This window comes from Euleptes europaea, chromosome 1 (genome assembly GCF_029931775.1).
Source record: "Euleptes europaea isolate rEulEur1 chromosome 1, rEulEur1.hap1, whole genome shotgun sequence".
Taxonomy (NCBI): domain Eukaryota; kingdom Metazoa; phylum Chordata; class Lepidosauria; order Squamata; family Sphaerodactylidae; genus Euleptes; species Euleptes europaea.
The window spans coordinates 160,109,374-160,176,349 of record NC_079312.1 but is presented as its reverse complement, the minus strand read 5'-3'; the positions used below and the strand labels follow the sequence as shown (position 1 = coordinate 160,176,349).

General features: G+C 44.9%; 2 protein-coding genes across 4 annotated transcripts; both read right to left on the bottom strand.

Annotated features, from left to right (window-relative positions):
* Positions 1–7,232: 7,232 nt before the first annotated feature.
* LOC130493494 (keratin, type II cytoskeletal 1-like) lies at positions 7,233–20,064 on the bottom strand. Of its 3 annotated transcripts, none has more exons than XM_056867250.1 (10): positions 19,289–20,063; positions 17,412–17,629; positions 14,979–15,039; positions 13,923–14,018; positions 13,197–13,361; positions 12,212–12,337; positions 9,322–9,542; positions 8,224–8,255; positions 7,882–8,124; positions 7,233–7,839 (listed from the first exon to the last, which is right to left on the bottom strand). In XM_056867250.1, the coding sequence occupies exons 1-10, from the start codon at positions 19,940–19,942 to the stop codon at positions 7,664–7,666; spliced, it is 1,992 nt and encodes a 663-aa protein (XP_056723228.1). In that variant the 5' UTR covers positions 19,943–20,063; the 3' UTR covers positions 7,233–7,663. The 3 variants fall into 3 exon arrangements, with proteins under 3 accessions (XP_056723228.1, XP_056723227.1, XP_056723226.1); XM_056867249.1 differs by having other exon boundaries at positions 7,233–7,848; positions 7,891–8,124; XM_056867248.1 differs by having other exon boundaries at positions 7,233–8,124; positions 19,289–20,064.
* Positions 20,065–33,917: 13,853 nt separating this feature from the next.
* On the bottom strand, positions 33,918–50,012 carry LOC130493500 (keratin, type II cytoskeletal 4-like). Its single transcript, XM_056867256.1, has 9 exons — positions 49,436–50,012; positions 46,633–46,853; positions 43,175–43,235; positions 41,023–41,118; positions 39,542–39,706; positions 39,193–39,318; positions 36,498–36,718; positions 35,665–35,699; positions 33,918–34,144 (listed from the first exon to the last, which is right to left on the bottom strand). Exons 1-9 carry the CDS (start codon positions 49,964–49,966, stop codon positions 33,918–33,920), a joined length of 1,683 nt encoding a protein of 560 aa, XP_056723234.1. The 5' UTR covers positions 49,967–50,012.
* Positions 50,013–66,976: the final 16,964 nt, after the last annotated feature.

Genomic DNA, 66,976 nt, shown 5'->3' with positions numbered 1-66,976 from the left:
CCAAGTGAGACTGTTCATTGTTTGAGGCTCACAAGCCCCTTGCTAGTGGACTTCTCAGTCCTCCCTTTTGGACTGCTGTTGTTTTGTGTCATTGTTTTGTGTGGTCTTTGCTTATGTTGAAAAAACTTTTGTTTGCACATTCACACTACTGTTACAATGTTTGTATTGTCGTATAATTGTTGAAATACACAAATTGTTGCTCACTGAATTCTATTGAGTATATATTGGCTTAGTACTTTTTCTTCTTAGCAACTAACTTAGCAGTACTGGTGATAACAACCTCCAGGTGGTAGCTTGAGATTTCCCGGTATTACAACTGATCTTGAGATCAGTTCCCCTGCAGAAAATGGCCACTTTTACAAGTGGCAAATTTTGGCCTCTCCCAGACTTGTCCTTTTTTTAGCACTGCACCTGATCCTCGTTCCTCCTCATCACCCAGACCTAGGAAATGCCTTCTTCCATGGACTTCTCTTATGCTCAGATGCTTATTTGCCTGAACAACTTGGCAAAGGTCAATAGTGGCTTAAAGTGATCTGCTACCCTACAAGTGGTGGAGAAGGTGAATGGGGCAAAGACCAGTGGGAGTGGGCCCTGCCAGAAGCCCTTGGCCTTGGCAAGATGCTCTCTGATGGTCTCTCCCCATTGAACAAAGGTCATGCATAGGGATGCCAACCTTCAGGTACTAGCTGGAAATCTCCTGCTATTACAACTGATCTCCAGCCAATAGAGATCAATTCACCTGGAGAAAATGGCCGCTTTGGCAATAGGAGTCTATGGCATTGAAGTCCCCTCCCCAAATCCCGCTTTCCTCAGGCTCCGCCCCAAAAAATCTCCAGGTATTTCCCAATCTGGAGCTGGCAACCCTAGCCATGCAGGTGGCTGTGGGAGGGGTCATAAGTAGACAGGGGAAAGAAGCACAGTAATGATTACCACTTGAACCTGTTGGTCACTCAGAAGACAGCACTGTCTGTATGCTATTGAATGATTATTGGCTGAAGAAGCACTCAAGCGAAACGTGATATTATCTAGAAATCGCATTCTTGTGATCCTTCAACCTGTACCACGGCCATATACTATCATAACATCATTATGGCTATTTTTTTGGTTGAATGATAGGCGGATTCCAGCCTATACGTCCCTCTTTGTATTACGCATGACTGTTTTTTGCCAGACTTTGGAACTGCCTTCTACATCTTTAAAGCTCGTGTCTGCTGCTACTCCATTCATTGGATTTATCTGATTGTCGGTGTTGACTTTTCATTGCAGTCCCTTGTTCCTTTTGTATATAGCCACTAATAGATTGTTTTCGTGTTTATATTTAGTTCTATGAACTGCTTATTTCACTGTAATTGCGCCGTTTGTACAGTTTAATAGAATTTTCTTTTTGGTGTGTTTACATACTTTTCGAATACATCATTGTATTTTTTTATACAGAGCTTGTGCTGTTTCTCTTTGCTTCTATGCTCCTGGTTATACAGCACTATTGTTTGTAGTTTTGAAAACCTCCAGGTACTAGCTGGAGATCTCCAGATATTACAACTGATGTCCAGCCAACAGAGATCAGTTCACCTGGAGAAAATGGCCGCTCTGACAATTGAACTCTATGGCATTGAAGTCCCTCCCCTCCCCAAACCCTGCCCTTCTCAGGCTCCACCCCAAAAATCTCCTGCTGGTGGCAAAGAGGGATCTGGCAACCCTGATGCCCAGGCAGATGGGAGTAGTATGTGGGTAGGGGCAGGAAGGGAGGTGGAGGTCCTGGTGGCGTAGAAGTGGGGGGGAAAGCCCTGATCACTCTCTGCCCAGAGCCCATCAGAAGCTGGAACCGGCCCTCAAGAGCCCCCCAAAAGTTGAAGCTGGCACTGACAACCACGCTTGATGCAAAAGCTATTGCAGACAAGACTCTTGCAGATTAATGCAGCAGGCCAACAAGTGCCTTTAACAAAGTGCAGTGGAAGAGAGAACTGGGGTTGTGCTACTTGGGGTGTGTGACAATTTTTTAACAAATAAAAAAGATGTGCCATTGTTTATTTGGAAAATTGTGGAATTTTGGAAGATATGGAGAAATGTGGAAGCCTCGGGCCTTTGTCAGGATGAGCTGGACAGTGACGTGGCAGGTGCCTCCTTCCTAACCTCAGAGACACAAAACTGGCTCGACAAGGCCTCTGAGAGCTAGAGGAAGAATGGCAGAGATAAGCGTGGTCCCTAGACTGAGGAACAGAGATCTTCCCACAACACACCATGCAAACGAGCAGGAAAGACTCTGAGGATCAAAGCCAGTTTAATTTTCATCATGGGCAAAGATGTAGGTGCAGGTGTAGGAGGTTCTGGGCATGTGGTGAGAGGCTGAATCAGTAGGGTTGGGTGTACACTGGAGCAAACAACATTGCAAGGTGCACCTGCTGGAGTGATAGGAGTTACAATTTAGAGACATTCCTTTATATTTACAGTTCAGAGGAATTGGAAGTTGGTGGATTTGCTCAAACACCACATTACCTTGATTCCACAACAAGGCTTAGAGAATGCTGTGCAAAATGGTTTAGTTGCTGCTTACATAGGGTTGCCAGCTCCAGGTTGGGAAATACCTGGAAAATTTAGGGGTGGAGCCTGAGGAGGATGGGGTTTGGGGAGGGGAGGGAATTCAGTGGTGTATAATGCCATCGAGTCTGCCTTCCAAAGCGGCCATTTTTTCCTGGTGAATGGATCTCTGTCACCTGGAGATCAGTTGTAATAGCAGGAGATCTCCAGACACCACCTGGAGGTTGGCAACCCTAGTTTTAAGCCATTCCTGATTATGGTAGCCTTTATCTGCAGACCTCAAAAGATTACACCTGGCATTATATTTAAGAGAAAGGAAGGGAATTTAATGAGAGCTGAAGTTTGCACTGCAGACTTTTCCTCAGTGTCTCTTGTCTCCATAAAGGCAGGCCTCATAAATGTAGCTCAGTGCAAGGGAATATAGATCTATATGTGGGGATTACAAAACAGCCCACCACAGTCTGAAGAAAGGGTACAAACTAAGTGTAAGGGGTATATGAACAGATGAAGTGGCTTTACACTGATAGACTATTTAACCAATCTGGCTGTGGCTCTGCGGTACAGCATCTGCATGGTGTGAAGAAATTCCCAGGTTCCATCCTCGGTGTCTCTAGCTAAAAGAATCAGGTGGTTGGTGATGTGAAAGACCTGAAACCCAGGAGAGCTGCTGCCAAGCTGAGTAGACAATACTGACCTTGATGGACTGATGATCTGATTTAGTGTAACACAGCTTCAAGTATTGTCCATTCTGACTGGCAGTGGTCTTTCCTAGCCAGCACGGTGAAACGGCTAAATGTGGAGGACTCAGATCTGGAGAACTGGGTTCGATTCCCTACTCCTCCACACGAAGCCTGCTGGGTGGTCTTGGGCCAATCACAGTTCTCACAGAACTCTCACAGCCTCACCTTCCTCACAAGCTGCCTGTTGTGGGGAAGGAAAGGGAATGTGATTGTATGCCGCTTTGAGACTCCTAAAGGTAAAGAAAAGCGGGGTATAAACACTTTCTTCTCCTCCTCCTCTCTGCCATCTTTTATAACTTAAATGGTCTGGGATTGAACCTAGGATCTTGTGTATATAAGGCTTGTGCTTCCCAGACACTTTTCATAACTTAAAAAGGAAAGCAGGTCTTTGTACCCTAAACACTACTGTAATAATGATCATGTCCCCATTTTATTTTTGGGTTTGTTTAACACAGTTTTGCATTGGGCCAGTTTCATCATAAACCTTTGCCATTTCATCCATGCAGATGAGCAATGAAACTGTGTTCCTTGGGAGGGTGTATTCTGAAAGGCTTTCAGATCAAGTACGCAAGTATATTAATCTGCATCCACTCTTTGAAGAATGATAACAGCAGATCTACCGCCATTATCCTACAGATCCTAGATCCTGTGTGGGAGTCATTCTATCAGTAAAATAATGACGCAATTAGGACATCCTACAGATGATAAGATCTGGAATGTATTTGATGAACTGTCCATTAAATCCAGGAGATAATGGTAATAAATTTACCATACTGCTGTGAACATTGGGACTGGCATGTCGTAATTCTTGACAGTCACGGTCAACCACAACTAGACAAAGAGTTAACATCGGACACAAAATGCAGAAATTCTGAGAATCTCAGACATCATATTTTTGAATGAAGGCTTCTAGTCCTCATGTTTGACAAAGTCATCTTAAAAGTACTTGGGAAGAGTGTTGCAAAAGCCATTTTTATGCCAGATGGTTTTGCTCTTATCCACTAGGTGTCCCACAGTAGATACTATTTTTTAAATGGAATCACATTTGTAAATGTAGAAGAACACATACCAAGATGGCAAAATTGACTTCAGCTTCCCCACATTTTCACATGGCAAACTGGTCTTCTATGTAATCTGTGGTCCCCAGATGCAAGTCATTGAAGGGAAGAATTGCATTGCCCTCTATGGTTTCTTACCGTTTTCTCTTTGCTACAAATCTCCACAACCCTGTTGTTCCCTGTCCCCAGTCAAAGACAACTCCAATTCTTCAACAAACAAAAAGAACCACATTTTGGACAACAGAAGAAATTATACAATGTAGATGTACGATCGTATGAAGTTGCCTTATACTGAATTGAACCATTATCCTAGCAAGGTTAATATAATTCATTCTGACTGGCAGCAGCCCTCCAGTCTTACAAGAGGACTGTCACAATAACTTTTCCCAGTTTCCCTTTGGTCTTTTATGCATGGGAGTTTTACCTGAGGTTCGTTGCTCGCTGGACCCACACTTTCTTGTTGGGAGTCTATGCACCAGCAGTCTCCAAACTCAAATCAGGAAGTATTAGAATCCCCACCCCTTGAAATGCTGCTTTGTAATTGGCTGTAGTGAGAGAAAAGTTCCCTCACTCCAACCCAACTGCCACATAAAAAAACTTTTTTAAGAACATAAAACAAAAACAGAGCAATCTGAAAAAAAGGGTGGGAAAATCCAAGCTTTGGTTTTAAAAAGCTTTTCTTCTGCTCAGAAAGAGCTCCCCGCCTCTGGACATTTGGCTTTGTAATTGGCTGTGAGCGAAACTAAGCTTGTGTGCCCAGCACTTTGCCTTATGCATGGAGATTTCACCCTGGATTTGCTCAGGGAAGATGGAAGAGTTGGGTTTACAGAGGAATGGGATGACCCGGACATTGTGAGGGCTGGGCACGAGGACATCTCTAATGGACAGAAAACTCATGCAGAACTCCAAGGAACAACCGAGACAATACGGGGTGAACGTGAGTGAAAGTACCCATGCATAAACAACCAAAAAGGCCTTCTTGTCAGCTGTTTCCCCAGCTTTATATCTCCCTTCCTGAAGACACCATACAAAGCCCAATGTGACAGAGGCAATGTGCAGCCTTTTTAAGGTTGCCGATCTCCAGGTACTAGCTGGAGATCTCCTGCTATTACAACTGATCTCCAGCCGATAGAGATCAGTTCACCTGGAGAAAATGGCCGCTTTGGCCATTGCACTCTATGGCATTGAAATCCCTCCCCAAACCCCACCCTCCTCAGACCCCGCCTCAAAAACCTCCCGCTGGTGGCAAAGAGGGACCTGGCAACCCTAAGCCTTTTATTTGCAGAAACATCTGTGCTTAGGAAACAACAAGAGGTTCCTTAATTGGCTGCTTTTTAATATAAAATGTATGGTTATTTGACCTTAATTACTATGCCCTAGGGCCTAGGGTATTTTCAAAGCCAATATTAAGGACACCTTTTAATCTTTCCAGTAACACTTATGGACAAATGTAAGGCAGCAAACGATGTGCCAGAGACCAATTTTAAATTGAGCTTCAGGCTTTGTTGGAGTTTCTATTCTTATTTAAAGCTTTGTTTCAGCTATTGATATTTTCTAAAGCGCATTAATTTGCAACGGGCCATGTAGGGTTGCCAGCTCTGGGCTGGAAAAGTCTGGGAGATTTGGGAGGGGTCAAGCCTGGGGAGGGTGGGGTTTGAGGAGGGGAAGGACCTCAGAGGGGTATAATGCCATAGAGTCCACTTTCCAAGGCAGACATTTTTTCCAGGAGAACTGATCTCTGTGGTCTGGAGACCAATTGTAATTCTGGGAGATCTCCAGCCACCACCTGGAGGTTGGCAAGCCTAGGGTCATACTTGTCATAGGCTTCGAAACATGTGCCATGGGGACATGGCCCCTCATGCATTTGGCATGTATATGGGTATTGTAATCTTGGCAACAGGAGAAGAACCCCTTAGGGACAGAACATAATGCATGTGGTAGACTAGTACTGTCACAAATGCATCAGAGCCAATGTGGTATAATGGAGTGAGTGTTAAAACTGGACTGCGGAGACCGAGGTTTAATCACTACAGCCATATGTTTATTGGATAGCTTTGGGACTAAACTAAATGTTACTTTTTTAACAAGTTGGGTCAGGGTTTCCAGCATGCGGCCCCCGCAGTGGGGAAGTAATGTCCTTCGGGGCTATTTTGGGTCAGGAAACAGCTTTGGGGCCAGACTAAACCGCCTTCTCTCTTCTCTTAAATTATAATTCACACTGATGAAATTTAAGGTCATTATAAAGTAATTTGACAAATTAAATCTTTTTGCATTTCTTTCTAAACACATAAATCATACATCATCCACAAGGAGAACCTTTCCATGAGAAGGGGGGGAAATCCCACCCTGAATTAATTCTCAGATCCTATTATTAGATCCTATTATCCACTTATTTGGGAGTAAATCTTATTGAACTCAGCAGTGCTAAATTCATAGGGCTGCATTGCAAGAAATAGCAAGTGTATGCAGCCAAATTTGACTTAAGAGACTGTGTATACGTATTCCTCAAAGTTGTTTTAGCCTTACCATTAAAAAAACACACAAAGACAACAACTGATTTGACTGCAGTTTATTGAAAATGGTCACTTCCCAAGGAAATGGGAAACAAACCATGAGAAACAAAGACAGGTACATAAGAAATGAAATTGACATAAGAATTATATTCATGACAAGACAACTTTCCAAATGATGTAAATATTATTCAGTGTTCTTCTGCAGAACAGTGATACTCTACTATAGTGAACATCGAGTAACACGTGCCTTTCATTATCACAAAATTATCTAGTCACCTAGATAATTCCAAGCAAATACAAGTCATTCTAACTCAGTAATCAATTTTGGCTTGTCCAAACACGAACACAGGCAAATACAGTGGAATCCCAACGGTATTTCCTGGAATATGGAATTACAGCAGCACCCAAAGAGAACAAACTATTGGAAGGAGAAGCCTCAAGAAAGAGAAGGAAAGATTGTTTTAATACATATTGCCGTTTGGCAGCTACCCCCCAAAAAAGCCAAAAATATACAGCATATTGAATGAGGCACCGCCATATGCATGATCTATGGACCTCAATCAAATCTCTTCTAGCTGCTATCATAAATGACAAAACCGTTGGCTTATTTTACTACCATTCTCTACTGGCAACATTCCTCCATTGGTCATGTTTTAAGTGATAAGCAACAGAAGCAAGGTGGAAGATGGTGCCTTGTTGCAGGTTTCCTTTGAGGATCAAAACAGGACACAGTTTGTTCTTTTCTGGATTACCAGGATGGGGTGGAAGGTGTTGTGCTGCTGCCACTAGAAGCTCATTTTCCTGAATCTGCTGGGACTTAATACCCTCCACCAGATTTGGTGGACGATGTGGTGCTTCTCCTTATGGTTGTTCTGGAACCGCCTCCTGAACCACGTGAGAAACCTCCTCCGCTGCAGGAACCTCCCGAGCCACCACCAACGATGCCTCCACCTCCTCCGCTTATAATTCCACCTCCGTAGCCTCCACTTCCACCTCCGTAGCCTCCACTTCCACCTCCGTAGCCTCCACTTCCACCTCCATAACCACAGCTGCTGCCGCCGATTCCGCCGCCGATTCCACTGCCTCCCATTCCGCCGCCCATTCCGCCGCCGCCGATTCCACCTCCCATTCCGCCGCCCAGTCCGCCGCCTCCCATTCCGAGTCCTCCACCTCCCATTCCGAGTCCGCCGCCTCCCATTCCACCTCCAAGTCCACCGCCTCCGATTCCGCCGCTGCCGATTCCACCACCGCCATATCGGTGGGTACTGCTCCTTACAGCTGCAAGAGAAGCACAGGTTTAGTGGCCTGCTCACACACACTTTCATGACTTAAGAATAACTGAAAAATCAAGGATGGAAAAGGTATAAATCTACTTACAGACGTGAATTTGGGATCCTTGGCCAGACAGTCTGTTTAGGAACAAGAAACAGATGTCATTCACTGAAACAATGCCCCCTTGACTGAAAATATAATTGCTCCTATAGTCCTAATTGTATTTTTGGGTGATAGTAGTCCTTCCTAGAATTAAGAACCATTCTACTAGGAGTGCATGGGACCAAAAAGCCATCAGGGTTGAACCACAATTTCTGCCCACCCCCAAACAATCAACCCACCCATTCTAGACCAGTATGTATAAGCAGAGAGGACATAAGAACATACGAAAGGCCCTGCTGGATCAGACCAAGGCCCATCAAGTCCAGCACTGTTCACCCAGCGGCCAACCAGGTGCCTCTAGGAAGCCTATAAACAAGACGACTGCAGCAGCACCATCCTGCCTAAGTTCCGAAGCACCTAATATATTCGGCATGCTCCTCTAATCCTGAATAGGTACGCATCACAACTAGTATCCATTTTAACTAGTAGCCATGAATACTCCTCTCCTCCATGAACATGTCCACTCCCCTCTTAAAGCCTTCCAAGTGGCAGCCATCACCACATCCTGGGACAGGGAGTTCCACAATTCAACTATGCGTTGTGTGAAGAAATACTTCCTTTTATCAGTTTAGAATCTCTCACCCTCCAGCTTCAGCAGATGACCCCGCATTCTAGTATTATGCGAGAGGGAGAAAAGCTTCTCCCTGCCCACTCTCTCCAAACCATGCATAATTTTATAGACAGAACACTCTTCATTCCGTGGTGGTGGAAGAGTGCAAAGGTAGTTACAGAAGAAGGCAAAACTTATGCTGTCTGATAGCACCACTTTATGTCCTGTAATCTGCCTTGAGTTTTAGCAAGAAAGGCAGACAATTAACTAATTAAAACACATGTCTTTTCCAAGATGACACAAATTTGCTGTCTAAAATGCTGATGCTGAATATTTGCAAGGTGCTCCCTGAATATCTGCCTAATCCTGGCTGAATTCCTGACACTTGAATCTGACATCCAGTGGTCTTTGAAATCAAGTCAAACACCCCTGAGGACAAGACCTGGCTCTATTCCAACCGTCCCCATGCGAAAAGGTTGCAGGGAATGTACCTGCTCTCTTCTCCTTCCAGCAGTTTCCTGTACATGGCAATCTCAATGTCCAGAGCCAGTTTGACGTTCATCAGATCCTGGTACTCTTTCAATAGGCGAGCCAATTCTGCCTTGTCCTTCTGCAAAGCACACTCCAGCTCATCCAGCTTCTGCTTTGCATCCCGTAAGGCTAACTCGCCACGCTCCTCGGATTCAGCAATGGCCGATTGCAGCTGAGCACACTAGAAGAGGAGAGGAGGGGGAGGAATGTTGATTTCCACCATGGGTCTCTTTCTGTCAGGAAGAAATCCCTGGGCTGACTGACCTTCGCTAGTCCTGTTTGTTCTAGTAGTGTCTCAACCCTCCCTGTTGTTTGTTGGCCAGTGGTACATTGATTATGAGCCTCCTAGGAAAAATGAGCCCTGATTTCTCTGGAAATGGAGCTGCTGGCTTAGGTTTCAAGGCTGGCCTGGTTGTCTAACTCCTGTCTGCCCCTGGAAAGTCCTTCTGCTTAGCCTTTTTGAACCACCTGACCAACTCCCCTGTTTGTCTCGGAGATCTGAAATTATGTCCAGCCAATTTCTAGGAATGGTGGTCCTGTCTTGCTTGGCCTGAAGTTCCTAGGGCATCATCTAGAGAGTATGAGATGCTCTTCTGGGATTCTGGTTTACATGTTTTGTGTTGGGCTTTGACCCACCTGGATGATATTGCCCATCTTTTCACTACGTGGGGGATGCTCAAGGCTAAATTTCACTTGAAGGAAACGGCAGCTTCAGAGAGCAGACTCTGTGGATCACATCCCAGCTGAGCTTCCTTCCCAAAATCCACCTTCCCCAGGCACTGCCCCAAACGCCAGGAATTTCCCAAGCCAGAGTTGGCAACCCTAAGAGCAGCTTGGGCTATGGGACCTCTCTTTAGATGAATTAAACATTAGGGAAATTGTTCTTTTAAAGAGCTGATAAGCAGGGGCTGAAGTCTGAATGAAAGCCATACCCCCATGCTTTGGAAGCCTCGTTCCCCATATCAAGGTGCATGAGCACTGGCTGGAGATGCTCTAGGGGGAGGGAAAGACTCTGTGCATAGTTAGAAATGTCTTCTTTGCTGTTGTCATGTGCCAGCAGGGCTGAACTCAGGCAAGCCCCAAATCGAATTGAGTCCTGATGACACATAATCTTTTCTATTGCTAAATCAAATTGTTCTTTGCAGGCAACTAAACCAAGATTGCTTTAAAATTTGTACTTCTGTTTAATGACTATTATAAAATGAAACTGTTTTTTAAATGAAGAGGGCATTGTACAGCCCTTGGCATGTTCTTCCTAGCAGTGCTTTTATGTGCTAAGAGACAGTTGATCACATTTTTCTCCCTAATCTGAGATTTAGAGCTGTTTATCACATTTTATCCTACCTTTCCTCCAGGGAGTTTAGGGCAGAAGCTAAAATGACAAAACTGAGGCTAGTACTTTGGTTACATTATGAGAAGACAAAACTCACTGGAAAAGCCAATAACGCTAGGAAAAGTTGAAGGCAGCAGGAAAAGAGCCAACATGAGATGGATTTATTCTATAAAGGAAGCTGCAATTCTCAATATTGTCGAAGGCTTTCACGGTCAGAGTTCATTGGTTCTTGTAGGTTATCCGGGCTGTGTAACCGTGGTCTTGGAATTTTCTTTCCTGACGTTTCGCCAGCAGCTGTGGCAGGCATCTTCAGAGTAGTAACACTGAAGGACAGTGTCCTTCAGTGTTACTCCTCTGAAGATGCCTGCCACAGCTGCTGGCGAAACGTCAGGAAAGAAAATTCCAAGACCACGGTTACACAGCCCGGATAACCTACAAGAACCACTGCAGTTCTCAGTTTGCAAGAGGTGAGCAAGGCTGTAAATGATAGGACATTTTAGAGGACACTGATTCATGAGGGTGGCATGAGTCAGTAGCGACTTGACGGCACTTCACAAACACACATAGCTCCCCACTCCGATTTAACCCCACATCAACCCTGTGAGGAAGTTAAGGCTGAAAGAACATGACTTGCCCAAGGCCACCCAAAGAGTTCTTAGGTGAAATGGAATTTGACCCTTGCTCACATGAAGCGGCCTTATGCTGAGTCAGACCAATGGTCCATCAAAGTCAGGATCATCTACCCTGACCAGCAACATCTCCCCAGAGTCTCAGTCTTTCACATTACCTACAGTCTGTTCCTTTTAACTGGAGATGCTGGGGACTGAATCTTCTGCATGCAAGGCAGATCCACTGGCACTGTTCAGATCCTAGTCCATCACTGTTCATGGAAGTGCTATAAGCAGCTGTCTTGTAGCAAGACAGGCCAGGGTTTTTTTAACCCAGCACTGATCAGCAGCATCTCTCCCAAGTCTTTTCTAGCTCTTACTGGAGCCCAGCATGGTACATTTCCATATGATGCAAAGCAATCATTTGATGCAACACTTATGGCAGCAACCGTGCTCCACATACCAGTTGCCACACTCTGGACCATTAGCCACTTAAGCCTCTTAAGGAAATGCGACTTCAAACAGTGTCACACCTGGCTCGGTGCAATTCATCTTGTGTGCACAACGCCTGCCCAATGTGATGCAATAGCCAAAGGAGGCATCTGCTGATGTTTTTCAGAACACCTCCCACATTGCAAAGGGTTGAGAAACTAGACGGGCAATTAAAAAAAATAGATAGGCAGGCTTCAGACTGTTTCCAAACATGATGAAGTTGCTGAGTCATAAAACGATCTCTTCCAAATGGCAATAGCTCTCCAGCAAAGAACTTTCCCCAACCGTTGAGGACAGAACCTAGGACATTCTACATGCGAAGAACCTGCTGTGCCTTTATGCTATGGCCCCTTTCAACAGGAGACAAAAAAGGTCACTTTTCAGCCTTAAACCTATTGGAAAGCTCATATTCCATACCTGCTTCTTGGCATGTTCAATTTCAGAGCGCAGTCTCTGGACGCCTCTGGTCAGCTCTTGAATCTCCTGTCTGGTGCTGTGTAGGCTGTCCCCGTTTCTTCCAGCTGTGTTCTGCAGAGCTTCATACTGTTACACAGAAACCACAAGTTAAAAACTATCCGAAGATCCCTCTGTATGTCACCCCATTCACTCAAATATATGGGTCACAATAGAAACCGCAGTCTGGAAACCATTTATATCAGGGTGACTGTCGGGGAGAGTATAGAGATGTCTCCTTTGCAAAAGCTCATAGGTTTCCTTGAAGAGAAGGAATTATTATTATTATTATTATTATTATTATATCACTTTGCACTGACATGGTAGATATGCCATGAGCTCTTAAATGAGAGGGCCATTGGCCGTCTGCCACAATGTGCAAACATTTGTGGCTATACTGTTCATGCCAAAGTTGTTTGAACAGTTTTAAATTATCTCGACCGAAACTGTCAATCGTACCCCTTGCTGCTGTTAGAAAACCCTAATGTCTGTAAGAAAACCCCAAATCCCCTCCTTTTCCACAGCACTGTAGTTCTCAAGAAGCAATTTGAAAAGAGGAAGCCACCGGGTTGGATCCAGACTAAATTAGCAGTTTCCCCCTATTTCCCCTTTTCTGCTGCAGGCCCTCTTCAGGTTGTTCCTCAGAGTCTCCTATTGGTGAGGAGCAGGATTTCATGGAGATCAGTGGGGTACAGCGGGAAGGGGGAGGCAGGACAGTTCTGTTCTGCTGATAGAAAATGGGGTCCTACCAACGTTTGACCAATGTTAGTATAGTGTGGTGGTGCCATCAGTTCTCCTGCAGGACACCAAAGTCAGGCCAAGAACTGGGGATGACAAGCCCTGACTTTAGCCTTCTTTGGACCATCTTTTCCTTCCTTAGAAGGAAAAGGACAGGCTTCACCAGCCATGTTGGGCTTCTTTTCTCTCCTGTCTCTGCTCCATTACCTACCTGGGTGTGGTACCAGGCTTCGGCTTCAGCTCGGCTACTGCGGGCAATTTCCTCATATTGGTTTCTTACTTCGTCGATGATACCTTCCAAGTTGAGGTCACGATTGTTATCCATGCTCACAACTATAGAGGTGTCTTGGCCTACTGTCTGTAGCTGAGACAGTTCCTGTAAAGGACCAAAGGTATCTCCATCAATCGGTCATGGTTGCTTCACCTCTGCTCTTTCCTACCCATCACTGCCCCAGTTTTCCATTCAAGGAAAATAAAATGTAGATGGCCACTTGAATGAGAAAAATAATGAGACAGCCAGAGTAGTGTAACAGTTTGAATGTCAGACTAGAATCTGGGAGGCTCAGGTTCGAATCCCCACTCTGCCGTAGAAGCTTATATTGTGTGTGTGTGTGGGGGGGGGGGAAGAGATTTGTGCAGGTAAAGGAAGACACAAAGAGATGTACAACTAATGGTAATCAGGAGTGACATTTTGTGTCCTTTACTATTCACACTGGGTGCATGCCCTTCTAATCTAATCCTCAACTACGACCATCAGCCTTCCTTTGATTCCCTGCCTTCTACTCTCCAAACTATTTGAGATGATACATGCCCATTATCATATGTAATTTATCTTAAGAAAAGACTGTGGGTTTTCATGAGGCCAAATTTGAAATCTGGGGACTGGAAGGGGGTTGGGAAGAAAGCCCCAGGTAGCTAACAGAGCGGACTCTTTTACCTGTTCATATATAGCCCTTAGGAATCTGATCTGATCCGCCAAAGCACCGACTTTAGTTTCCAGGTCACTCTTGGTCATATAGGCACAATCCACATCCTGCAAGAGAAAAAAGCAAGAACATATTCTTAACATTTTTCACGGTGTTATCTCCTGCTGCAACTCACATGGCAGATCTTGGGCATGTCCGCACAGAGTGTTTTCATGTTCCCTTCCTGGCTCTTTAGTCAGGGCTTTGCTTGAGCCGTAACTCAGCAGGGCTCAGCTTCAGACTCTGCTTCCCAGTGTCAGAATTGAGCCCTGGAGTTTGAGATCGTGGAGATAAGCTTTGCTAAACATGTGCAGATTACTCTTCTTTGTCTAGTGACTGGCTGCGTTCAGACACACCCACCTGTAGGATTAGAGGAAAGGGGCTCCTAAATCAGAAGATGGTGTGACTTCTAGTTGGAGTGAACCCGTTGCTTCTCATTTCAGGCAGGGAGCCCTGGCCTTTGTACAAATTTGAATGCGCAGGGCACAGTACATGAACAGTGTTTTCTAAAATGCTTGAACTAGGGTTGCCAGCTCTGGTTTGGGAAATATCTAAAGATTTTGGGGGTGGAGCATGGGGAGGGGAGGATGTGGATGATGGAAAGTCCTCCCACCACCACCGTATTAACTTCTTTCTGAGCTAGGATGTCAAGGAGAAAGTATGTGGCCTAGAGTTCCACTATCCATGCCAGCTTTCCGCACACAAGACGGTTCTGATTCGGGGTGGCATACCAGTGAGAAATCCCCACATTCATCCTGAGAAGGTATGCTGCACAGGTCAATTTAGACTTACTCCAGTTAAACCCACTGAAATCATAGGGCTTATTGACTGGAGCCACACTGCCTAGGATAGTCCTGACTGTCCCATAAGAAGATTGCACCAACATAATTGAATCAGCTCTAAACCACCCCTCCTTAAAAACAAATGCATCTAGACATTTGGACAGTGTGGTTTGATGCCCTATTGAATTCTACCGCTGGGTTACGCCTTCTCTGTTTTACAGCATGCAGCCACATTCCACCTCTCACCTTTTTCAGCACCACAAACTCGTTTTCAGCAGTGGTACGCCTGTTGATCTCTTCTTCATACCTGTTTTAAGGAAATTAAAAAAAACACACCCTGAGTTCTTCTTGCAATATTAAGTTTTTATTTTCTTCATCTGTCAGGCTACTCTTCAAATCATCAACAGAAGATTCAGGTATGCAAGATGAGTACAACGAGGTCAAAATAAACACCATACATGTTTCAGGATCTCTAAAGCAGTCATTAAAATGTGCATCAGGCCACTTTTCCTACTACCCTTGATATGTCCAGCCTAAGCATTTATTTTTAATGCAAGTCCCTGACTGCAAGGAAAATTAAGAACCAAGCGCATTATGTTTTCAGAGCTATGATTCAGTGAATGCACTGCACTGTTGTTGGTTATATTGTGAATGAATCATTTCATAATGCAGACTTGATGTGTCGTTAAGTTTTACATCAATTTTCTTTTTTAAGATGCCATGGCCTTTGGCTTGAGCATTCATACGTTTGACAGATGCTGATGCAAGCCTGCTGTTAAGAGCAGACAAATGAAAGGGAACACAGTTGCCGCTTGTGACTTCGGAGTGGCTGGCGAGCAAGGAATTGGTTAACAAGGTATTATATTTAGGGATTTTGCATGCACCTTGCATCTGTGTCACCACATGTCCTACGCATGAATTTGTGTACTTTGGCATGCATGCATGTCAACTAATTGGATCACCTTCACAGACCAGTGCAGTCCTAAAAAGAAGTACACCCTTCTATGCCCAATGAGTCCAATAGACATAGAAGGATTCAACTCTGCTTAGGACTTCACTGTCAGTCCCCCATTGGCAATGTGAGGATACTGGCCAAGGGGTTCTGTACCGCAAAATAGACAACATGGACATCATGCATCATGAGATACATGTAGGAAATGTATAATTTTCCACACATTTCCATGCAAGAAGTGCATTAGTTGTCAGCCTTTTCCTCATCTCTTCCTAGACTGATGGTTTGGGGGGTTTTTTTGTTTGTTTGTTTCGTTAATGGTCCGTGAGAAGGAGCGGAATTATACAGCCATTTCAGAGCAAGACTGAAATGTGTGTTTGATAAGAAGTAAAATTAATCATCAGTATCATTTTTTTAGCGATGCTCAGACAACAGTTTTTATTTTACTTATTTACTTCATTTACATCCCGCTTTTCTCCCCACTGGGGACCCAAACCAGCTGACATTGTTCTCCTGTCCTCCACTTTATCCTCAAAACAACCCTATGAGGTAGGTTAGTCTGAAAGCGCCCTTACCTAAAGTAGCCCAGAAATCGTATGAGAATTAAACAGTGTTGGTTGCAGACAGCACAGATGTTCCTGCCAGTTCGCTTGGAGGCAGGAGACCAACGCAAGCCAAAGCATTCTGTCCATGTGTATTATGGGAATGAAATGTGCTGACACACCAACAGCTTCTTAAACTCAATTGTAAGGGCCCTTTTATCCACCCTAGACCTGGAGTCAATGCCATCACACCCATTGCCACTGTTAGCACTGTGGTTTACGGCAGGATACTGCTGAACCACAAGCTATGGAACCAGCCTGCCAGTAGCAACCAACCTTACTCTGGTATATGTACTTGTTTATGCTGAAGAAAACCAATGGGTTTATAATAAACCTTTGGCCCATCAATCATCTAAGCATACTGAAATCATTTAAGCATTCTGAAATCCATGGGCTAATGGCCCATATTTAACTGGGTGCTGGAATGTGGCTATGATATGAAGAACCATTGATCTATTAAGATCAGTACTGGCTACCCTGACTGCATAGCACCTCAGCTCATAGAGCTTCTATCTTCAAATACTTAAGATTTGGACTTTAGGATTTCCAGTTGTTAGTTGTATAATCAGTTTTGGGCTCATACAATTTAAGCAAGGTGGTTTGCTGCAATCCATATGGGATAAGTTGTTTCCCAGGTTTTCTGTATCTTATAGTGGCTATCATTGGCATATTCCAGTATTTGGTGTTGTAAATGTATGTTCAAGTGTCTGTCCTTTTACAACCTTATGTTTTGTAGTTACACTTTGGAATAAAAGAGATAGCAAATTTATATAATAATTGCTGCAGACAAAAATAGAACTGAATGATTTTGTATTTAGTAAGGTTATTTAGTTAGCCATTAGTGCTGCACAACCTCCAGATGATGGCTGGAGATCTCCCGCTATTACAACTGATCTCCAGGCAACAGAGATCAGTTCACCTGGAGAAAATGGCCACTTTGGAAGGTAGACTTTATGGCATTCTACCCCACTGAAGTCCCTCCCCTCCCCAAAGCCCATCATCCTCAGGCTCAGCCCCCAAAATCTCCAGGTATTTCCCATCCCAGAGCTGACAACCCTATTTATGACCCTTTGAAAGTGTGAAATGTATTACACTATTACACTCAGATGCATGTTTGCTTCTTACTTGTTCTTGAAATCTTCCACGTAGTGCTGCATGCTCTGAAGCTCTGGTTCCAACTGTTGCCTTTGGCTACGGACTCCTTCGATTTGCCTCCTCAGGCCATTAAGGAAACTCTCAAAGGCCGCATCCAGGTTCATCCTTGGGCCTTGTCCTTGTGACTGCTGTTGTAAGATCTGCCATTTGGTTTGCAGGACCTTGTTTTGCTGCTCTAGGAACCGGACCTGAAACCCAAGAGGTTAGATGTCTTAGCCACTGCAGAAGTTTGTCCTCACAGTATGTTGGGAGAGGACAAGCGTTGACAACAAAACCAGCCCATTAACCAATATCTGAATTTCACTAGAAAGGTCATGGTCAAGGAGGCTGAGCTCTGATCTATATCCCATTTCTCTCTTTTATTAACATTAAATGTGGGGTGGGGAGTCATGGTTGGAATGTTCGGGTAACATTTTATGGATGTATGGATTTGCCACTCCTCCAAGAAACTTCACTACTCTTATCAAAACTCTTCAGGGTTTCTTTCAAATGTCTTCTCTTTTTCTCAAGAAGGAACCTTAAGATTCAACTCAGAACTGTGCTTTAGCCCACGTTTGCAAATGACCACTTACTTGGATGAGTAAAAACCTTCTGCAGGCAAGCAGGCCTGAAGACTTTATAAATGCTTGTCCTTTTTTTTTTAACTGCAGGCTACAAATGACCAGCATTGGCATGCATGTAGAGTTACCAGGTCCCTCTTCGCCACTGGCGGGAGATTTTGGGGGCGGAGCCTGAGGAGGGTGGGATTTGGGGAGGGGAGGGGCTTCAATGCCATAGAGTTCAATTGCCAAAGCGGCCATTTTTCTCCAGGTGATCTGATCTCTATCGACTGGAGATCAGTTGAATTAGCAGGAGATCTCCTGCTACTACCTGGCAGTTAGCAACCCTACATGCATGGGTAGGTGAGCATATAAAAATGGTTCTGGCCATGTACTATTTATGGTTATATATGCAAGACTAGTTTAGCCAAAATGCAGTGACAAATTAAGTTTAAATTAAATCAGAACGATACTGAGTACTTTCGCCTCCGACCGTTTTCTCAAAATGCTTTAGATATTTTGACACAGTAGGAACTCCCAACTTTCTCCTTAGGCATATTTTTTGGTAGGAAACTTGCTGGGTGATCTTGGGCCAGTCACACACTCTCAGCAACCTTGGCAATTATTTGGATGGGAGACCTCCAATGAATACCAGGGGCGTGACACGGAGGCAAGCAATGGCAAACCACCTCTGAACAGCTCTTGCCTTGAAACCCCTACGGGGTCGCCATAAGTCAGTTGTGACTTTAGCAAAAAAAAAACACAACACAACCTGTATTTGTAAAGAAACATCCTTGTCAGTCAGATGTTGGCTTAGGTTTTAAGCCTCAAAGTATTCTACCTGTGACAGTTCCTTGGGCTTTGAACCACTCTATAACTCTGAGAATCAATTAATGAAAATACTTCATACTTTTTTCCTCCATTTTGCTAAACATTGCTGGGGAAAATCAGAAGATCTTCTCTTCTTGCTTTCTACCATTCAGCTGCATTCAAAACAATTAGAAATTTCTAGTGCAAATGCATCAGCTGATGCGAATAGATTTTTTATCTATAGACACCTCGATCTACAGATGGCAAACTCTTAGTCTCAGAACATTCTATTGAGAATAAAGTTTGTCTAATCCCCAGTGAGGTATGGAGAAATGTAGAAATCAGAGTTCACATTTCCAAATAAAACTTTTAAAATTATATAAAATTGCACTTGGGCTCAGCTATTAAAAACCAAGTTGTCTCAATTAAAAACAACAACCTGACATGCCATCCAAAGGAAGAATCAAACTTGTAGCACTTGCTTCTTTGACAACTCACCTTGTCAATGAAGGAGGCAAATTCATTGTTGAGGACCTTGATCTGTTCTTTCTCTTGATTCTTTACTTGCTGGATCTGTGGATCAATGTCTACACGGACTGGACGCAGAAGACTAGGATCCACTTGGACATCATGGATGCCTCCTGACCCACCGCCAAAGCCTCCAGGTCCTCCAAAAGAGCCTCTGGGGCCACCAAAAGGGCCTCCTCCAAATCCACCCAAGCCAGCACCGCCACCCATACCACCGCCACCCATACCACCATAGCCTCCACTCAGTCCACCACCACCAATACTGCCACCACCAAGACGTCCATAGCCAGCACCACCACCACCACCACCACCACTACCAAAGCCACCATAGGCACCACCACCATAGCCACCTGCTCCTCCACCTCCATAACCACCATATCCTCCACCGCCATAGCCACCGCAGATGCCTCCCCCGTAGCCCCGTCCATAGGAAATCCTTGTGGTCCCACCTAAGTTATGGAGGCTTCTGCTGCCATATTGGCCGCTGAGACCGCCACCGCCAAATCCTCTGCCTGAGGAAAAGCTACGTCTACCTCCGCCGCCGCCGCCGCCACCACCAAAAGCAGAACATGAGCTGTAGCCCCTTCTGCTCCCTTTGGAGGATGAATAAGTCTGGAAAGACATCACTGTGTCTTCAAAGTTGAACAGGCAGCAGAGAAAATAATCAAGCCTAGTAGTTGTAATGCAGAAAGGGAAAGATGCATGCAGAGCCCAAGGGAAGCAAGTCCCTCTGAATAGAAAGCTGGAAAGAGCCTCCCTTTTATTTGTTTCAGGGAGGTGTTGGGCTAGATTTTGCATGGGCGGGAAGGTGGATATCATTTTATTGTGTTCATGGGTTTGGTGTGGTTGACAGATCTTCATCTCCAGTTTACCAAACACTGACCCTACCCATTAGCACACCCTTTCAGTGCTGAGACAGAGAGAGAGAGGATGGTGGTGATGAAGACCAGTGATCATGCAAGAGGTTTTTCGTGACTAAGACATCTTAAGCTTGCTTATTGTGTCTAAGGAGTAGAATCTTTAAATGACATAGTGCATCACCTTTCCGTCTCAATGGAGGTCCTATCTATCAGTATCTTCATCTGCATTTCTAATTGTAAAACCCCATGGCAGGCAACCGCTTTAGCGAATGCCAAACCATAGCACGGCTTTCACAACTCCAAAAGCACACCCGCGATTACACCCTAAATCTGCCCGCTGTGTGGAAAATTGCCTTTGGCTCCCTAGGAGTAGTTTCTCAACTTGCAGTTCAAAGAGGATCTGCATTGCCTTAGTAATTTTTTTTAAAGTTGTCATAGAGGATATATCTGGGTTCTTGCATGGGCATCTGTAAACTCTTCTTGCAATAGCAGCAGTTCCTTTCATTTTGGATCTAGCTTCAGCAGAGAATGAATCTTAGACTGCGGACACTGATTTTGCAAGGATGACAATCATCTGGCGTTGAACAGCCAAGGGGACATTTCTACTTATACACCAAGACATCAGCACAAGGAAACGGAGTAGAGATGCTGGCGTGAGGGCTTCAGCTATTATGGTGATAGAGGATGGTGGACAGCTACAACTCCAAAGCTGCTCTCTTTTTTTTCCTCAGCAGCAAGAACCACCAAATATTCCATTTTACCTTCAAGATCATCTAGTCCATTGTGGCATGAGCATTCATGCAACAATCAATAAATGTTTTATTGCTGGGTTTTTTTTTTTTTGTCTTTGTGGAATGGGTAGGGAGACTGATATCCTCCGGGAGTGTGCGTCTGTGACAAACAGAAGGTTAGAAAGATGGGATGGATGCAGAGGTGAGCAGGTAAATGAAGAAAGGGGAGATAGATGGAAAGACAGGCATTGGGCAGCAAACACCATTTCTAAAAATGGCTAGACAGGCCAGGGGTACAAAAAGAAAAAGAAAGAAAGAAACTAGCTGCCAAATGATTGTGACAAAAGGAAAGACGGGAGTATGAGGCAAGTCATTATGAAATGTATTGTTTCGTTTGTTATGATGAAATGTATTTACCATGAAGGTGCTCTCAAAGCTATAATAGCCTGCGTTATCACTGATCCATTAGCTTATCTATGAAGAGGAATGGCTATTCATCCTTGAATATTGAACTCAATGAATATTTACTGACGTTTTACATTATTTCACCTTGAATATTAACTCAATGAAGAATGTTCTAGATTTGGCTTATGATCAGTATTTTTTTTAATGCACATTCGAGTATGATGATAAAGAAGTGATCACAGTGACTTTAAAACCCCACTCTTTTGTGGATGAAGTATCCAGTTCTTCTTTGCCGTTCTGTTTCTTGTAGACCCAAGAGCTCCAATGAGGCTTTGCTAGGCATAATGGCTTCTCTGTGCATTTTACTGAGAAGGCTGCCTGGTGAATTTTGACAGAGAAGGCAGCTTCCCAAAGTAGAGGTGCCCTACACATGAAGCCTGCTGGGTGACCTTGGGCTAGTCACAGTTTGCTCTGAACTCTCTCAGCCCCACCTACCTCACAAGATGTCTGTTGTGGGGAGGGAAGGGAAGGTGTTTGTAAGCCGGTTTGAGTCTTCCATAAGTGGTGGAGAAAGTCGGCATATAAAAACCAACTCTTCTTCTTCCTCCTCCTCCTCCCATTGAACTGTGTAAGGAAGCACAGGCCACCTGTTCATGATGCATACCTGTGCATGGTGCATGAATGACAGTAGGGACTGAGATGTAAAAAAAAAAAACCTCTTTCCAGGAGCATTTGGATCTCCATTAAGAGATTCGAGCTGCACAGTAACATCTTATCAGGCAGATACTGCCAGTATGGTGGGGTAGCAATTGTGTAGGGGACTCTGTTCAGTGATGGAGTACACAGTGAACAAGTACTAACAAGTGCAGTCTCCCTGGAACCACTTATGGAACAATGTGAGCAATTACATTAATCAGTCTTAATTCCTTTCACTGCAATGCTCTTGATTAGCATCCTTGTGGCATCAGAGTACTTGCATGTTTTAAGGTCAAGAAGTAACAACATCTGAGATAATCTTGACTAATTGACTGGTTATGGATTCCCTCCAGTTTCTGTGATGGTGTATATCTAAGTTGCTATATTTTTATTTGGATTTATTTTAGTTCAATGACACATGCTGAGAGAGTAAGTGGTACAGTCACTCACTGTGGTTTTAAGACAGTATGGGGATGAATATAGCCATACAGATTAGCTTTGGATTACACACATTAACAGATCCCTTCAGGATACAATGGTTCCATATTAACATACCATACCCTCATTAGCACATTATCTTGATACTTACAGGACAATGATTAGCACATTACTTTTGCAGGACAATATTCAGCTCAAATCCAACCCCTTTCTGACTATATATTACTCTTCCTACACCCTTGACACTGAGAGACACTGTCCTTCAGTGTTACTACTCTGAAGATGCCTGCCACAGTTGCTGGCGAAACGTCAGGAAAGAAAATTCCAAGACCACGGTTACACAGCCCGGATAACCTACAAGAACCAATTAACTCTGACCGTGAAAGCCTTCGACAATATTATTGTATGTTTTGCTATTCTGAAATATTACAAATAAAGCACATTTCTGCACAAAAAGCAAGTGTTCCATTTGTCTCTCCCAACACTGAACTCCTTGGAGGAAATTTGGGATAAAATGAAAGGGAAATAATCAATTATTGTTTTTTATAATTTCAATGGGAGGTTGCTTCCTCTTAGAAGGCCAAAAGTGCAGCCTTATACTAGCTCCATCTAGCACCATTTTATCTATTTAAATCTGCATGGTGTTCTAGACAGAATGCAGACAAAAGGCTGTAATACCAAGGCCTGAAATATCTCCCATCCCCCTCCACATGCAAACTGGCTGATATCTATCCTGCAGAAGAGTTCTGGAAGACTCAGAAGCCTGCAGATTGTTTCCTATTATTTGGTTGGTCCTACTGAAAAGTATTACATGACTTTTGGTTTTGGATTTTGCTTTCAACCAACACAATTACATGCAACCTGTGTCCATTAATGATAACTTATGTGTTTCTATTATGTATGTTTTTAATGTGTGGGCTACCTTGTTGGCCCCGAAGATGGCAGAAAGGCAGGGTATACATTTTGTAAATAGATGAATAAAAACAGAAGGCCCCCGACAGAAAAAATGCCTGTTATCTTGGCAGATCCATTATACCCATCCATACTTCTAGCACATGAATCAGTCATGGCAGAATGTTAACACAAATATGTACATAAGCACTTATATATACATCCAAGTGCCCAGGCTAGCCCAGTCTCGTCAAATCTCAGAAGGTAAGCAGGGTTGGCCCTGGTTAGTACTTGGACGGGAGACCACCAAGGAAGCCCAGGCTTGCTACTTACAGGCAGGCAACAGCAAATCACCTCTGAACATCTCTTGCCTGGAAAACCCTACGGGGTCGCCATTAGTCAGCTGTGACTTGACAGCAAACAAATCAAGTAAACACAAGAGATAATGCAGAGCTATTTAAAAGGTATGTTCTCTACATTATCAGGGGATACCTGGTTTTTGGTATGCAAAGTATTTTCTACTAATGGAATTTATTTGCCAAGCAGCCCTGTTGCAAAGATTTGTTACTTGGTACAGATTTGCTTGCTTGTATAGGATGTGAGAATTCTGAAAACAATTCATTTGGGAAACAACAATACAAGCTATTGTTAACATCTTGGATCGGGTACATCTCAGGAATACCTCTTTCCATATCAGCTTTTCCATCCTTAGAGATATTTAAAGGTGGCCGTGTCTTCTTACAGTCATTTTCTTTGTTGGAGATGGGTAAGATTGCCAAGGGCCTCAGGCCGCGGTTCTCTCAAGCCTTGTTTACAAGTTACAGTTTACAAGTTACAGTGAATCTGTGTATAGTACACACTTGAGTTCTCTGTATACGTGCACTGAGTAATTCTTATGTTATATTCAACATGTTTACAGCCGAATGTGTGATTTAAGCCCACATTCATCCAGGTACAGGTCCCAGTTTCCATTGCAAAGTGAATGCACATTGGCTCTTTCTTACACAGAGATGCTTGCAATGTGTGTAACACACAGGTCATTGTTCCAATAGTTTCATACATTTTATTCACAAGAAAATGGAACAGCAACCATCCTGCCGAAGCTGTTCTTGCAGGCTTCCTTATGGTATAATCCCATCGAATTTTACAGAGGAATCATCCATCAACAGGAACTCTCAAATACTAGAACGGACCCTGCTCTAACCATCCTTTCCACCCAAAATCTCTCTGCCAGTCACTTACTCCCAGACCTTTTCCGCACACTGGAGTTACTCCTGATTTTCATGGGAGTCAATCCACAAGCGTTAGAATTGGTTTGAGCTCGATTCTTCCACCTATCTACTCTCCCTCTGCCTTTTCACAGTTTTGGAGTCAGATTATTTTCTTCTGCACTGTGCCTTAAATAATGAAGAGTTTCAATGGAGGGTACTGTTGACGCGTTATTGGTGGCTTCAGAGCACCTGCCATTTTTTAAAAGCTGTAAAATATTGATATGGCACTGTAGTGTTGTAATTGTAGTTTAAGCGGTTTCTCTGAATTCCCAGCTTTCAACTTTTTAAGCAAGACTCTATTTCCTTCTCTTGTGGAGATATGCCTTTTCCCTTATGTCCCCGCAAGGCAAGAGGCTAGAGACTTACTTTTTTAAATGAAAGCTGTGAATTCAGAGAAACTGCATAAACTATTTTTACAACACTACAGTGTTATATTGATATTTTATAGCCTTAAAAAAAACCTGAAATCACTGGTCTTGGAGGGGAGAGGGATTGGTATAACAATGATGACAGTCTACTCTTTGAAAAGTGGGCTGGAGATGGGTGGGACAAAGAAAACTGATAGAAACAATACGTACCAGGGAAAAGCCAACTCAAAATGGGCTTCCAGAAAAACATCTGGGTAAAAGTGGTCTCAAAAGAACTGGAAAAAAACCTGCGGGGGGCGGGAGGGTTGCCAGGTCCCTCTTCGCCACCGGCGGGAGGTTTTTGATGTGGAGCCTGAGGAAGGCGGGGTTTGAAGAGGGTTTCGGCAGAGATTGATAGAGTGTCCGCGCCACTTCCGAGCAAACCCGGAAGTGACGTAGGTGAATCACGCGGGATGAGCGCACGCATCATGCCAGGTGCACGCTGCATGCTCAAGAAAAGTTCCCGCCGATGGAGCTACAGGACCTGGTAAGCCTAGCGTCACCCCTATGCATTGAGGTCATTCCGAGTTGTGCTGGAAGTGATGTCACTGCATCACCTGCACTGAGGATTTCCCCTCCATTTCTCCCCTGCCAGCCCATTAAGGTGTGTCGGAGGAAGAGGGCTGCCAGCAGGACATGTAAGGTAGGTAGACATCTCTACCTATCTACCTTACACCCAAACTGGGCTTCAAACCACCCACAGGCCCCTTGCATTATATGGAGTTGGCAGTGACCTAGTTGTATTACACAGATCTGCAATTGTTAGATCTAGTTTGGCCCAATTGTTACATCTTGTTGTAGTGGTTGAAGTGTTGGACTAAGATCTGTGAGACCTGGTCCCCACCATGCCATGGCAGCTTACTGGGTGGTGGCTGGAGATCTCCTGCTATTACAACTGATTTCCAGGTAAGGTTGCAAGGTCCCTCTTTGCCATCAGCAGGAGGTTTTTGAGGCAGAGCCTCTGGAGGGTGGGGTTTGGGGAGGGGCTTCAATGCCATAAAGTCCAATGGCCAAAGTGGCCATTTTCTCCAGGTGAACCGATCTCTATTGGCTGGAGATCAGCTGTAACAGCAGGAGATCTCCAGCTAATAGCTGGAGGTTGGCACCCCTATCCCCAGGAGACAGAAATCAGTTCACCTGGAGAAAATGGCTACTGACATCCCTCCCCTCCCCAAATCCTGCCCTCCTCAGAGTCCACTCCCAAAATCTCCACGTATTTCCCAACCCAGAGCTGGCAACTCTACTGGGTAGACTTACCATATGCCCACCAATTAACTGGGCTGAACAGAGAGGTTCTTCAGTTTGTTTATCCCTTGCGCATGGCCACTTGTGGCATGATTACATCACTTTTGGGTTTACCCCGGAAGCGCCGCATCATGATAGGGATGTTCTAGCACACACCCTGAAAACTCTATGGTTTCCACAGAATTTGGGTGGTTAGCGTGCTAGAACGTCCTGCGCGATGTGGCGCTTCTGCTGTAAACCCAGAAGTGACATAAATGTGCCGCACGCGGCTTTGCACAGGAGAGGCTTTCCTGGAGAGGCGCGGGGTGCCCTTTAAACACATCTGCGCCTCCCGGCCAGGAGGCACAGATCTGTTTAAAGGGCACCCCGTCCCCCTTCAGGGGGCTTCCCTGGAGAGGCGCGGGGTGCCCTTTAAACAGATCTGCGCCTCCCAGCCGGGAGGCGCAGATCTGTTTAAAGGACACCCCCGCGTCTCCAGGGAAGCTCCCTGAAGGCGCGTGGGGTGGGGGAAAGGGCCCGAATTGGCCGAATTTATTCGGGAACACCCCGAACTCGGCCAATTCGGCTCCCTGGTTCCCCCCCATTTTTGAGTTCGGTTCGTCCGAACTGAAAAACCGCCGAATTGAGAGAAATTCGGCTGTTTTTCTGTTCGGGCTGAACTGAATCAACAGCCCTACTGGCAACCCTACTACTGGGTAATCTTGGGCAGTCATTCTCGTTCAGCCTAACCTGAGGTTGTGTGTAGGAGAATAGTGCTGTCAGCTCCTTTGGGTCCCCACTAGTGAGAAAAGTGGGGTATAAACAATTTTTTAAAATCAGCCTTTTAAAAGAGCATGTAACTTAGAGAATAGAAATGCTTTCTGACTCTTCCTTGTTGTTTTGATTTTTTTTTTAATCCCTGTTTTAGGTTTTTTTTTTCTCCTTTGTGCGAACCAAATGCTATGACCCTTCATTTTAGCACTATTTTTTGGTCTTCTCCCATCAAACGATTTCCATACAATGTACACATTTTAGGCATCATTTGTGCATCAATAAGTCAGCAATATACATTATTTGTACCCCATCATTTAATGATATATGTTGTTCATGTAAATACTGGTTACATTGCACACAAGGACTGTACCATTGGCACCCACACTAGAAAGGACTCCTTAAAAGCAAACAGCAGAAAACAGCAGAAAACTGACATGATTGACAAAAATATGGAAACGTAGAGACACAGAGCTGGAAGGTACCCCCAGGGTCATTTAGTCCAACCTCCTGCACAATGCAGGAAGTTTCGCAGCTGCTTTCCCCTCCCCGCTCATAAATATCAATCTAAAAAGAAATGAAATAGGGAAGTTTTGCTCAACACCGTCCGAGAGTGCAGATGGGAAGATTTGGATGCTGCTGCAGAAGGGAATTACAGCCAGACAAGGCCTGTGGTAAATTAGATAACCATGTCAAAGAGTTAATTAAACAAGCACTCGTCTCCTTCCTTGCACTTGTCTGGTTGTTTTATAAAGTCATCTATGAGATTACAAATTCTTCAGGGCAAGGAAACTTGAAACCTGGTTGGGTTCAATTCCAAGGGAGAAAAATGTGTTCTCTTGAACACTACACAAAACGGGATTCAGAGGCTGCCCCCTTTCTCCTGCCGAAGTCCATAATAGCTGACTAGGAAGTAAATTCTGTATAGTTGCCAACAAGAAAAATGTTCCTTCAAGAAAAGCTTATCTGTAGGGTTGCCAACTTCCAGGTACTGCTGGAGAAAAAAGGCACTTGGTACTAAGGGGAATTGGAGAGAAAATAAGTACCAAAAACAACTCATAGAATGCAAACACAATTTAGTGCAATTTAAAAAACGTGCAAAAGTGAAACAAAACAACAGACATCACTATATGTACAATGGGAAAAATATATACGTAGCTCCCAAGGAGTCTTCAATAATGCCTTCTTGTTGTAAATGCTGGAGCAAAGAAGTCTTGCTGTCAAACTGAAGCTCATGAAAGGAGCTTGGTCTCCCGATAATTGAACGGTGTGCTGATGAAGCCACCAACGCGGTGGTGAAAACGTTACGTTAATCCGGACTGCGTTTCAACCCGATTTTGATTATTTCTACCGTCTTCTCCACGAATTTCCACGTATGAAGTCGTTTGGGAGTCATAATTACGTTTAAGAAGGCGTTATTGAAGACTCCTTGGGAGCTACGTATATATTTTTCCCATTGTACATATAGTGATGTCTGTTGTTTTGTTTCACTTTTGCACGTTTTTTCAATTGCACTAAATTCTGTTTGCATTCTATGAGTTGTTTTTGGTACTTATTTTCTCTCCAACCTCCAGGTACTAGCTAAAGATCTCCTGCTATTACCACTGATCTCCAGCCGATCGAGATCAGTTCACCTGGAGAAAATGGCCGCTTTGGCAATTGAACTCTATGGCACTGAAGTCCCACCCCTCCCCAAACCCTGCCCTCCTCAGGCTCCACCTCAAAAATCTCCCACCGGTGGCGAAGAGGGACCTGGCAACCTACTCATCTGTGTGTGTAAAGTGCCATCAAGTTGCAGCCAATTTATAGAAACCCAGTACAGTTTTCAAGGCAAGAGACTAGGGTTGCCAGGTCCCTCTTCACCACCAGTGGGAGGTTTTGGGGGTGGAGCCTGAGGAGGGCGGGGTTTGTGGAGGGGAGGTATTTCAATGCTATAGAGTCCAATTGCCAAGGCAGCCATTTTCTCCAGGTGAACTGATCTATATCAGCTGGAGATCAGTTGTAATAGCAGAGATCTCCAGCTACTACCTGGAGGTTGTCAACCCTACAAGAGACTAACAGAGGTGGTTTCAGATTCAGATTTATTAACGTGGTGGTTGAAGTGCCTATAAACATCATTTATGGGAAAACATATATTCTTTCACATGTATGAATACTCACAGGTGTATGAGGTGCTATGCTCAGGTATAAGAGCACAGCATCAGGCACATATATATTTTGCACACATATGTAAAGGCACTGCCCCATGTATAAGGGGTAAAGAATTAATCTTTGGTTCAGATTCACTAGTGTGTGATCACTGGGTTAGCATAAGCTGGCAGCCATTACTAAATCAGGTGCCAGTGAGATCATCCTTGCTCGGCTGGTACCGCTAGCCACCTTAACAAGGCCTAGACCAGAGATTGAAGACACCAGAAGTGTCAGATAAGAATGTTAAGTTTTGTTTCTTCATTAGAGATCATATAGCCACCTAAGTGAACGCCTTAAGACCACGTTAATAGGTTATGCAAATGGTTGTATACACACACACACACACACACACACACACACACACGATTCTAATGGGTATTGGCTCTGATTGTTATACGTAATGCTGATTAGTGCCCTTCATGCTAAAGTCTATAAAACACGATGTCTTTCTTTGTTCTGGGTGGAATGCTCTGACGCTTTTTAAAGGCATCTCCACACGCGCTATTCTTTTATTGGCCAATAAAAGAACTGTTTGATCCTGATAACCTCTCCTGAATTACTTTATTGGGCAATTGAGGTAATTGAGGCATATCATAGTTTGTCATTGACTTCCTCTGCGTAGTGACCTTGGTATTCTTTGGTGGTCTCCCATCCAAGTACTAACCAGGGCAAGGGTTGCCAACCTCCAAGTGATGGCTGGAAATCTCCTGCTATTACAAATGATATACAGTCAATAGAGATCAGTTCAAATGGCCACTTTGGCAATTGGACTCTATGGCTTTGAAGTCCCTCCCCTCTCCAAACCCCACCTTTTTCAGGCTCCACCCCCATAATTTCCTTGTATTTCCCAAACCGGATCTGGCAACCCTAACCAGGGCTGACCCTGCTTGGCTTCTGAGATCTAGCATGATCAGTCTAGCCTGGGCCATCCAGGCCCGGGCTTAATAAAAGGTTTAGTGGGATCATATTTATCAGGTGATGTTATTTCCATGCTATGAAAACCTTCATCTGCCCATTTCCACACATCAGTCAAGATATATAATTCTCAGCATGGCCCTAACTGTGGATACTTCGATCTGGAGATCAGAGCCATAGACAGACAAGACAAATCTTTCTTTAAACCTGAGAAAAGCTCCAGTTTGCAGGAAAGTGGTAATCTAATATATGGGCAATAGGGTTGCCAGGTCCCTCTTCGCCACTGCGGAGGTTTTTGGGGTTGAGTATGAGGAGGGAGGGGTTTGGGGAGGGGAGGGACTTCAATGCCATAGAGTCCAATTGCCAAAGTGGCCATTTTCTGTCCCTCCTCACACACACAACCCTCCTACCAGTTGGCAGGCAACCCCAAGCACAACCCAGAAGTGATGTTATCATGTTGGGCTATATTCTAGCATTTGCCCAAAACTCTATGGTTAAACCATAGAGTTAAATCAGAAGTGATGTTACCATGTTGTCAGCAATGTAATGACATTCCTGGCTCATTATGTGCTATGAGCTGCCCCCTCCCCTCTGTAAAGTGCCACAAACGGGGTGGTGTTGTAGAAATAAATGAACAAACCACCAAATGGTGAGATGTGCCCAAATCTTGATGTTGGCTCCATAACTGGCAACAGCAGGCCAGAAAACTTTGCCCGAGCCAAAACCATCAACCCTATTTATTGTTTTTTTTCGGGTGTTAGTTTTATATGCTGCCACATGTCTCACCCTCCACACTTGATGCACAGTCTATGCAAAATGGCAAACATATATGAGCACTTATGCTCTCTTCTTCATGGATCTTTAACTTTTGTTTTGGTAATAAGAAGTGAGAATTCATTCTGATTTAATTTGCAAGGTTGCTGTGCTAAGAGGAAAATCCATCCAAGTCCCTCTCCTTTTTTGTTTTCACTGACTTGGTTGGTCTTTCTGTGTTGGGTGTGTGCTTGCCGTCAAGTCACAGCCAACTTATGGCGAGCCCATAGGCTTTTCAAGGCAAGAGACGTCCAGAGGTGGTGTGCCATTGCCTGCCTCTGCGTGGCCTGAGAGTAGGGTTCCCAGGTCCCTCTTCGCCACCAATGGGAGACATTTGGGGCGGAGCCTGAGGAGGGCGGGGTTTGTGGAGGGTAGGGACTTCAATGTCATAGAGTTCAATTGCCAAAGCGGCCATTTTTCTCCAGGTGGCCTGATCTCTATCTGCTGGAGATCAGTTGAATTAGCAGAAGATCTCCAGCTAGTACCTGGCAGTTGGCAACCCTATCTGAGAGGGTTCTGGGAAAACTGTGACTGGCCCAAGGTCACCCAGCAGACCTCATGTGGAAGAGTGGGGAATCAAACCTGGTTCTCCAGATTAGAGTTCGCCGCTCTTAACCACTACACTACACTGGCTCTCCTATGTTGGGTACCTGATGCAAAGGAACTAAAATCTGGAACTGCGAAGTCAGTAGAGTGGGAGGAATTCCTTGAGGGAAGCACATTTTTTATTACTCCTTGTGGGTGGTTAAGCACTTGTTCGCATAAGGTTACAAAAGGAAGGAGAGTGACTCGTCCTTCATTTAGCAGTCTCAGCAGAAGGTGATTCAGTGTGAAAATAGCAGTATTACTATCCCATTAAAGGGAAGGTTGTCGTGGCTTTCTTTTCTCATGCACCTGCCTCCACCTGGATCATGGTGTTGCAACCTAAGCCACTAAGATTTTTTTTTTTGAAGTATTGCTCACATATTTCACATATTTGAAAGTATTGCTCACATGGAATCATAGAGTTGGAAGGGACCTCCAGGGTCATCTAGTCCAACCCCCTGCACAATGAAGGAAATTCACAACTACCTCCCTCCCCATACCCCCCGGGGACCCCTGCTCCATGTCCTGAAGATGGCAAAACAAACCCTCCAGGATCCCTGGCTAAAGTGGCCTGGGAAAAAATTGCTTCCTGATTCCAAAGTGACGATCGACATTTCCCTGGGCATGTATTTTATAAAGGGCGGGGTTTGGAGAGGGGAGGGACTTCAATGCCATAGAGTCCAATTGCCAAAGCGGCCATTTTCTCCAGGTGAACTGATCTCTATCGACTGGAGATCAGTTGTAGTAGCGGGAGATCTCCAGCCACCACCTGGAGGTTGGCAACCCTACTGCCACAAAATGGCTGCTACAGGAGGCAGAGCTAGCCACACAATGGCTGCCATGGGAGATGGAGTCATCCATAAAATGGTTGCTGCAGCTTATCTTCAGTCACATAGTAAAGATCCTCAAGCTGTGGTTGCAGCGGCTGCCAAACCAGTGTTTTTAAAAATCTGTACAGCCAATCAAATGTCCAAATGGCCTATTGGAAGCCTTGCTGTGCAAAAGCCCCACCTGGCCCCACCTTTCTAGAAACAGTAGGAGGGTTCAAGAAAGGTATCAGCAGGCATCATGATGCCCACGTTGGGAACCCCCCAGGCTAAAAGATCCCAACTGTTAAAGTACCCCAAATAGTCATGTTTGTTCTGCATTAGGAGAGAGACGCCTCTTGACACCTGTATACCAATTTGGTATGCCACTCGCTAAAAGAATTGTGGGAACTGCAGTTTGATACAGGTGCTGAGAATTCCTCTGTTTGAGCTCTCTGTCCCTCTTTCAGATGAGAATTTCCAGAGTTCCCTTAGGAGAGGGAAGGAGCTGACACCATTACACCACTATCTCACAGAAAAGCTCTTGACAAAAATCCATAAGATGCCAACCTTGTCTTCACATAGAGTTTAATGAGATGCAGTTTTTCATACACCAGAGAAAAGAAATCCCCACCAAAAATAACATCAGCTAGGAAAAGGCCGTTACAAAAAGAGCATGCTTGGAACACAATCCAGCCACATCGAAGCACTTGTCAATCCCATTGATTTCAACAGGACAGATTTATGCACATTCTTGAACTCTCTCATTAAAATCACTGGAATTTAACACTGGATGAGTTCTAGCTCTACAGGTTTGGGCTGCAGGTATCTTACATATTCCTTTGAAAATCCACTGTTAGGAAAACTGCAGGTGGGTAGTCACGGAAGAGTACCAGGTAGGATATTTATTGGCATGAAAAGGCCATGTTCACAAGGACAGTTATTTTAATTCAATTCACATTTTTTCCTCTTCGGTTCTCAGTGACAAAGGAGGTTCAATGTGGACCAAACTGCATATGAAACACACTTTAAAGTGTGAAGAGAACTGTATGCCCCTACTCCTGGAATTGCTTCTTCACATGAACCTTCTAAGAGTCATTCTCTCCCAGAAAAGCTCAAATCACCATAGGGAGAACAACAATCTCTTTATTTGACAATTCTGGGATAAGCATGATCCTCCTGGTGGTCACATGGGAAGGGTATACCCAAGCAATGTGAGAATGGTTCAGGAGTATAGCACAGTGTCCTAACTAACCCCCTGCAGAACTACCCAAGGCTGTTTGCTTTTGCCCATGCAAACACAACTTTAGTAGGTTCAGCATCTGTTAACTGAATGCAGTATTGTCCATTGGTGGAAACGCAAATGGGTATCTAATCTGTAAACGAGGGCATGAAATGCATCAACAGTGAGTGAAGAACAAAGAATGCAAGGGCAACAGGTTATTTTGGAAGAACAGGCATAGTGGTCATAAGAAATGAAGTTCATTTCTCTGAAAAGTACCAAAAAGATTGTGGGGGGAGTGGCTAGGGTCACTGCATCAGATGGCAGAAGATGCATCTCTCATCCAGGAGTTGTGTTGTCGTTGCTTCCATTTCTTACACTTTCTTGGATGAAGACCTGACAGTGGTGGATGATGTCGTAGTTTTTTTCACAATGGTGCCTCCGCTGGAACCATATCCTCCTCCTCCTCCTATGCTGCACATGCCTCTTCCACTGCCAGAGCTGAAGCCACCAAGGCCCCCAGATCCCCCGTAGCATCCTCCTCCAAACCCGCCTCCATAACCTCCATATCCACCTCCAGAGCTGCTAGAACCAACTACAGCTGGAAGGGAAGAAAATCAAGGATATGATAAAGACATTTTGGACTACTATGGCCAGCGAATGTCTATGACTAAACTTTCTCACTTTGGCCCTCAGTCAAATACTTCCATATACCCCATGCCTACTCCAAATCCTATCTTTATGAGTGGACTTCTATGGCTTTCTCATTAAAACACTTGCTGCTATAACTTTGCAGTGGAGAGTCACATGGAACTTATTATCTTAGATGCTGTGGAAGACAGGCAGGATGGTGCTGCTGCAGTCGTCTTGTTTGGGGGCTTCCTAGAGGCACCTGGTTGGCCACTGTGTGAACAGACTGCTAGACTTGATGGGCCTTGGTCTGATCAAGTAGGGCTTTTTTTATGTTCTTATTTTTGTTAAAAGTCTGAACTGTTAAAATGGCCATCATATCACGCATGAACAATCATCATGTTGCCATGTATGGGGTGTGTGTGTGTGTGGGGGTTATAATTCACTTTAGTTCTACTCCCCAGGGCTTAATCTCAGTCAGGGCTTCTCTGGGGCTTAGTAGAACCCACAGACCCTCTCTGAGGAGGGGCCATGGCTCAGTGGTAGAGCATCTGCTTGGCATGCAGAAGGTCCCAGGTTCAGTCCCTAGTATCTCCAGTTAAAAGTATCCGGTAGTGGGTGATGCGAAAAACCTCTATTTCAGACCCTGGAGAGCTGCTGCCAGTTTGAGTAGGCAATACTGACCATGATGAACCAATGGTCTCATTCAGTATAAGGCAGCCTCATGTGTTCAACCAAACTTTCCTTTTAATGATGAGAGTTCAATCCTGGTTTGTGAGTAATGTTTTGTGACAAAGCAATCCAAAAGCAATTTTTTGGTCAACCACTGAAATAAGAATTGATGTGATAAAAACCTATAGTATTTAGAGTGCTGGGCATTGACCGGGGAGACCTGAGTTAAAAGTCCTGCTCAGCCACCAAGCTCACTGGGTTGCTTTAGCAAATCATCATTACTTAGTCAGATCTACCCTGTGGCGTTGTTGGAGGAAAGGTAGGTTGCACCTGTGGAAGTTTCCATATGGCTGATTCATGGGCGAATCATTCAGCAAGCCAGTATTACAACCACCGACCAAAAGTTGCTTTCAGAAGTTTCCATATGGCATTTGTAGCATGTAGACTAGCTCGTTAGTTTTTATGACCCATTACAACAGCATATCAGAGTTGCACCAAAACAGCTGACCTTCTGGTATCCTACAAGAATATGTGATAGTGCGCAGGGAAATCTGTGTTCACCATTTCAATCCTTCCATGCTCTTTCTACACCTAGTTTGATGATGCTTCAGCCTTGCCCTTATTTACTGCAAAGCACTTGACAGTGGTAGCTTTTGTCATTGAAGCAGCATCGACACATGTTGCTGTGCTGGCGCATGCTTCTGGCTGAAGCTGTGGTATTGTACTGGCACAGCAGGGCATGCACACTAAGTTGAAAGCACAGCAACTTTTAAGACAGAACCACTTTTTAAAGGAGTTGAATCCACAATTGCTACTTACAGATGCTCACGGCATTCTGGCATTCTCCAGACATTCTGTGGAAGAAAGAAACGAGGATTTAGGTTGTGGATCCAATCAGGCATTCTTATGCAGATAACAGCAATGCACAATCAATACTAGCCAATCCCTTGAAGGTTTAAGACATTTACTGTCAGGGATTTATTGGTCTATGGAAGTCTGTATCATACAAGGGAGAGAACCGATAAGGGTAGATGCAGGGAGACCTATGTGAGTTCCTTGTTTCGCAATGGAGTTAGCTTTTGCAGGGTAGTTCTTAGGGTATTCTTAAACAATCCTCATATTAAGAATAAGTGTTTCAGCCTGTCCGGTTATCGATGTCTAGATGTGCACACTACTTTTGCTCACACTGGTCCAAAGTGACTTTTGGCAATTGAAATATGGCATGATACAATCACACCCCAAGAACAGAGCGTGCACATGGTCTAAGGTAGATGCATTTCCTTCCTGTGTTCATGCATGTGGGCTACAACCCCCAATTAGGACCATGACAAACTCCCGTCAGAATTTGTGTTTCCACAGCCTAATGGCAACCTTTTCCAGTCCAGCAGGCTTCTACCAGGACTGAAAAACCACAACTCATAATAATCAAGAGGTTTCATCTGAGGTTAAGACAGACTGAATAATCTTTCCCACTACAAAATGCTCCTGCCTGTCACTTCTGGAATTCTGGACAGGCCACCTGAGTCTCTGTATCTCACTTTTAAAAAAAGGAACCTCAACAACATTATTTCAAGGCAAACGCTCCTTCCTAAACCCCCCCATATTGTTTTCAGCAAGAATCTGTACGCCTCCTTCCTGCGTGTCGCACCCACCTGCTCTCCTCTCCTTCCAGCAGTTTCCTGTAGGTGGCAATCTCAATATCAAGCGCGATCTTGACGTTCATCAGGTCTTGGTATTCTCTCAAGAGACGAGTCATCTCCTCCTTGGCCTTCTGCATAGCTACCTCCATTTCGGCAAGTTTGTCCCTTGCATCCTTGAGTGCCAGCTCACCGCGCTCTTCAGCTTCTGTAATGGAGGCCTGCAGCTTTTCACACTGCAAGGCAAGGTGGACATTCAAAGAACTGTGATTAGGGAACCAGGTATGGATTCCATAGAGTCTTGAAATCAAGAGGCAATGCCTCATCATCAAAGAAGAAAGCTTGTACAGACAGGCCATCCTATCCCACCCTACTACCTTTTGTATGAAGTTCCCATATTTGTTCTGTTTGATTGTCTTCCTTAAAATGTCCTGGTGTAGTCAGGACAGTGAGTATGTCATGATTACACAGGAGTGCAGAAAATATCCAGAATTGGCCCAGAATTTTGTTCCCTGGGTATCATAGCTTTCATTTTTAATAAAAGTTACTAGCCCTTAAGGGGCCAAGGATAAGCCTGAAAAGCATGGGAAATACCTGCAGCTCTTCCTACTGGCATTCAAGAAGAAGAAGATGTTGTGTTTTGTCATAGGTGGCAAGAGCACAGATGAATAGGACTTAAAGTGGTCAAGATACGGGATCTTTCCCCCTCACCATGTCAAGTACAAACAGAACATGGGCCAAGCTACACATTCAGAAACACATACAGTCCTCCTGAAATTGTACCTTTTCGCAACGCAAATGGGGGCGACCTGTGCCTCTCCCAAATCAAAACTCGAAAGACAGCAAGTAGACTCAGCCACACTCCTCCTCCCTAACATGTTTTACATCATCATGGCCATGCAAAAAAAGGACTGCCCCAATTGTGAAAATTATGGTTGACCCACTGAAGGCCCCACATGGAGAGGCCAGTCCTCACAACCGCTCCCTTATCACAAATACTGCAGCCAGGCTTTGTAATGGCCTAGCATGTTCCACATAGTGCTTATAGGGTGCTTTCACATGTGCCAAATAATGCACTTTCAATCCACTTTCAATGCACTTTGCAGCTGGATTTTAATGTGTGAAATGGAAAAATCAACTTACAAACAATTGTTAAAAGGCATTGGAAGTCGATTGACAGTGCATTATTCAACATGTAGAATCCACATAACTCTAGGGTAGAACCCTAGAGTTGCCGCCTGTTCTCTCTGGACCAGGCCTGATACACAGAAGCACTAAGATGTAATGCTAGGCTCCTAGGGCTGATGTGACCTCTTGCCCTGTTATACTTGTTACCCCCAGGATACCCTCTTGCCCATGCGAGTAAGCATGTTTTTGAGACCTCCTGACTTATCAGGCATGCTGTCTGTAGGGTTGCCAACCTCCAGGTGGCACCTGGAGATCTCCTGCTATTACAGTTGATCTCCAGACAATCAAGATCAATTTCCTAGGAAAAAATGGTCAGTTTGGAGGGTGGACTCAATGGCATTATACCATGCTGAGGTCCCTCCCCTCCCCAAACCCCACCCTCCCCATGCTCCACTCCCAAAATCTCCAGGTATTTCCCAACCAAGAGCTGGCAACCTTAGCTATCTTGGATGCAGGAGAGACTCCGTCTTTAATACAGTAGCCAAGATCAGGCTAAGCTCAATTTGGAGGCCAGTGAAGAAGGGAGTAGCCTGTTTCCCACAGGAATTGACTAAGGCTCTTTCCTGTGACTCTCTGATGCTCCTCAATGCCCTGGCCACAATTTATGGCCTTGCAGTATAATAAACAAAACTCTCAAGCAACTTAGGAATGTCCCTTGTAATGCAGACTCCTCAGGAAACCTAATGAAAGACAGAGACAGGGTGACCTCATCTCTGACCCACTGATGCCAGGCGTTACTCAGGCCATCAGCAATGGTAACTCAGTCATGCCAATCACAGTCAAAACTTCCTCCCACCCCAGTCAGAGCACTTTGTAAAATTTGAAGTCCTCAACAGCAAAATGGATCCAAATAAGCACACCAATGCTAGCTATTCCCCAAAGAGTCTCAGCCAATGACACTAGCCCCTCAGAGGACCCTCCCTCCCAAAACCCCAGCATCCCCAGCCTTCATTCCCAAATCTCCAGGAATTTCCCAACCCATCATTGGCAACCCTACTTGCAAGACTTTCACTAATGGGCTTGCAGAGGTCTAGAAATGCAAGAGCCTTTCTTGACTCTGATTGTCTTCCTTAAAACGTTGTTTTAGCTGTTTTTTGATTACACAGTTGCAGAGAAGAAGGAAAAGAGTTGGTTTTTATACCCCACTTTTCTGTACTTTTAAGGAGTCTCAAAGCTGCTGACAATCACCTTCCCTTCCCACAACAGATGCCTTGTGAGGCAGGTGGAGCTGAGAGAGTTCTGAGAGAACTGTGACTAGCCCAAGGTCACGCAGCAGGCTTCATATGGAGGAGTGGGGAAACCAACCCGGTTCACCAGATTAGAGTCCACTGCTCATGTGGAGAAGAGGAGAATCAAACTTGGTTCTCCATATTAGAGTCTGCCACTCTTAACCGCTATGCCACGCTGGCTGACAACAACAACCAGCTCAGGGGCTGACCAGACCAAGCTCTACAAATATTGAAATGTCCCAGGGAATGGTTTCTCCCCAAAGGTTAATCCTGTAAACACTTCTTAGCCTTACCTGCTTCTTCACATTTTCAATTTCAGCTCGTAGCCTCTGAATTGCACGGTTGAGCTCAGAGATCTCAGTCTTGGTGTCTCGTAGACTGTCGCCATGTTTCCCAGCATTTATCTGCAGCTCTTCATACTGGCATTCAGAAAGAAGAGAAAGTCAAATTTTGTTATAGCTAGCAAGATAATATTTTGTACCAAGGCCCATTTGCTAACTGATGGAGGTTTCTCCAAAAGCTTGGAGATCTTTTAGAGGTTGCCTCCATAAAAGAAAGGGAGGTGGCCGTACCACACAGACTGTTGGCCAATTAGAAGACTTGTTTTAGACTGGCAAGAGAAATTAATGCCCGAAAACAAACCTTGGTTTGGTACCAAGACTCTGCTTCTGCTCGGCTCTTCTGAGCAATCTCTTCATACTGAGCTTTGACTTCTGCAATGATGCTGTCCAAGTCCAGGCTTCGGTTGTTGTCCATTTGAAGGACAACAGAGGTGTCGGAAACGGTCTGCTGTATCTGGCTGAGTTCCTGCAAAAGGCATGCAGACATTAGCTCCACCATACCTTTCTTTTAGATGTATCTTAACTCACCTGTTACTTTGCCAATATTTTGCCTATATTTTCAGAAGTGACTAATAGCAATGGGAACCAAAGTTGGCACATCTAAAGAGTCATGTTATTATTTTACCAGTCTTTCTGGCATCCCAAAATGAATAAAAAAATTAACTGCCATTATTATACACTACCCATATACCCATTGAGGAGCCCCGTGGTGCAGAGGAGCCCCGTGGCACAGAGTGGTAAGCTGCAGTACTGCAGTCCAAGCTCTGCTCACGACCTGAGTTTGATCCCAACAGAAGTTGGGTTCAGGTAGCCGACTCAAGGTTGACTCAGCCTTCCATCCTTCCGAGGTCGGTAAAATGAGTACCCAGCTTGCTGGGGGTAAAGGGAAGATGACTGGGGAAGGCACTGGCAAACCACCCCAAAAACAAAGTCTGCCTAGTAAACATCGGGATGTGATGTCACCCCATGGGTCAGGAATGACCCGGTGCTTGCAACAGGGGACCTGTACCTTTTTATATACCCATTACAATCAGAGGTAGGGTATGTATGTATTTACACAGAACAGGTATCTCAAGGGATGTAGTCCATCTTGTACCCTCTGCAGGATACCTATCAGTGAGTGGTAAGCCACCTGACGTCATATGTGGAGGGCGCTATTTTGCTCTCCATGTTACCGTCTGGTGGTATTGCTCTGTACATTAAATGGATTGAATGTGTTTCGCTCTCACTATAGGAAAGCACCAATTCAATTTATGGGTGTTTATTTATTCATAAAAGGTGCACACTGGTACACCACTGATGTGGAGGGCTCAACCTGCTTCCTGCCTCTAACATTCCCAGCCAGTGAGAATCTGTTCTTGTCTACATAGCCCCATCTCTCCATCTGCATTAACCCACCCTGGCTTTTAGATCTTGGTTATTCCGGAGTATGCTGAAACACGCATAGGCAACCGTTTTGTACCACAGAGTGACTCGCCAAGAATTAGTGCATGGCAGGCAAGAGACTTACACACAAAAAGAGAAATTTGAAAAAGAGAAGCAACAGGGTAACTGTTATCAGTGCAAACATCCCAGTATATTTGCTGCCACTTCATTTTGTTGAAATATGTACAAAGCTTTCATCCGAACCATGCTTACTGAAAAGTAAATACCTAAAGGTTACAGTGGCATCATTGATTTTTGCAAGCAAATTCAAATCTGTTTTGAACATTCCCCCCTTCCAAAACCATTTCAGCTCCTCTGTTTTCCCAGGTGCCTGCAGAAAACAACAAAACTACTTACTGCCTCATACAGACATCTCATGAAGTTGATTTCATCTTGCAAAGCATCCAGTTTGGCCTGCAATTCTACTTTGTTCATGTAAGCAACATCCACATCCTGTAGGAAAGAACAAAGGAAGGTTCTGCTATCAGCAGTGGAAACAACAACAATAATAAATAGTGCCTTCAGGTCTTCTAAATGCCAACTCTCCCGGCATCTTGAGTCTCCAGCCGATAGAGATCAGTTCACCTGGAGAAAATGGCCGCTTTGGCCATTGAACCCTTCTCAGGGTCCGCCCAAAAAACCTCCCGCCGGTAGTGGAGAGGGACTGGGCAACCCTAGTCTTGTCTTCTCTTAATCAGACCAAAGTACAAGAGCCTCAGTTTAATGATTTTAGCTTCTAGGGACAGGACAGACTTGATTTGATCTAGAACCCACTTATTTGTCTTTTTGGCGGTCCACAGTATCAGTAAACAGTCTTCAAACACCACAGGCCCTCAAAAATGGTGCTGCCCTGACCTGGGTGGCCCAGGTTTGCCTGATCACATCAGCTCTTGGAAGCTGAGCAGGGTCATCCCTGGTTAGTACTTGGACCACCAAGGAAGTCCAGGGTTGCCACACAGAATCAGGCACTGGCAAAATGCCTCTGTTCATCTCTTGCCTTGAAAACCCTATGGAGTCACCATAAGTCGGCTGCAAATTGACAGCACTCTCCACCACCAAAATGGCACTGGAATCCTAGAGAGTCCAGATTCTCCAGGGCGACACCATCAAACAGGATACTGTAGGAGCCTGATTCTAGCCCAGTACAGATGACCCCCCCCCCATGTGATCACTCACTGTGCCGGGAGGAAGAGCAAGCATGAGTGCACTAGCCCTACCCCCATCTCTGAGTTGTCTGCATGGGTTGAATGCACACAGGATGGTCCTGCGCATATGCCCCTCCCAATGATAAGTGACACTAGTTTGGGTATATAGCTAATCACAAGGAGTGTGGGTGCATGCAAGCAGTTCCTCCATGTTTTCGCCCCTTCCAGACCACTTGGTGATCACATGGAGGCAGTGAGTGGGGCCAGAGAGCTCGTAACCACACTTCCTCGCCATGTGCTGAGTGAACGGGGGGGGGGGGGATGTCATCTGTATTGGGCTTCTATCTTGGACCTATGTGTGCAGGAGAGTGAGGTGGTACAGAGATGGCAGTGTGATGGCAGTGTGCCATGGTCAAATGTACTGGTCCTGATTGAAACGATCCCCTACTTTAATAAGTCCCTGTAAGTGGAAAACAGCATTGCATACATAAGTGTAGAATTTGTATCCCTGATGTGTGCTGAGTTTTGATATTTAGAGGTAGTTTTTACATGGGGGGACATTAAGAACCAGGGGGATTTCTTATTGCCCCCCCCCCAAAGGAGAAGATCATGGAGCAAGGTGCATAGGGATGCCAGCTCCGGGTTGGGAAATACCTGGAGATTTTGGGGGTGGAGCCTGAGAAGGGCAGAGTTTGGAGAGGGGAGGGACTTCAATGCCATAGAGTCCACCTTCCAAAGCAGCCATTTTCTCCAGGGGTACTGGTCTCTCTTGGATGGAGATAAGATGTAATAGTGGGAGATCTCCGGCCACCACCTGGATGTTGGCAACCCTATAGGTGCAGCACATCACGTTGGGATCAGGCATAATGGGGCAGGGTGGAATGGCAGCAACAGGCGAAGGTGTTATGGCTCTGCTTACATCACATCTCTCCCCCACAACCTTGTCACCAGAAAGTTCTACTGTTCATCTCCAGCATGGCAGAATGGAAATGCCAGAGAAACAACAGAAAGTGAGAACTGGCTTTTGTTTGTCTGTTTCGCAGGACCAGGACAGCTTTGCTATACAATGGAAAGATCCAACAGAGCCAGGCTAAGCAACAGCATTACCATGGATCTGTCCTTCTTGTATAGCAAATGGCCACTTTATGAGCCCCATCCCACTTTCAACCACCACATTAGATGATGTGTCCCATGATGCATTCATTCATAAGCAAGCAATGGGTGGACCTGAGCATAAAAAATGCCTGCTTAGTCTCTTTCCATGTTGAACTGACTAGTTCTTGAACTAACTAGAGTAATTTGTATAATCTAATCTATCATATGCCAACTTTTCTTTTTTTAAAAAAAAGCAAACAAGTTCTTACCTTTTTCAAGAGCACAAAGTCATTCTCCGCTGTTGTACGCTTATTAATTTCTTCTTCATATCTGGTCAATGCAACAAGAACAGTAGAACAGAGCTTCAAGTTCAATTACGTGTTTTCCCCCCAAAATTTTCTTCTAACAGTTGCATATTCATCCTGCATGGCTACTAGGGTTGTCAACTCCAAGAGGTGGCTGGAGATCTCCCACTATTACAACTGATCTCCAGGCGACAGAGATCAGTTCCACTGGAGAAAATCGCTGCTTTGGCAATTGGACTCTATGGCATTGAAGACTCTCCTCTCTCCAAACTCCACCCTCCTCAAGCTCCACCCCAAATCTCCAGGTATTACCCAACCCAGAGCTGGCAACCCTAATGGCTGCCATTTTCTCCTCTACCCATAATGGGGTATAAATTGCAGACATCTTTTTTGGGGGAATAAGGCTCATCTGGGATTTTATTTTACCAATTTAAAATTGTAATGTTTTCGTTGTAACTTGTAAGCTGCCTTGAGCTATGAGGAAAACTGGGATAGAAATATTTAAATAAATAAATAAATAAATTCCTGGCCAAAGAACTCTTCCAAACTTCTGATCATGAAAGCAGAGTAAATTAGATTTTTAAAAAATCAAGGTATGCAAAATTACTCATTTTTTCTATATTCTGATTACAGAATACAAAATGGTCTGTATTTTGATTGTGAGCGGAGAGGAGGCAGGGTGGGGATACTCCACCTAGCTTTTCCTTTTTCTAAATTGTATTAACAATTAAAGCCCTTCTGATTTAACCTGTCATGCAAGTGAAACAGAATGAGAGTACAAACTAATCCTCAGAAATATGTTGTGGATATTTGACACTACAAGTGCATGACTCATACACTGTTCTTCATAGTTTCCACTCTTTAGACTAGCATCTCTACCAACCTGCATTTCATATGTTTTGGCACCAGCTACACAAGGAATTTGCTGAGGGAAATGATTAACAATATAGGTTCCAACTGGACCTATTTATTAAATATAATTTGAATGTTGCATGCCAATTTCTGGTGCTTATCTACTTTGTATCTTAGCGTATTTGCCAAATTGATCTTTTTGGTTGGTAGAATCCTCAGATTTCTCCCTGTACTGCAAGATCTGTCATCTATTAGGTTATATCCTATTACTGTCCTGACCTTGATAGGAAAAATGAGTTCGTTTTGAGCTTACATAAAAATTCACTGAAGGCTTCTAGAGTGCAAGATGCAAAAGGTTAAGTGCAAAGCTGAATAAACTGTTTCCTGCTAGCTGCCTTTGTGTGCGTGATCTTTGATCTGTGCATAACAACCTGGATGGCCCAGGCTAGCCTGAACTTGTCAGATCTCAGAAGCTAAGCAGGGTCTAGCCCTGGTTAGTCTTTCAACGGGAAACAACCAAGGAATGCCAGAGTTGCTATGCAGAGGCAAGCAATGGCAAACCACCTCTGAATGTCTTGCCTTGAAAACCCTATGTGGTTGCCATATGTATGCTGTGACTTGAAATAATAATAATAATGGAAGCCAGTGTATTAAACAGGTAAAAGTGCACAATTTGCAATATGTAAATGCAAAATCATGATTCCATCCCCCCATGATTCTGACAAACATTTATTTCAGAATATTGTCGAAGGCTTTCACGGTCAGAGTTCATTGATTCTTGTAGGTTATCCGGGCTGTGTAACCGTGGTCTTGGTATTTTCTTTCAAACTCTGACAAACATTTATTTCAGAATATTGTCGAAGGCTTTCACGGTCAGAGTTCATTGGTTCTTGTAGGTTATCTGGGCTGTGTAACCGTGGTCTTGGTATTTTCTTCCTGACATTTCGCCCGCAGTTGCGGGCAAAACGTCAGGAACGAAAATACCAAGACCACGGTTACACAGCCCGGATAACCTACAAGAACCAATTTGCTTCAGAGTTGAGAACTGTTGGAAATCAACTGTAACATCATGTTGTCGCTTTAGATGTAATGATTATAAAAGGGCAAACACTTAAAGTAAACCAAACTGGTTGCTTTGTGCTCATTAAACAAAATAAGCCATACACTTACAATCACAAACTTAACACTGGAGCATATTGCCCAGTGTGCTATGGTAGTTATAATAGAACTGGGGGAAATCTGGGTTCAAGCCCTGGTAAGTTATGAAACTCACTGAGTGACCTTTGGACAATCACTATCTCTCAGACTACACTACCTCACAGGGTGGTTGTGAGTATAAAGGGTGAAGATCTCCTCACATTTCTACTTAGGAATCCCTACTGTCTTTCTGCCATTTGTTCTTCACCAATCTATAATGTGCTGCTCTCTCAGGACTGTATGATATGTGCATTTCTTTCATTTATAATGCAATACATGCCTATGTAACAGTTACATGATAATCTACACATGAGTTGCATGTTACTTCCTACCCAGAAGTGCTTTCTATACAGAAAATATAGACAACTGAAGGGAATCTTACCCTATTTTCATCTCAGAGACCTCAGAGGGTATCGGAGTTTCTCCTAACAAAATCCAATTTTTAATTAAATAAAATATTTATATCCTGCCTTTTCCCATGGCTCAAGGCAGCATAATAACCATAGTTTAGAACAGGGGTCCCCAACCTTTCCGAGCCCGCGGGCAACTCTGGAATTCCAACATGGAGTGGTGGGCACAGCCACAAAATGGTGTAATGCCTATAATCTTCATTGTTATTGGAAATGTATGCTTTTATACTCAGTCCGCATACTCACACTTATAAAGATGCTAAGCCCGGGGCATAAGGGTTAGCATCTAGCACAATACCATATTCTGCACACATATATAATGGCAATACCCCATGTATAAGGGGTCAAGTATTATTCTTTGGTTCCTATTCACTCCTGTGTGATCACTGAGTCAGCATAAACTGGCATCCACTACGAATCAGGTGCCAGTGAGATCATCCTTGCAGGCCTGGTACAGCTAGCCGCCCTAATGAGGCCCAAGGCAATGATTTAGGGGTGTCAGATGAGAATGTTAAGTTTCGTTTCTCCATTACACAGGCATATCAATGGCTGCAACAAAATGGCTGCCTCGGAAGGCAGAGCCACCCACAAAACGGCAGCCGCAGCTTAGCTTCAGTCATACAGTGAAGACCCTTGTGCTGTGGTGGCAGCTGCTGCCAACGCAATGCTTTTAAAACTCTGCCCAGCCAATCAAATCTCCAATGGCCAATCAGAACCTTTGCTGGGCAAAGGCCCCACCCAGCCCTGCCCATGATAAAACATTTGGAAAGGTTTCGTGGGGCACCTTGGTGCCCATGGGTACCACACTGGGGACCCCTAATTTAGAACATGCAAAATAAATACCCAAATAAACCAGCTCCCCCTAAAAGATCCAGTGTAAATGCCATTAAAAGCCCAGCAGTGTGTGTGTGTGTGTGTGGGGGGTGTTTCATGGTCATTTGTTTTGCAGTAATAGTCCCTTACTTGTTCTTGTAATCCTCCACAAGGTCTTGGAAGTTCTTAAGTTCTGAATCCCAACCTCTCCTCTCACCCAGAAGACCTTCATGCTGTTTCCTCAGGCAGCTGATATAACCTTCAAAATACTGATCAAGGCTCTTGTGACCAACACTAGTCCCTTGACCCTGTTCTTGCAAGAGTTTCCATTTAGTCTCCAGAACTTTATTCTGCTGTTCTAGAAAGCGGACCTGAACCAAGAAAAAAAGGGGGGGAGAAAAGATAGAAATAATAATTTAACATGTGATACAGTAGTCCTTGATCAAAGGGCAGTTGAGATTTTCTAATACCTGTCGAATTGTTGTTCCATTTTGGTCCTTATCTTGCCTGGAATTGTCTTTTTATTATGTTGCTACTGTGAGTTTCTAGAGTTGGCATACTTCAGGTTTCAGTCCCTTCCCCATGTCTGTAGAAATGGCCTTAGAAGTGGGAGGGTAGGACATCTCTATTGCCCATTGGGGAGGGCTAATGGCTCAGTGGTAGATAGGGTTGCCAGGTCCCTCTTCTCAACTGGTGGGAGATTTTGGGGGCGGGGCCTGAAGAGAGCGGGGATTGGGGAGGGGAGGGACTTCACTGCCATAGAGTTCAATTGCTAGAGCGGCCATTTTTCTCCAGGTGATCTGATCTCTATTGGCTGGAGATCAGTTGAATTAGAAGATCTCCTGCTACTACCTGGCAGTTGGCAACCCTAGTGGTAGAGCATCTGCTTTGCAGGCAGAAGTAGGGTTGCCAGGTCCCCCTGACCACCAGCGGGAATGGGGGGGGTAGGGTCAGGAAACTTCTGGAAATTTTGGGGTGGAGCCTGGCGAGGACAGGGACCTCTGCAGGGTACTATGCCATACAGTCCACCCTCCAAAGCATCCATTTTCTCCAGGGGAACTCATCTCTGTAGTCTGGAGATGAGCTGTAATGCTGGGAGATTCTCAGCTCTCACCTGGAGGCTGGCATCCCTAGACAGAAGACCCAGGTTCAGTCCCTGGCATCTCTAGTTGTTTTTCATTTATATCCCAACTTTCTCCCCAATGGGGACCCAAAATTGCTTTCATTGTTTCCCTCTCCTCCATTTTATTGGCACAACAATCCTGTGAGTTAGTCTGAGAGCGTGTGACTGGCCCAAGATCAACCAGAAAGCTTCCATGGCAGAGTAGGGATTCCAACCTAGGTAGGTAATGTGGAAGGACTCTGCTTCAGACCCTGGTGAGCCACTGTCAATAAGGATAAACCATATGGACCTTGATAAACCAATGGTCAGACTGAATATAAGGCCACCTCATGTAAATGCCTGCACCGAAATATAAATGCACTATGGAACACACTTGATGTGAAGGTGTCCTCGTGGACACTACAATGACCCCCTGCAGCTTTTTGGGTACTTGCAAAAGCATGGCGGGAACAAAAGCGCAGGGCTGCCATCTTTAAAATGGCGGTAGTGTCCTCATGGTGGCCACGAGGATGCCACCACGTTTACTTTAGCCCTGTGTAAAATGTGGCATGCCATTTCAGATGTCGCAACTGCAGAGATTAATTTTGAACTATTGATAAGATTATGGGAGACAATGAACTTCTTCTGGCGTCTCTTTAACCAAAAGAACCAACACCTCCTTTCCTCTTATTATCCTCTAGGTGGATAAGAAAGGAACCACCATCATTTGCTGAGATTGGGGTGGGGGGGAATGGATGCACAATGGGGACACCCTTTGCATTGCTAAGTTCGTATCATTGACATCACAGTGACTGGTGCTCCTATCCTAGTGGAGCCTTTTCTATGGAGTATTTAATGTGATTGCTAATCACAGCCTCACGAATGGATTTTACTTCTCCATTTGCTGCAAGACCACACCCACAAGGGCCTCCTCCTCCACCACCACTGCTTGGGAATAACCCGTGTCCAGATTCCACTGCTCTCTCTGTCCCCTCCCTCCTCCCTGCCCACATAGCAGGAGCACCTTCCGAAGGCAGAAGCAACAAAGAAACTGGAAAGGGCAAAAGTGTTTGGTGCACCACCAATGCACACATGCGCTTAAGGAATAGCTACATTGCACACTGGGAGGAAGGGGTGCGCCCAACACACATCCAACAGCCACAATTCAGACAATTCAGTGCAACAGGATCATTTTGAGACCAGCATGGCTGGTTTCTAGATATCACCACTCGATGCTCTTCTTGGGAAAGGGAGACACACACACACACTTCTTTCCCTAGGATCACTCATATTGTCTGCTATTTAATACTGTATGCATGGCAAGCTACTATAAGGATGCAAACTAAGAGCTTATCAGTAGCATAGATTTGAACCAGTTTAAATAATAATTCTCTCTCCCCAGGGGGGAAAGTTCTCAGAATTCTAGGCAACTTCACCAAACTGCGGTTCCCAGGATACTTTGAGCAGGAAGCCATAACAGAAAACTGGTATCGCTCTTTGTAGTATAAATATGCCCTTAAAGTCTTCTTTTAGTTCTGTTCCTGTTTCTGAGGAACTACAAATGACCTTCCTGGGAACAACATTTGGCCAACCTTGCTATAAAGTACAAATACAAAATTTTATACCATCTCCTGTATTTTCTCATGATTTGAGATTAAGTAACAAACATTATTCAATGTAACTTCCATTGGACATCGACACTTTAAATTATTTCACAACTTTTCAGCCTTGAGGCGTTTGGTAAAAACCAGGTCAGAACTTATGACAGTTTCTATAATAAAAAGGGGGGAAGGGAAGAGAAAAAGATATTCCTCATACTGGCACACAGTCACACCTTCATAAACATCTCACCTTGTCAATGAAGGAGGCAAATTTGTTGTTGAGGGTTTTGATCTGCTCCCTCTCCTGCACCCTCACTTTTTGGATTTCTGGATCTATCTCCAAGTTGAGGGGTTGCAGGAGGCTCTGATTGATGGTCACCTCTTTGATGCCTCCAGGTGGGCACACAGGAAACCCAGGGCCAGGTGGGCACACGGGAAATCCAGGGCCACCGGTACCATCAAAGCAATTGCCAAACCCTCCACCAAAGCCACTACCACCACCAAACCCTCCACCAAAGCCGCCACCAACGCCATAACCTCCACCTCCTTGGCCACAAGCACCACCACCAAATCCGCCAACAGCGGCTCTTCTGTTTCCCCCTAGATTATACAAGCTCCTGCTGCCGAAACCGCCACCTCCGCTGCTGCCACGGATAGAGCATCCACGGGTTGTGGAAACTGTGTTGAAGCTGACTCTGTTTCCACCCCCAAAGCAAGCAGAGCTGGAGCTGAAGCCTTTGCTGCCTCCTCCAACGCTTCGGGCACAAGACTGGCGAGACATATTGGAAAGCGGAGAGGTTGTCTTGGTGGGGATGGTTCCGAGCAAGAGTTCCTAGTACCGAGTGAAGCGGAGCCCCTCTGACAGCAAGAGCAAAAACTGAGCTTTTTATCTGTTCAGGGAGCTGGCTGGGTGACAGGGGAGTGGAAAATAAAAATGCTCATTTTATTGTATTCCTAAGCTTAGGTGTGCTTGGCACCCTCCCTCTCACCCCGTGCCAAAAACTGACCTTCCCTGAAACACACCCCAGAGAGTTGAAGAATCCACAACATGACAGTGAACTCTTGACAACCTCAGCTTACCTGTGTCACCCTTCTGTCAACTAAGGCTAGATTCTCTGTGAGCCATGCCTGTACAGCAGGGCATGAAGTTACCTTGACATTCTTTTGCCCTGCAGGGAAAATAATCCCCTGGCTAACATCTCTCCATCACTCCCTTTTTTTTAAAGCCTGATGGCAGATGGTTCTTTTCAGAGGGTTCCAAGGGAACCCGCTGACATACACAGTTCAGTAAAATCCACACCCAGGATTGCAACATATCATATATCAGTATTTCTTTCAGGGAATTAAAAAAATAAATCCCCCATCACATCTGACTTGTGGGTTTCGGGAGGAAAAGACATTTCCTCAGCTCAAGGTTGAAATTCAAATGACAATAGGATTCCATTAAGTGTCAGCTGGATTGGTGATGAGGACTAAATATGGAGTGCTGCTGAGATTTGTCAGAATGCCAGTCATTATGGACATATGAAACTGCTTTGCACTGGCGTCATTTAGGGTTGCCAACCTCCAGGTACTAGCTAGAGATCTCCTGCTATTACAACTGATCTCCAGCCGATAGAGATCAGTTCACCTAGAGAAAATGGCCGCTTTAGCGATTGGACTCTATGGCATTGAGGTCCCTCCCCTCCCCAAACCCCGTCCTCCTCAGGCTCCACCCCCAAAACCTCCCATCAGTGGCGAAGAGGGACCTGACAGCCCTAAGCAGCAGCTCTCTCTCTCTCACCCGCCCAGCTTAGGCATTGGTGGTGGCTTTGTGCTTTTCTACCTATCACACAGCCACCGCAAATGGGGGCAGTCTATTAAATTAAAATTTTACTTTGGGAGGATTTAACCCCTGTATATTTTGGGGAGTTATCATGTTTTTTTCTGCAAATGTGCCCCCCTCCCCCAGATCTGCAGGAGAATACCCTTATCTGCACCTGACCCTATTCTCTCGGTCTACTGATCCTCGTAGGAGCCAGGACCAGCATTAGATATTGGCTTGTTATATTTTTAAATAAAGAGCATTTTGGGAGACCTCCTTCCGAGGCCAATGTTAGTGCCAAATTAAATTTTTAAAAATAATTAAAATGCATCTTTTGTGTCTGTTAAGTGCTGACTTTGGTATGACTAGAGCAGAAATATTCTTCAGACAAGAAAAGCCTCAGCATCCCCCTAGATGGTTTTAAATGAACGACAGATAATTTTTCTTCGCCTTCTTTGCTGTGTGCTGTTTCCCCTCTTGGTGCCTGATTAGCCTCAGTCAGGATCTTCTGATGGGTGGGAAGAGTCCTATGTAACTTTTCCAGATCAGATAATCTTTGCCCCTTTTGTTGTTGACCTTCACCCAAACAATCTCCGCCGCCCCCCACCAAGTCAATGTGCCTTCAGATCTCTCCGTCAGCATCCTGCAGAGAGGTCATGTGGTCACCCCAATTCTAAATAAAACTCAGTCAAGGAACGTGGTGTAGTGGTTAAGAGCGGTGGTTTGGAGCAATGGACTCTAATCTGGAGAACTGGGTTTGATTCCCCACTCCTCCACATGAAGCCATCTGGGTAATCTTGGGCTACTCACAGCTCTCTTAGAGCTCTCTCAGCCTCACCTACCTCACAGGGTATCTGTTGTGGGGAGAAGGGAAGGTGATTGTAAGTAAGCCGGTTTGATTCTCCCTTAAGTGGTAGAAAAGTTGGCATATAAAAACCAACTGTTCTTCTTTTTTGCTTTTGCTTTTGTACGTTGTTGCTGAGAGTCTTTTTGTTTTGCTCACTTTCAATGGTCATATTCTCAATTTATTTGCTTCTTTTGTGACATCTTTACAGCCCTTTGACATTATTTTAGCTATTTTCACACCTGCGCCCTTGATGCAAAAGTAATGTTAAAAATTACATGCATTTCATGGGAAATATTTGGTGCAAGGCAAGAGAAAATGGTGTGAAAATAATGACTCAGAGTTTCAAGGTGCACAATGTGCTACTTTTAAAAAGGCCAGGGGAAACAAAGGATTAAGGAGCACTGGCGTGTATCCTACCTTAAGTTGGAGGAAGTTCTGGAGAAATCTCTGTGCACTTCAATATTAAACTGTATGCTATTATCAAAAGAAGTCCTCTACACTTGGGATCAGTTTTGTAATGAGGGCAATACTTGCCCTTCACCCATGATCAGTACTGTCTAATTCAAAGCTTCTTAAAATGTGGGTCACAACCCCAAATGGGGTAGCAAAACTGAATATGGGGATCGGGATCGCGAACAATTTGGCAAGAGTATAAATTTCTTTGTGATTTATTATCAGTAAATGTTCGGTTTGTATACCGACATTATTGTGCCACCCTTTAGCTGGCCTGTAGTGGCTATCAATTTGCATGGTTTGGAGTGAAAAGACACATGAAGACATGAAGCTGCCTTATATTGAGAAATAAAGTCAGCACTGTCTGACTGGCAGTGGCTATCTGGGATCTGAGAGAGAGGTCTTTCATATAGTGTTGTCAACCTCCAAGTAGCACCAGGAGATAGGTTTGCCAGGTCCCTCCTCACCAGTGGCAGAAGGTTTGTTGGGCAGAGCCTGAGGAGGGCTGGGTTTGAGGAGGGGAGGGACTTCAATGCCATAGAGTCCAATTGCCAAAGTGGCCATTTTCTCCAGGTCAACTGATCTTAGTCGCCTGGAGATCAACTGTAATAGTGGGAGATCTCTAGATAGGGTTGCCAACCTCCAGGTACTAAGTACAGGAAAGGCTGATGATATTCAATCAATCAATCACAAGTTTACAAAAACAAGGTGTATTAAGTGCAGTGAATGACATACAACACACAAATCTATATACAGTTCTATGTTAACAGTCCTAAAGGGTACAAGTCTCAAAGGTTCCACGATGAGTAATCTTCATAGATGAATGGTGAGGGAATTTGGTATAAACAGTCCCATACAGGTACAAGTATCCAACAATGAACTGCAACAAATCTTCATAGAAGAGTAGCAAGGGGGACGATGGTTTCTGTTCTTCCTCAGCCACGTTTAGTCAAAGCCAATTTGTATGCATTCAAAATTCTCATATTATTTCCTTTCTCCCATAGGGATGAAAAAAGCAGCTATGCCAAATAAATCTTGTAGTGTTCCCCTAAGGCAGTCATGTCCAAAGTCCGGCCCGGGGACCAATTGCAGCCCCTGGGCCAGTTTAATACGGCCCCCCAACCTGTTTTGCAGAGAGAGAAAAGGGGGCGCGTGGGGGCTGTGCTTCCACATGAGCGGTGGAGGCTAATCTGGTGAGCTGGATTTGTTTCTCCCGCTCCTACACACGAAGCCAGCTGGGTGACCTTGGGCTAGTCACAGCTCTCTTAGCCTTACCCACCTCACAGGGTATCTGTTGTGGGGGGGGGGGAAGGGGTGGGTGATTGTAAGCCACCCTTAAGTGGTAGAGAAAGTGGGCATATAAAAACCAACTCTTCTCTTCTTCTTTCCTTCTGACCTCTCTGTTCTCTGCTTGGGGCTTTGACCTCCGGAATGAACACGGGTGTCCTCTGCAGACTCGGCCCTGTCTGAACGCGCCTCATTTCCAAACACGATACATGCCAGGAGTCATTTATTTTCCCCATCCCTTCTTTCAAAGCAGCCACTTGCCTTGGAGAGAACCTGCTGGGGGGTCTTACTCCAAACACTCCCCGCCCCCAAATCCAGCCCCCTCTCCCCCTGCCTTTCCTTGACTCACAATCCCCCCACTCAAGACCCCCACTCAAGACCCATCCAGTGTCTCCTCTCCTCCCTCCCACCCACCCACCCTGGATCCCTCGCGTGGCCTCCGCAATGCAGGGAAGGGGCTGCATCTCCCCCCACCCCATATTTCTGCAGAGAGGAAGGAGGAAAGAGGAGAGCCAGACGGAGCAGCCCCCCCCCCACTCCCAGGCTTTTCGGTGTTTGTGTGTGTGTGTTGGGGGGGTGTCTTTCCTCTCCCGGATTGGGGCCAGCCTCTGACCTCCCTTGCATTTCCTTCCCCGCCCCCCCCCGCCACCTTTCCCACCCTTGAGTCCCCCCCAACCCATCCTCAGGATCCCCCTTGACCCACTCGGGAGGAGCTGCTGCTGCTTTTCCATGCGTCAGAACAACAAAGGCCGCGTCCCCACGCGCGGGCTCTGGGTAAGAAGGAAGTGGCCTCTATAGGGTTTCAGACTCGCTGGCCTTCATTTCGGGGGGTGGGGCTGAGACAGCCAATCGAGGCGACCCTCCGCCCAAGTGTCGCCCCCTCGGTCAGGGATGCAAAGCACAGGCACAGCCCCCACGCGCCCCCTTTTCTCTCTCTGCAAAACAGGTTGGGGGGCCGTATTAAACTGGCCCAGGGGCTGCAATTGGTCCCCGGGCCGGACTTTGGACATGACTGCCTTAGGGGAACACTACAAGATTTATTTGGCATAGCTGCTTTTTTCATCCCTATGGGAGAAAGGAAATAATATGAGAATTTTGAATGCATACAAATTGGCTTTGACTAAACGTGGCTGAGGAAGAACAGAAACCATCGTCCCCCTTGCTACTCTTCTATGAAGATTTGTTGCAGTTCATTGTTGGATACTTGTACCTGTATGGGACTGTTTATACCAAATTCCCTCACCATTCATCTATGAAGATTACTCATCGTGGAACTTTTGAGACTTGTACCCTTTAGGACTGTTAACATAGGATTGTATATAGATTTGTGTGTTGTATGTCATTCACTGCACTTAATGCACCTTGTTTTTGTAAACTTGTGATTGATTGATTGAATATCATCAGCCTTTCCTGTACTTAGTTCCTTACCTGTGGTAGTAGTACAGAGATGTTTATTTTGGTTGCTTAACCTCCAGGTACTAGCTGGAGATCTCCCGCTATTACAACTTATCTCCAGCCGATAGAGATCAGTTCCCCTGGAGAAAATGGCTGCTTGGGCAATTGGATTCTATGGCATTGAAGTCCCTCCCCAAACCCCATCCTCCTCAGGCTCTGCCCCAAAAATCTCCAGGTATTTCCCCACCCAGAACCACCCACTTGCTATGGGACTGACTGCGATGGCAGCTCTTGACAAACAATTAAGTGTTTTTTGAATCTGTGATTATAGCTTTTAAGAACACACTGATGAAATGAATTGAAACAGCGCAAGTACCCGGGAAGGCTGTCAGTGCCTCTGTTGGGGTGTGCTCTGCATTGCACTGAGATATTTTTCCGAGATAACAACACATCTGCGCTACAGTGCCTGCTATATTGTTATGCGTGTGAAAGGACAGAGGATTGCTTCCATTCAGCTCCATTTACTTGAAGTTAACTTGAACTGTATTTCTAGGGTTGGCAGGTCCCTCTTCTCCACTGACGGGAAGTTTTTGGGGTGGAGCCTGAGGAGGGTGGGGTTTGTGGAGGGGAGGGACTTCAATGCCATAGAGTCCAATTGCCAAAGCAGCCATTTTCTCCAGTTGAACTGAGCTATATCGGCTGGAGATCAGTTGTAATAGCAGGAGATCTCCAGCTAGTACCTGGAAGTTGGCAACCCTATGTATTTCATATACACCTTTGGCAAGGTGCATTTGAGCAGATACTTTTCATCTCAATTCAAAGGATTTGAAGACTGTTGTCCCTGTATATATTGTTTGTTTGACTGTATTGTATGATGTGTATTGCTATTATTACTATTTCCAAAACTTACCTAGTATCTTAGTGAATCGTTGTAGTATACACATATACTTATTTTGTACCACAACCTCCAGGTACTAACTGGAGATCTCCTGCTATTACAACTTATCTCCAGCCGATAGAGATCAGTTCCCCTGGAGAAAATGTCCGCTTGAGCAATTGGATTCTATGGCATTGAAGTCCCTTCCCAAACCCCGCCCTCCTCAGGCTCTGCCCCAAAAATCTCCAGGTATTTCCCCAACCAGATCTGGCAACCTGAAGTCCATGAAATTCCACACCATTCCCCCTGAAGCAGCTTTTCCTGAATGAAAAAGGATTATCAGCTTTATTTGTATGTCACTTGGAGCTAAGGCCTTGAGCTGTTATAACAAGCAGGCTCCTGGAATACCTGAATGCATTTCCAAGAAGGCCGGCTGCACAGTTCCCCCCCAGAGACTTAAGAAGTTCACCAGACTCCTGAGCATAAAGAAGGAAATAAATAAAACAAAAGTCAAAGAAAGAAAGCCTAATTGCTTCTTTCCATTGTAATTTATAGATTAATTATATCCTGTCAAACATGCCCACAGTCATGCAAACTAGCTTCTGGCATATGCTTCTCATCCAATGTACACCTTTCTCAAAGTCATATGTGATGCACTGAGCAGGACCAGGAAAGCAAAACTGGCAAATGTTGCAGTTTTCTCAGTGGAGGCTGGGAAAGATGGGTTTATGGACATCTTTGGTTGAATGTGGCTTCAGTTCTGCCTCAACACCAGTTTTTAGCTTACTAGAAACTGAGGGCCAATGACAGTAGTCTAATGCAGAGCTGCTTGTTCTTGAAACTGATTTCCTTATTGCACAGCAACTATCAATTTGAATGGTGTGGACTGAAATCTCTGGCCCCCTTCACTGTCCTCCTGACCCGCCATCTCCATGCCTCGAGACTTTCCTATGTCTCTCTTATACCTTATTATTCCACCTTTCCTTTGATGAGCTCTGGACAGCGCTCATGGTTCTCCACCCTTCCATTTTTCCTCACAAAAGCCGTGTGAGGTAGGTGAGGCTGACAGAGAGTGGCTGGCCTAGGGTTGCCAGGTCCCTCTTCACTACCAGCAGGAGGTTTTGGGGGCGGAGCCTGAGGAGGGCATAGTTTGGGGAGGGACTTCAAAGCCATAGAGTCCAATAGCCAAAGCAGCCATTTTCTCCAGGTGAACTGATCTCTATTGGCTGGAGATCAGTTTTAATAGCAGGAGACCTCCAGCTAGTACCTGAAGGTTGGCAACCTTATTGCTTAGCTATGATGCTCCCTGACTGACTTTGGGCCAGATACTAACTGACTCTGTCTTTCTCTGTTAGTCTTGCAGGGTTATTGTAAACATAAAATCAGGAAGGTTTTCTGTGCACCACCCTGGGCATCTTGGAGGAAAAGTGGAATACAAATGTGATAGACAGATAAATAAATGGAATGCTGAAGTTAGGAGGACTAAATGCCTGCAGTGAATCAAAAGCTCTATGAAACCAAAAGGACTTTCAGCCAGCGTGGTGTAGCAGTTAAGAGAGGTGGTTTGGAGCAGTGGAGTCCGAACTGGAGAACTGGGTTTGATTCCCCACTCCTCCACATGAGCGGCGGAGGCTAATCTGGTGAACTGGATTTGTTTCCCCACTCTTACACATGAAGCCAGATGGGTGACCTTGGGCTAGTCACACACTCTCAGCCTCACCTACTTCACAGGGTGTCTGTTGTGGGGAGGGGAAGGGAAGGTGATTGTAACGTGGTAGAGAAAGTTGGCATATAAAATCAACTCCTCCTTCTTCTTCTTCTTCTTCTTCTTCTTCTTCTTCTTCTTCTGTTGTTGCAGAACCATAAGGGGGTTTTACACACTTCCTCAGACAGTACATTCCAAAACACAGGAGCTGCTATCAAGAAGCCATGTGGCCTGGCCTTTGCTGTGCATATCTAGCAAATAGAAGCTGCCATCTAAAAGGCATGTTAATTAGATCTTAATTGGCTTGTGGACTCAAATTAGAAAAGGTAGTCCTTCAGGGGTGTGGGGTTTAGAGTTACTAAGTTTACCAGGATACTAGGAGACCTCTTGCCCTCTGCTTTCGTTGCCGACTGACACTCAGCTGGGCAGCGGGAGGAAATTCCCAAGCAAGGTGGTAGGGCCGCAATCAGCATCTACAGTATGATAACGTCACATCTGGCATTACCTGGGACATCATCATGTTGGGTGGCCCTCTGATATTCACCCCAAACTTTGTGTTTAAACCATAGGGTTGTCAGGCTGACTTTTAGATTCTCCGTTTGCCTCCAGCTTCAAGGTTGTTTACCAGAACAGCCTCCAGCTGGCATAGCTTCTCAGGGCCTGGGAGCTTTGTGGGAGCCTGGTAGTCTGAACTGTATTATCTTGCTATGACTGTATTGTCTGGGTTTCTCCATATAACCAAGTGTACACCCTTCCCCCTTCGTTCCTGCCTTTTGATTTCTAAGCTCTGCATACCTGTTACCAATAAACCAACTCTTTTGGACTACCTGTCTCTTGATGTGGCTATTGGACTCAGTGGAAACAAGTGCTTACAAGGGTTTGGGGTGAATTCTGGAGTGTCATCCCCGGCCCGATGACATCACTTCCAGTTCATGCTTGAAACAACGCCATTGCACCAATGATGCCAATCACTCCCCATATAAGTCCCAACCTCCCCCATTTCTCATTGGTTGCCAGTCTATGCCTGACAATTCTACTGGGGTCCCAGGTCCTGCAGGGAGAACCAGCACTGCAAAGTGAACTAGGAAGCCAACTGTAAGCTAGTACAGTTTAGTCAGTCATTTATTGGTACGGCACATAGACATATATAAAAAAAATTAAACATTAAAACCAGGAATTCCAAGTATAAAATACACTGGAGACTACATAAAATCCTATCTATGGACACACAGATAATAAGGCAGGTCATCCCAACAATTTGCACTATGTCAGCACAGAGGAGTGCCAATGCTGGTTCTTGTGGGGTATCTGGGCTGTGTAACCGTGGTCTTGGTATTTTCTTTCCTGATGTTTCGCCAGCAGCTGTGGCAGGCATCTTCACCTCTGAAGATGCCTGCAACAGCTGCTGGCGAAACGTCAGGAAAGAAAATACCAAGACCACGGTTACACAGCCCGGATAACCCACAAGAACCAATGAACTCTGACCATGAAAGCCTTCGACAATATAGTGCCAATGCTGTTTTAAGGTTCACCAAGACAAGGGGTGGGGGATGTATCCCTGCGGCCATAAAGGTCTTTAATGCCAAATCCTTATCACAACTCTGTTACAGTGCACAATTGGGATTTTATAATAATTTCACCACTTTGGAAAGAGTCCAATCTGTTTATCTTAGGGCTCTTTTTAATGCACCTAACTGTATACCGAATGCTGCACTTAGATTGGAGGCTGGCCTCCCCAAAGTAGAAACAAAGATATGGCGTATCACTATCAATTACTGCCTGAAAGTGTATCTTAACCCAATTGGTCTATTAAGATATCTTCTATCAGCTACACCGTATCCACAGTGGTCAGCTAGGATAATCCATAAACTTCCTTCAATTGGCATTTGAGCAGCACTTAACACTTGACTTGACAGCACTTAACACACACACAGAGATAGAAATTTACAAAGTGAAAGTACAAATTCAGGATCTCTTACCAGTTCAGGCATAAATAATCTCAGATAAATCATCCTGTTTATCTAAAAAAACATTATGATGGTTGCTATGGGACAGACCAAAGGAAGAGCTGTTGACTTCATGCTCTACTTGTAGACTTTCTAGAAGGATTCAAATGCTTCCTGCTTCCTCGGAGTTCTGTCTGAGCAGAAGAAAGGATTTTTAAAACCGAAGCTTGGATTCCCTCCCCCTCCTTTCAGATTGCTCCGTTTTTTGTTTTTGTTGTTGTTCTTAAAATGCTTTTTTATGCGGCAATTGGGTTTGGGGGGAATTTTCACTCACAGTAAGCACTACAAGTAAGCCAATTACAAAGCAGCATTTAAAGGAATGGGACTTAATTTGAGCTTGGAGACTGCTGGTGCATAGATTCCCAACAGAAAGGTACGAGTCCAGCCAGCAACGAACCTCAGGTAAAACTCCCATGCAAATGACTACAGTTGCCAACCAGTTCCTCTGGAGGTCCAACAACAGTTGTGAATTTCCTGTGTTGTGCAGGGTAGGGCTGTCAATTTGGTTCGGCCCGAACTGAAAATCAGCCGAATTTCCCCTGATTCGGTGGTTTTTAGTTCAGGAGGAACCGAACTCAAAACTGACGGGCAACCGGGGGGGGGGGCGAATTCAGCGAGTTTGGGAGTTCGCGAATAAATTCGGCAAATTCGGCCGTCAGTAAGCAGCATAACCGTCAGTAAGCAGCATTCTCCTCCCCCGGCCAATCGGTGGGCAAGCTGGGTCTTCTTCTGGCCAGTCAGTCAGGATTGAGTACTGGAGGAATCAGCTGATGTGCGGCCCGGCCAGGGAGAGAGAGAGAGAGAGCGAAATCCTCGTGTGTGTGTGTGGGGGGGGTGCTTGTGCACATTCGCTCCTTTCTGTGGCTGCAGGGGGCGTTTTTTGGGGGGTACAAACACAAAACTTTCACTGGAGCTTCAGATGAAGCTTCTTAAGGTACCCCCCAAGTTTTGTAAACATTGGGTCAGGGGGTCCCAAGATATGGGCTCCCCCCTTTTTCTTTCCATGGCTGCAGGGGGCGCATTTTTGGGGGTACAGATCCCAAACTTTGAGCGGAGTTTCAGACCAGTGTTCTTAAGATACCCCCCATGTTTTGTAAACATTGGGTCAGGGGGTCTCGAGACATGGGCTCTCCCCCTTTTCCCTCCCCCCCTTTTTCCATTTATGTGGCTGCAGGGGGCGCTTTTTTGGGGATATAGCCCCCAAACGTTTAGCATAGCTTCAGTGAATTATTCTTAAGATACTACCCATGTTTTGTAAAGATGGGTTCAGTGGGGGCAGAAATATCGCCTCCCCCCCTTTTCTCTTTCCATGGCTGCAGGGGGCGCATTTTTGGGGGTGCAGATCCCAAACTTTGAGCAGAGTTTCAGACCAGTGTTCTTAAGATACCCCCCAAGTTTTGTGAACATTGGGTCAGGGGGTCCCGAGATATGGGCTTTCCCCTTTCCCCTTTCCCCTTTTCCCTATTGGGATGAATGGATCAGATCCTGTGCATCTTCTCCAGAGCAAAACGTTCCGTGCCTAATTGGAATCATCTTGGATTACAAGTCCTCTCTTCAGCCCCTCTTGATGGAACAGAAGACAGCCACAGTAAGACCCCTTTGGGGGCTTTAATCTATAATTTTTCTCCTGTGTATGTGTGTGTGTGGGGGGGAAAGCAGAGTCTGTGTGTGTGTGGGGACTGGGGAGGGAGCAGTTTCTGTGGGTGGGGGGGAAGCCAAAGGGGGCTTTCGTCGGTTCTGCCTGGGGTGTGTGTTCCCCCTCGAGTCTCTCGCTCCCTGGTTTGAGGGGGGAGGTTTCAGTTGTGTGTTGCAAAGGTGTTGTTTAACAAGATTGTGTTTGCAGTTGTTTTGCTAATTTCTCAGCTTTTGTCGGGGCTGGGAGCTTTGTGCGTGGGTGGCAAGTTCTGCTGAGAGATGCACATTAAGGGTAGGGGGGACCCCTTTCAGGGCCCATATCTCAGCCCCCCCTGACCCAATCTTTACAAAACTTGGGGAGTCTTTCAATAAACGTCCTTTGAAGCTCTGCCAAAAGTTTGGGACCTCTAACCCCAAAAATGCCCCCCCCCAGAGCCGCGGAAAGGCGCGATTGTGTTTTTAATGGCTTTATTCGGCTGAATGTTTTTCCGAACTTTGAATTCCCGCCGAATTGAAGGGATCCGAAGTGGGGGAGTTCGGACTTCGGCATGTACCGAACCCACAAGGGCCAAATTCGGCCGAATCCGAACTGTACCGAATTTTTTTTTTGACAGCCATAGTGCAGGGGGTTGGACTAGATGACCCTGGTGGTCCCTTCCAACTCTATGATTCTGTGAATCTCTGATTCTAAATATGTTCTGGCCACTGTCGAAAACAGGATGTCCAAATAGATGTGGGAGGGGGAGAGGAAAGGCAATATTGTCACTAGCAAGGGCCTGCATTAAAGGTTACATGAGGCTGCATTCAAGGTCTCTCAGAAGCTTCAGTTGGTGCAAAATGCAACACCTGAGTTCTGGCTGGTGCTAGGTGCTGCAAGTACCTATTCTACTACATAATCAACCCTGGAAGCTATTGGGGGCATGGTGTGGGGAGGGGGAGTGTCATTGATGCAGCAATGTCACTTCCAGGTGATCATCTGGATATTCCTCCCCTCCCCCAGAATTTCTTTAATCTTGATGGTAACCTTGATCGTTGTGGGCACAGTTGCCACACCTGGACATGAGCTTTCCTTGCTCCCCCCCCCCTCATGTGAGCATGAGAGAACTGGTGGGGACATGAAGTAGGCAACCTGGTAATACTACATACATCTTATCTGAAAACAACTGCACTAGCTTAGGCTAACAAAATGGTGAAACAAAGAGTGAAGGACATCGAGTGACAGATGGATCTAGCAAGAACTCCCACCTTCTTAGCCTTGGATAAATCCAGATTCAGTGTTGCTCCTGCTGCATATCTTTTCACTCTGGAAATAAATAGTCATAGAAGGGCCTTCTTGCAAGCCAGATGCTCTGCCTTCCCCTCAGCACTCCTAGAGGGGAGATATTTTTAAAATCCCCATTTCAAAGAGATTATGCCAGTGTAGTGTAGGGGATGTAGGATCCATGGAGCATATTCTCATCTACTGCCCTTACTATGAAGAGATTCACGGCAAATTTATCTGGCCGTGGACTAACAGGCTCTCAGATAACTTGGAGTTGGAGAGGGCAAGGAAGCCGCTGTCAGATGAAAATCCAAGGGTTTCTGCTGAAACTGCTGCTGGATGGCCCAGGCTAGCCTGATCTCATCAGATCTCAGAAGCTAAGCAGGGTCAGCCCTGGTTAGTATTTGGATGGGAGACCACCAAGGAACACCAGGGTTGCTGTGCAGAGGAAGGCACTGGCAAACCACCTCTGTTAGTCACTTGCCATGAAAACCCCAAAAGGGGTAGCCATACGTCGGCTGCGACTTGAAGGCACTTTACACACACACACACACACACACACACACACACACACACACACACACACCAATAACTGAAGTGATAGAAAGTTGAATAAAATATCAATTTTCAAAAGAAAAAAGAGAAAAAATACATTATACCATGCTTCACCCATCACTCATCATCTGGTGCATCACAAAAAGTATAACCCTTTTTATTTTGAGCGTTCCTTTTAGTAATGGCCTTCTAACAAAATTTAGTTACATTGTAAGATATAGCTACATCGTAAGATTCTTATCCTCGAGCAGAAATTGAATGATTGAACTCTCATTGGTTATAGATTGATGTAAAAGGCCAAATTGTTGTAACCAGGGGTCGATCGTAGTTCTTCTAAATTCCAGGTAAAATTCACAGTGTAATAAAATGTGTGCCAGCTGCCAAAGATTCTTCCTCTCCCACTGTACATAAACATTTTCTCAGCTCTCTTGGTTGATTTAGAAATCTACCTAGGCGAACATCTCTATCGGCTGGAGATCACTTGTAATAGTGGGAGATCTCCAGCTAGTACCTGGAGGTTGGCAACCCTACCCATATCCTTTAGCAGCTTTAAGGCAGCATAATAAGAGATGAAGGAGTGTCCCTTTTAGTCTTAACATATGGTTGCCAACATCCAGGTACTAGCTGGAGATCTCCTGCTATTACAACTGATCTTCAGCCAATAGAAATCAGTTCACCTAGAGAAAATGGCTGCTTTGGCAATTGGATTCTATGGCATTGAAGTCCCTCCCCTCCCCAAACCCCGCCCTCCTCAGGCTTTGCCCCAAAAACCTCCAGGTATTTCCCAACCCAGAGCTAGCAGCCTAGGGTTGCCAGGTCCCTCTTCACCATCGGCAGGGTTTTTTTTAGGGTTGCCAGGTCCCTCTTCACAACCGGCGGGAGATTTTTGGAGGCAGAGCCTGAAGAGGGTGGGGTTTGGGGAGGGGAGGGACTTCAATGCCATAGAGTTCAATTGCCAAAGCGGCCCTTTTTCTCCAGGTGATCTGATCTCTATCGGCTGGAGATCAGTTGAATTATCAGGACCTCTCCTGCTACTACCTGGAAGTTGGCAACCCTAAGGTTTTTGGAACAAGCTGTATCCCATCTGGGAACATGGTAACTGTGAACTTGTCTGTGCAACCATGTTTCAATGGATATCCTGATGTTGAAATAGAGAAGCTAAAAAATATACTTGGTTGCTATTTGATCCCTAAAAAGGGTAATGTTCAAAAGTTAAAAGTTTATGGAAATTATTGGAGCTACAGAAGCTTATATTGAAATGAGCACATATTTGACATCAATATTTAAACAGGACTGAGGAAGAATTGAAATGATCCCTTTCTACTTTTCTTCATTTGAAGACATCGTCCTCGGATTGATTGTTACTGTACCTGGACTAAGAGACTCTTTGTTGTATAATTGCTTGGTAGCACGTTGTTATATTTAATACCCTATTGATATTACGCATTGTTATCAGCCTATTTCTGTTCTGATTTTCTAATCTTAGGTATAGGTACAGAGGTGTTGATTTTTGATTGATTACCTGGAGGTTGGCAACCCTATGGCAACCCTATCTTACCAAGTGCCCCCAAAGAAAGCTTCCACACTGGGTCTAGTTGTATAATTAAAATATATGGAGAAACCACACTCCTCGCTACATGCTCAACCTTCCCTTTTCTGGCAAAGGCAGTGAACTCTCGACGGCTTTTCCAGATGGGCCAGAGGAGGTGCCGTCTGTCTTTCTTCTTGCACAAGCAACCGTCTGCCAGAAAACAGAAGCAACTTGCCAGATCCTGGTTGGCCAATATGGGGAAAGTAACTGCTTGGGAGTTCCCAGGGTGGCTACTTATATATTTACTGCCCTTCTCTGTCATCTGCCCTATAATTTTATAGGCTGTGGCCCAAGACGTTTCTTTTTTAATTGTCTGCCATTGCAATCCCTGCTGCATGACTACACTGACTGATGTTTGTAGGAGAAAAAAAACCTTCCAGGGGTAGGATTAGTGCCTTGAAACACACTTTGGAAGACAGATTTGCATGAGATTAAATTACATTTACTAGGTAGATCTAGAGGCAATTTCCTGTTTTCCCTTTATAAGATCCTTGCATGACTTTGGGCAGGTCAGAAAATGTTAGAATCTTCAGAAAGGGGGACAGATAGGGTTGCCAACCTCCAGGTACTGGCAGCACGAAGGCTCAAAAAGGATGAACCACACTGGAATTTGACAAATTATAATAGTATAAAGGCATTAACCTCATGCCAATAACCAAGTAACATAAACATCATAGTCATTATAACAGCAAATGCATAATAACATAACAAAACCCATAGAGTGGCAGGAGAACAAAAAGCAAAAAAAAGTAAAAAACCAGGACAGGGGACTCCCGTCCGGGAGTAAAGAATCCAAAAATAATGTTCCACAAGTCAAAGCAAAGTCCAGGGAGGAGGTGAAATTGGAGAACGTGTGGCTAGTCGTTGGTGCACGTTTCAAAAGCTTTCTTCAGCTCCAAAAACAACTTAAATACAACGAATGCTTTTAAATCCAATTGGGAATAAGCGCTTTGTCTGTTGACCGTCAGCCAGAATAAATGCGTCTATTTTGAATTCAAGTGCGCATGTAATGACCGCTCTCATGAAATTACATGCGCACTTGAATTCAAAATAGACGCATTTATTCTGACTGACGGTCAATGGACAACGCGCTTACTCCCAACTGGATTTAAAAGCATTCGTTGTATTTAAGTTGTTTTTGGAGCTGAAGAAAGCTTTTGAAACGTGCACCAACGACTAGCCACACGCTCTCCAATTTCACCTCCTCCCTGGACTTTGCTTTGACTTGTGGAACATTATTTTTGGATTCTTTACTCCCGGACGGGAGTCCCCCGTCCTGGGTTGTTTTGTTTTTTTGCTTTTTGTTCTCCTGCCACTCTATGGGTTTTGTTATGTTATTATGCATTTGCTGTTATAATGACTATGATGTTTATGTTACTTGGTTATTGGCATGAGGTTAATGCCTTTATACTATTATAATTTATTTGTCAAATTCCAGTGTGGTTCATCCTTTTTGAGCCTTCGTGCCGCCATTTCCTCCAATTGCATTAATTCTGGCACAGGTGTTTCCACTTATTGTAACCTCCAGGTACTAGCTGGAGATCTCCTGCTATTACAACTGACCTCCAGCCAATAGAGATCAGTTCACCTGGAGAAAATGGCCGCTTTGGCAGTTGGACTCCATGGCATTGAAGTCCCTCCCCTCTCCAAACCCCACCCTCCTCAGGCTCCACCCCCACAATCTCCCGCCAGTGGCAAAGAGGGACCTGGCAACCCCGACCTCCAGTTCATTTACTGTATCAATAGTATGTATGGCTGCTACATAATGCATAGTCTGGCCCTGTGATGAATGGTCTGTGCTGACACAAAATTCTATTGCCGTGTGTTGTGCACGGGGAGCGAGCTGCAAAAGAGAGTCCATGCACAGAAAATGATGAGCAAATCTGAGACACAAACACACACACTAAACATACCCCTGTGTCAAGGACATGGCCTAAAACTCGCAATCTGCTGGGGGGGGGGGTGTCAGACAATCTTAGGTAGTATAGTCAGCCAGTTAAAGAATTCTTAGTTAGTGTCTTCATTTTTTACTAAAGGAAATATATAATCATATATCAAATGGGAAAGGCGATTTTAGTACATTTTATGTATGGCCATCAAATGAATTAAAAATAGCCTCTCCATTTAACATATTTGATCAAAATGGCCTCTCCCATTTGAGAAAAACATATTGGCCATTTATGCTTGGTAATTAGCAGCACATTCCAGGCTGAAGTGCCCCACATATTTTTTTCAGTTCCTCACGCTGAACCGTCATTCCAGAAGTCACTGTGAAGCCGGTGCATACTTGCTTTGTATTTCTTAACAGCCCCTTTAATGCGACCTTTTTTATTTGCTCCATCCCTGCCTTGAAGGATCCACTCAAGGAAGCATGA

Excerpts from the sequence above, each read along its gene's own strand:
- LOC130493494 (XM_056867248.1), bottom strand. The coding sequence starts at position 19,942 with ATGTCTTTCCAGACTTATTCATCCTCCAAAGGGAGCAGAAGGGGCTAC. Across the intron at positions 8,256-9,321 it reads CTGGAAGGAGAAGAGAGCAG|ACTGTCTGGCCAAGGATCCC; the intron begins GTACATTCCCTG and ends GTTCCTAAACAG. Across the intron at positions 8,125-8,223 it reads AGGATCCCAAATTCACGTCT|CTGTAAGGAGCAGTACCCAC; the intron begins GTAAGTAGATTT and ends CTTCTCTTGCAG.
- LOC130493500 (XM_056867256.1), bottom strand. The coding sequence starts at position 49,966 with ATGTCTCGCCAGTCTTGTGCCCGAAGCGTTGGAGGAGGCAGCAAAGGC. Across the intron at positions 41,119-43,174 it reads ACTTTGTGCTCTTGAAAAAG|GATGTGGATGTTGCTTACAT; the intron begins GTAAGAACTTGT and ends TCTTTCCTACAG. Across the intron at positions 39,319-39,541 it reads AGTCTTGGTACCAAACCAAG|TATGAAGAGCTGCAGATAAA; the intron begins GTTTGTTTTCGG and ends TCTGAATGCCAG.